This window comes from Ictidomys tridecemlineatus, unplaced genomic scaffold, assembly GCF_052094955.1.
Source record: "Ictidomys tridecemlineatus isolate mIctTri1 unplaced genomic scaffold, mIctTri1.hap1 Scaffold_609, whole genome shotgun sequence".
In the NCBI taxonomy this organism is placed as follows: domain Eukaryota; kingdom Metazoa; phylum Chordata; class Mammalia; order Rodentia; family Sciuridae; genus Ictidomys; species Ictidomys tridecemlineatus.
In genome coordinates, this window is record NW_027524166.1 from 87,937 (window position 1) to 160,025 (window position 72,089).

Consider the following 72,089-nt stretch of genomic DNA (forward strand, 5'->3'; position numbering starts at 1 on the left):
GCGCTCACTCCTTGGCTGGGACAACTCTGCTGTGTGTGCTTGATGTCCCATCCCCAGAGCTCCCCCAAGGCTCAAGCTGAGAAGTCTACTCTGCTAGCCACCTTAATGTTGTGCCTGCAACCGCTGGCCTATTGTCCCCTCATGCCCCTGAACCTCCCTGGTAAGCCGCACGCCCTCACGGGGTCTCTTCTGGGAGGAAGCCCAGCTGCCTTTTGTTCCTCATGGGTAGCCCCTCACAGAGGTGCCCAGAAGGCCACTGGCAGGAACACCTGTAAGTTGGTGCTGACAGGCTCCAGGGGCCTTGGCACTGTGCCTCCAGAGTTCCCAGGGCCCTGTCCTCCTCCTCCCATGCTCATCATGTCCTGCAATGCCTTGGACATTCAGAAAACACTAGTCTCCCACAGAGTTCTGGCTGTGGAGCCCCCAGAGTCTGGCTCGGGCCCCATAAATCAATGCCTTGTGACGCCGTGAAAGGAGCAGCTTGTGATCCGCTAAGTTCAAAGACCATTATTTCCTGTTGATCTGCCTTCATGCAGGAGTGATTCCCCCAAATAACACCCTGGAGTTTCGCACGGAGCTGCTGGGAATGGTCTCCTGTCTGCAGGTACAGATAAATACGGGTGACCTTCCTCCGTGATGGATTGACGCTGTTGGCATTCAGGTACATGGGGACATGGAAATGATGCCTGTTTGTGGGAGATGATTTCTCCTTCACACTAATTGTGTGTCCCTTAGCTTTACCTGTGCTGAAGGGTACACTGTCAGAATGAAAAGAAGAATCACAGGATTAACAACACACCAGTGTTTCCTGCACATTTATTACACTCTAAGCTCTGGGCAAGGCACTGTCTCACTTGATCCTCCCTCAGTCTCCAAGGCGGGCACTAGTGCGTCCACCCCCTCGTACAGACAGGGCAGCTGAGGCTTCCAGAGGTCCAGAAATTGGCCCGAGTTCTTGCCTTGCTTAGAAGCTGAGCAGAGTGGCCGACCCAGTGCTGGGCCCAGTGCAGAACAAAGACGTGGAGCCCCATGTGCCACAAACGTTAAAGGTTTCAAGATGGTGACAACAGGGCATCAGGAAAGCAGGGTCCTTCTGAGCATGAGGCTTTATGAAGCTGTGTAGCCATACCCCGTGCAGCCAGTCATGGGTCTGTGGGCTCAGGAGAGTGCTGTGGGCCATGACTAGGGCCTCGGGTCTATCCTATGTGCTTTGGAGATGGGAAGCAGCTGGCCTTGTACTGTGTGGATTTGGTGAGCCTGGTGATTGGGCAGAAGTGCTGGCCATTTTCTGTCAGGATATGAACCAGCTGATCCAGCAGAGCTGTATGATACCCTCCTCTACAAGCCAGGCCTGCAAAGAGCACGTGATGCCAGCCAGGGAGCTGAGAAGGACCCCAGTGGCCAAACAGGAACAGACGTGGTCAATTATACTCAGACCTGGAGCAGGCTCTGAGCAGGACAGCCTTGCACACGTGGCCAGAACTTCACCACAGAAGTTCAGATTGGCAGCTGCCTGTCAGCCAAATGAACACATCTACCCCATTCTCTCTCCCTCATCCTGCTCTTGGAGAGGCGATGGCCAGCGCCAACACAGAGCGTGGTTTAAAGAGCTCGTGCGTGCCCTGAGCCAGAGACATGGACACCGATTCCCTCTCCTCCATCAGCTGCCCAGTGTGGGCACGTTTCCAAACCTCTGTGAGGTTCAGTGTTCTTATCTGTAAGATGGATAGGGGTGTCCATCTCTCAGTAAAGCCCGGCTGGTGGGGGAAGTGGCACAGTGCATCAAAAGCCCCTGGCGGGGGCTGGGGATGTGACTCAAGCGGTAGCACTCGCCTGGCATGTGTGCGACTCGGGTTCAATCCTCAGCACCACATACAAACAAACAAAGATGTTGTGTCCATCGAGAACTAAAAAATAAATATTAAAAAATTCTCTCTCTCTCTCTCTCTCTCTCTCTCTCTCTCTCTCTCTCTCTCTCTCTCTCTCTCTCCCACCCACTCTTTCTTTAAAAGAAAAAAAAGCCCCTGGCACCCAGCAAGGTTGAAATCCGTGCATCGACAGTCCCAGGGCCAATTTCATCATGAAGTGTGTGGGACAGGTGCAAGAACATGTGACCAGAGAAGACCAGACAGAATATAGAGGTCCTCCCCCAGCTCCTACTTATGGTCTGGAGAAGTCTCTTGGCTCTCCACGTTCAGCATCCTTTCTGTAAACGTGTATGCTCAACACTCCCGACACACAGGATTCTAAAAGCCACAGATGAGCAGAGTGCTGTGGAACTGCGAGAGGCGGCCCTTCTGATGGCCTGCCACGGTTGGCATAGGTTGGTCTGGGCTGGGGAGGGGCAGGAAAGGGCCTGCTCCCGGCTCTCCCAGGTTTGCTCTGTGTCATGGAGTCCACGGCCGTCTCTCCTGAAGCTCTCCTACAGGGTGCAAAGTAATCCAAGTAGTTTTCCTCCAAAAGCTTTCTATAAAATTTCCACATTCATGACCTGAATGTGACACACTCCATTCCGATGCTTCCTCTAGAGATAAACCCAGGGACCCTGAAGAGAGAAAACCAGGCCAAGCTATGCATCGTCAGCGGCAGCTACTTTACACAGAGGCCCAAGCCCGGCGCGTGGCTTTATGGGATAATACCAGTCACAAATCAAAGCTCCTGCGTTTCCATGTTCCTGAAGATGTCTCTACCCCTAACGGATAGCTCTGTGCTTTAAGAAATCCAGTGTGCTTTAAAGATTCTATTTTTCTTCAAAAATATTACATGTATATGAAACAATCTGATGCTCTTTCCTAAACCTTAAGAAGGACAGGGGGGTGGGGGGGGAGTTGGCTGTCATCTAATCACCTACGCAGAACGCACAAAGCCGTGCGTGCTCACAGCGCCCAGGATGTAGCCTCTGCCACTCTTGGTGAGAACACCTTTCCTGCACATGCACATTCCAGAGCCCCAGCTACAAGGCCCAGGGGACTGCAGACAGAAACCTGGAATCCTCCGGCTCCACTCCCACCCTGGCCTCTTTAATAGCTGTCTGCATTGCTTCTCCCAGCTTGTTCTGCACAGCAGCTTGTTAAGTAGATTTATGTAAACATCCAACCCAAATTCCAGGGGCTCTATCATTGAAGCCCTCTCTCTGTCAAGAGCAGCACGCAGCCTGTCTGCCCTGACAGCATCTGATCTACCCTCCCCGCAGCTCTGCCTCTGGGGGGGCTGTTGTCCCTCCTCTGCTCTACACCCCCAAACACCCGCTGCACACAGAGCACAGTGGGAAGGGAGAGGGTATCTCCTGCCCTTGGGGGCTCTGATTAGGTGCCAGAGACCCAGCTCCCAGAAGCCCAAGGGAGGTTTCAGGCACCTTGCATACAATTATTCACCTGGCAGTCTGGGCAGGTTGCCATGGCAATGCTTCCTGAGCCTCCACATCTACATGTCACTGATACATCCCATCAGTTCAGCAGCGAGGGAAAAAACCGGCCAAGCAGTCCTTGGGCCCCCACTGCCCTGACTCTGTCACCTATGGTTTGGGCATAATCTTGGACCCAGAGACAGTGGTCCTTTTAATAAAAGTGCCTTTCACTCAAGTGTATCTTAAAGCTTAAAATCAAAATCCAGCCTAATAAGGATTTTCCTCCTTTGTCCTTCCTTCTTCTAGCACCGGACATGAAAGTGGCTTCTGCTGTTGGCCCTATGGTGCTTTAATTAGTATGTTCTGGGCCAGGAAAGGGAGCTCTAACTTCTAAAGCCTCCCCAGGAGGGTGGACCTGGGGACGCGATCGCAGGGAGCTTCCTGGTATCCGAGAGACTCAATAACACCAGGCACGCGCTTGCCTCTGGGCCTCTAACTGAGCAAAGCTTCCTCTGTGCATATCTCTAAGGAGAGAGAAAGGAGTCCTACCTGCTTCACCATATTGTTCTCATTAAAAGGTGACAATGAAAAGAAATAACAGTTCTCTAGACCTCACCATATCACAGCGCTCAGCCCTACCCGCCCTGACACAGGTGGCCAGATATCACACGTGCTCAACACCAGCTGAGAATCAGAGACTTGGAGGTGGTCATCCCAGAGGACCCCTGCAGGGACAAGGGAAGACACTTTATAGCTCAGAGCCTCATCATTTTGGGCCACCTTCCACCCAGGGAAGTGCTGTGTCAATGCTGGTGCATGCCCCCGAGTTAGGACAGCAGGACAACAGTGTCTGGAGTCCCCGAATTCCACAGAGTGCCACTGTCCAAGCTACCATGCTGACACAAGGCAGCCCTACGTACCTGTGGGCGACCCCTCCATGACGTGGCTGATGTAGAGGCCTTCCCGGAAGGTTGGCCTGTTGTCATTCTGATTGATCACGATGATTTCCAGAGGCACGGGCCCTTCCAGGGTTTTGCCATTGACATCAGTCGTCTCCACTAATAGCTGTTGGGCAAAGAGAAAGGGGGAGAAATAAGGCCTTAACTCATTATGAAGACTGAAATCTGGTTTCCCAGAGAAAGTAGGCTATGTCTGCAAGATTATGAGCCAGTGGCCATATTCAAACTTTGGTCTCAATGGACAGGCACTGGGAGTGGAATAGAAACCAAACATCTCAGCACAGAAGGCAGAGATCAGCTCATGTTAGAGTCCCCTGGGAAATTACAATTAATTCATCAAATATTCGAAGAGTGTTAAAAAAAAAAAAAACTCACAATCAGCCCTAGATGAGAAAATGTGCTTACATTGTTTTTGTTTTTCCAACATCATTCTTAAAAGGAATGTTATGCTAATAAAAGTATTTGACTAAGCATTTACGAACGGAGCACATTAAGGGATGAGCTTGAGTGTTTACGCTGACGTTCAGGAGAAATGCATGCCAGGCAGTGTTTTCGAAGACATGGCTCATGCCAGAAAGCCAGGATCTGCAGGGCCCTGAGTGGGACCTCGAGATTCCTGCCCAGCGGGCTTTCACCAGGTCCTGGGATTCCCCAGGCCCATGAGGCACTTCCACAGAGAGCCGCCTTCGGATCCCCAGGAAGGCAGCACCCAGACCCAGCTGCACTGGGTTAGAAGCAAGGAATTACGCCATGGCACCCCCTGAGAACCACGGGGACTTCTTGTTTCCATCTTCTGTGCTCAGTTCTGCCTTTGCTGCTTTTGGCAAGAACAGCCACCCTTCTTGGATGAGTGCTGTTCCCGGCAAAGGTGTCAGGAAGCAGTGTTTCAGTGACAAAAAAAAGGCATTTGCAGTCAGAACTCTGGGGAAAGGGTCTGCATTTTGGATCCCAGCACAAGAGGGTGCCCTCTGTGACCTTGAGCAACACCCTCAGCTGTCAGTTTCCTCATCCATCAAATGGGCCAACAGAAACACCATTAGAGTCATAACAAGCAGCTGTGGGCAGGTGGCCCTAGTCACTCACTCAGTCCTCACAGCGACCCCACAGCCACTTTTGGGTAGGTTTCAGAAGCCAGCAAATGTTAATCCGGGGATTCCAGTTTGACCTTGCGAGACCACCTCCAGGTCCAGGGTCAACCACCATAACAATATGTCTAAGCACCTCATGTAAGGCCTGGGACAGAAGACTTCACAACTGCACTAGCTGGGGCTATAGTTGCCACTGCTATGATCAATGCTAAAGTCAAATTATCCCAAACTCAGAAATGAAAGAGAAGAACGGTGGAGACAAATCAGTGCAGCCATCCCCCACCTGGTGGTATCGTAGCCCTTCAGAAAGTAGCGCCACAAAATTCAACAAAACCACGGAGGCCTGGGGCACTTTGTTCCATGTTGCTATGACTCCTGGTCCTATCTGAGTGGTGCTGTTTGGAGGAAAATATTTGCTGCAGTGTTATTTCTAATAAAAGCCCACTGGCCACCAGGTAAATGTTCAATGGAAGGGGACAAGCTGAATTCAAGTCGGTGTGGCAACGTGATAGACTGTAGCCATCAGGAAAAAATAATTAAGCTGTGTTGATTCCTTAGAGCACTGAGTAATGCACAGAACGGTGCGTACCTGGCACAAACAGGGTGCACAAGGAGGACAGGTTTGGTGTGAGCAGGGAAATCAGGTGAGTGGGGAGGGAATTGTCTTCTTCGTTGTTTCTTTAGCATGATTTCATCTTTACTCTCATCAGCAAATTCACACACACTCACATACATGCACACCCGTGCACACACACCATCTTGATTTCTGGAGCAGATAAAATAATGTAAAGTTACCTTATTAAAAAAATAAATAAATGGGCAGAGCCTTCTAACATTTGAACCGAAAGAAGATCTTACAGAGAAGGAATTTTACATTTTTATGTTTTTTTGAGAGCTATTATGAGAATAATGAAAACAAAAAATCAATCACAACAAAGCTTTGGGGGTAATTTCATGCTATAACAAAGTTATAGCTTTTTGTTCTCTCAAAATAGCCAAGGATTCGACTTTAATTTGACCAAAAATCCTTTGTCTAAAGATAACAAATATCTTGTATCTGAGCCCTGAGCTTCCACATTCTTTAAGATTTGGCCAGTGTCATAAACCACAGGAGGGACTGAGAATCAGGATCACATTGCCAAATTAACGGCTATATTAAAACTGGGAGGGGCCGATCCCAGACCCTTGCCAACATAAGGGGAAGACAAATAGACAACAAGGAGATAGGGCTTAGTAGGAAGACCACAGAATGTCAGGCTGAGTTTCAGAAAACCCATTATGTAAGTAGACAACCTGCCAGTATTTTATGTCACAAAATGTGCCAGAGTTTGACTGTCACGGTCGGTTGTTTTTTCCCTTTTTTTACAAAAATAAACAGAAGCCAAGAATTTGGGATCATCTCAAAAAAAATTTAAAAAAGCCAACTACTCCTAACTGGCATTTCCTCATTTAAAAAATTATATATAGAGATGTTGTAGTTGGACACAATATCTTTTTTTATTTATTTTTATGTGGTGCTGAGGATAGAACCTCACACCTTACATATGCTAGGTGAGCGCTCGACTGCTGAGCCACAACCCCAGCCCCACAATTCCTCATTTCAAAAATAACAAGAAATCTTTGAGGACTTGCAGTGCTGTGCTGAGGCTGAAGTACGACGTTAATAAAAAAGGTTCCTGGTGTGGAGAGGTGGATGAGAAACAGACAGAACATGTGAGCAAGGTGATTTCATTAGCAACAAGGGTGATGAAGCAGGTCTGTCTCCTGTGGCTCCACCAGCCTCCCTATAACTACTTGCCACGTGTGGCTATTTAACTTAAACCAACATTTTTAAAAACTCAGTTCTCCAAAAGAGGCATGCTTCAAGGCCTCAACAGCTGCATGCAGCTAGTGGCTACAACAGGAGACAACCCCGAGGGAGCACATCTGTGTGCTTGAGCAACTGTGTGTAGGAGGATGTGAGAGTGATAAAACGGTTGAGAAAAGCTTATTGCAGAGGAACATTTCAGTTGAGACTCTAGCGTCAAGAAAACAGTGGAGCCATCCACACAAAAATGAATAGAAAGAGGCCCAGATGGCAGAAGTAGCAAGTGCAAAGGCCCTGGGGCAGAAACAGACTTGGTGTTCTGAGGACAGGGTGTGATATAAAATTAAGTTCAAAAAGGAGGGCTCCACTCAACTCTAAATGGGGTGAGTCGAGCCTCAGCCCCAGTCCGGATTCTTTGCATTGGAAGCTGCGAGCCCAGTGAGGAAGGCTAGCTTTCTTCCTGTGATCTGCCAAGGAAGGTCAAGGTGAGGGCAAAGTCCATCATGCTTGTTCCTAACAGAGGATTGTGTAGGGGAGGAGGGAACCTCTAGCAGGAAGTGCTTTTGGCTTATTGAGAGCCCTTCTCCTTTTGCAAAGGCACATTAGTGACGCTGATGCCCTGGAGGATGCAGGAAGGTGCCTTGGTGAGCCCAGCCGGACACGCCATGCCCCTCCTGTGGGAGCTCTGGCTATGCCTGGGTTCTCCTGACTGTGCCCAGGTGAAGGCCACACCCTCCTTGGCCAAGGCCGCACTTTCTGCAGCGGGACTCCAAGTCCCAGAGGGCACTTCCAGTATCAGAAAATAAGTGTTGCTGACGCTCATTTCCTTTTCTCTTTCTAACTCACATACCCAAACTCACAAGTCCACAGTTTGAAACTTCTAGAACAGCATTTGTCTCCTGGGACTCCCAGGATGGGTTCTGGTGGCCACGTTTTAGGCTCAGAAACAAAGCAGGAAAAAAGGCTCTCAAAGCCAGAATGCAAAGTCGGCTTCCTGAGGCCACTTCTCGGAGTCTCCTGTGAGAGGAGCCCAGGAGACACGGAAACCAGCCCTCCACCTCTGGACCTGAGGCCTCCTGCTCTTCCTCTCAGTGGCTGCCCTGCCCTGGAGTGTGAGGTGTGACACAGAAAAACATCCCTATGGAGCCAGATGGGGGTCTTCAAGAAACCACAGCTGGGGACAACTGTCCACGTGGCCACGTCCAGCGCACAGGCCAGGTGGTGCGGCTGCCCCTGGTCTGCAAAGGATCCTGTTTTCCCCTCACAGACACACACAGAGACCTGCATGGAAACACACGCACGCAGATACAGACACACACGCCAGACACACACAGAGGTGGGCACACACACGTCAGGTTTCCCACCATGCAGTGTCCCCTCTGCATGATGAACACATAACACACGTTTGTTCCAAGAAGCTGCCGAGCAGAATGGTGAGCACCATGCTGCCGACCCAGGGCCAGATGGAGAGGCGCAAATGGGCAGCTCACGGGGATGGTGCCCAGGCCTGGGCCCCAGTGGCCTTAGCCTGGGTGGGACTTCTGTACCCAACTGCAGTGGCATTTTCTCCATGGGGACCCGAGGGTCGTGAGAGAGCTGGCTCCTCAGGATGTCTTCTGAATCAGCACTTGGTGGTCCTGTGACAGGCCTTTCCTGCTGCACTCTGGAAAAGGTGGTGCACATGGAAGGTGGCAGCACCTGGTCCTGGTGCCAAGGAATGCTGGCACATCCCATATCCTGAGCATGGAGCTCCAGGAGGCATGAGAGGCACGCTGGGCTGTGCTCAGGGGCCTGGTACCCCATCCTCCTGGTGTTGGGGATGGGCTTTGCAAGGCACAGTCTCCAGGAGCCCTCCTGTCAGTCATCCGTGCAGCCTTCCCAGGGCCTCAGGAGTCCAGTGCTATTCAGGGAATGAGCCAGGGAAGTGCCTGATGCAAGCCTGTGCTGGATTTCCAGCCAGCTCTTGCTCCCAGTGTTCAAGGCTTGAATTTTCTGGAACTAGTAGAACTCTTTTTCCTTGTTAAATAATTTAGTCAAAATATTCTTAAAAGCCACTATTGGTGGTGAGGCATTCTGAGAAACTAGAGAGCAAGACCCAGGCACTGTGCATTGACCATTTGGCTCTAAATGTAGCCCAGAGGGTGGCTTCTCCAGGGACCACAGTGGACATGCAGAACTCGTCCTGTCTTCAGCCCAGGCCTGCTCTCAACCTGGCCTCATCGTCAGCTGGCAGGCCCTTCCTGCCCTGGCCACCCAGAAGATGTGTTAGGACACCTGTGCTGCACCAGTCACCTCCCAAAGCACTCTGTTCCTTACAGGGCATACACGGTTGTTTTCTAAATTTGTATTTAGAAATGTGGTGCCAGGGGTGGTACCACATTGAAGGTGGCTTATTATCCCTCTTAGGATAAATAGCGAATGCCTTTCATTTGATAAATCCTTCTATAATCTGGTTCCAGCCATGTGCCCAAGCCATTCCATATCACAAGAGGCCCCTACCTTGCCTTACTGTTGGGCTACACTGGCCCCTGCAAATCCTCAGCTCACGACGTCCCCCCCCCCCAGCACAGCTACTGTCTCACACAGCCCTCCTGCTGCACATGGGCTTCCCACTGGAGCCCTGCTCGTCCTTCAGACCCAAAACGACAGAGATCGCCCTCCCCTGCAGCGGCTGGAGAGCCCCTGGTGTGTACTCCTGCAGCCCCAGAACCCTACAGCCCTTTCCATGAAAACATTTAAATTCAATTAATGTAAAATGCATGTAAATTTATTTCAATTCCTTCTCAGGAAAAAAATGTTATTTGTTGAAATTTACCACATTTGAAAATTAGATTTTAAGAATCTTATGCCGGGGGCTGGGGATGTGGCTCAAGCGGTAGCGCGCCATGCCTGGCATGCGTGTGGCCTGGGTTCGATCCTCAGCACCACATACCAACAAAGATGTGTCCGCCGAGAACTAAAAAAATAAATATTAAAAATTCTCTCTCTCTCTCTCTCTCTCTCTCTCTCTCTCTCTCTCTCTCTCTCTCTCTCCCCTCTCTCACTCTCTCTTTTTTTTTAAAAAAAAAGAATCTTATGCCTTCAGACACATGAGCTGAAAATAAATTAGACTTGGATAAATTGTTTTTACTATTCTTTCTAAATGTTTTGCTTTCTTAAACAGTCTAATTTGTTTGACTTGAATTATACTATCTCAGATTATAAAAAGTCGAGGTGTCAAAAATAAAACACAAAAATAATAAAAATGACCTAGTTTCCAGATAGTTATGGACAGAAAAACAGAAATAATTGAGGAATACTTTGCACAGTTATGGTAACGAGTAGGAAAATACTGTCTCTTTTCAGAATTTCATTTGGAGGTTCTAGGTTGTAAAGTAATTGCTTCTCAAATATAAATCCACTGAGGATAGGTCAGTCAGGACTTGTGAATAAATAATAGTCTTCACACTGATAAAATCAGGTCTCCATTGAAAGGTGGAAACAGGAGAACCAAGGAAACTAATATTTTCATCCTGAATTTGACCAATAAATTCTCTAATTCACCTTATATCTATTTGATTGTTACTAAAATCACAGACTTAGAGTACAGGTAAAAATCTTTCTTTATGAATCAAACTGTGAAAAATGATGTATTAAGAACTGTGTAATGTTTTGAACGACCAACAATAAAAAAAATCTTTCTTTAATCTATGCTTCTTTACACAAATAAACACCTCAAAAAATTTATCTGAGATTAATTCAAGTGTACTCATGTTAAAACTGCAAGTTAAAATAGCTTTCCTATTGGAAAATTTATATTTTCATTCTAAAAGAAGTCTGTTAACCTTTATAACATAGAATTTCACACCAAGATATTACATACTAAAACAAATGAGTTATTTTGAAATATGCAGTTTGAATTCAGCAAATAGTAAAATAAAAAACTTTACCACATGTGTTTAATTTAGGATTCTGTAATAAATGCAAGCTTTAATTATGAAATGCTCTTGCCACAGGTTGCTGACTTCCTTATTACGTACATGATAGCAAATTACTCTCATATTAAAAAAAATTACTTCTCCTTTATACTTTTGTATTTGGATTCCTCCCATAATCACCAGAGATTAAAGCATTCTATGTGATATGTGACAATACCATTCAATAAAGCTTTCTTGTAATGTTAAAGTTAGTATTTGTAGGAGACTTGTTCAATCTTCTGTGAAACTCTTGGTTGATAATAAAATGCACATAATCAACAGTGACAGAGCTACACTTTCCTTACACAAGATCGTTCTCAGTGATGGCAGAATAAGTCTTATGTGCTGAGAAATTCTGTTATTGATGCTATCATGAATTCAATCTTCAAAAATATTTACATAACTTTATATAGGTTAGTATTTATTAATATTGCCACAAAATGTAATTTAAGTGCAGCTCCACATACATAACAATTATTAGTATGTGTGTATACTATTATTATAATTTTCTGTGTCAGAACTAATTAGTAAAGGCAATTTCCAAAGACTTCTAAAAACCATGCCTTTTAATTGAAGCACTCAGTGCAGGTTGATATCCTGTGTCACCTACTTAACAAAAAGTTTCTACAAATAGAGTGCCTGTTTGAATAGGTATAGCCAAATATCAAGCTAAACTTAAATTCACAAGGACTTTTTATGACATAGTTATAATGATTCAGAAGCTAGCTACAAAGACATAACCAATATTTTCAATTTCAATTGTAAAAAAAGTGTCTCTGAAGAGTAATACAGCCAACTGAAACTAGTAATCATTGTAAAAATAGAAACCAAAATTATTATACAATTATATTTTATGTTTATTATTGGAACAAGTAAGACAATTGATAAGTTAGTCTTATTTAAATGTGATTCTGAGGCTACAGTCATCTAATCATACTTTTCTAATGAAACAGGTTAGATACACATTGATTTAAGATAATCTTTGGGCTGGTAGGGTCTAGTCATTTAGCTCTCCCTATTTCCTAAAAGCTCAAGAATCTCTGACCAAACAATACTAACTCCACTGAGGGATGCAAACTGACGTTTAGACTCCTTGATAACCAAGTAAAGGTTTTTCTACTCTCTGTTTATTCCTCCTGATAAGATTCAAGGATCTGGCCAATTTCAATTTTTAAGTTTTCATCAACTATATAAATACAATCAGAGGATGATGTCCTAAAGTAGAAGGAGGTCTTCAAGACTCAAGCTTGAAGCATCTCTAATATTACTGACCAAGAAAGGAAGGATGTCATGCATTCTTATACAAATTAGTGTTGAAATTAATCATTTATTTGTCCCATCCACATCTAAGATTTAAGATTAAGAGAATCTTTGGTCTGGTAGAGTCCAATTAAAAGAACTAATACAAACACGAACTAGCTTAATTAATGTGCATGTAACTGATAATATGAGAAAGAAGGGATTAGGAGACCATGGATATTTTATATTGAAAGACATGTTGTTAGTCTCCTACTGATTGTTCTCATTCTCGTGTGGACTGAAGAATTGATTCTTAACTATATGCAAAATAGGAATGTATAAAATGTTATCAAGTGATTTTATATTTCTGAAATCTTTTGATGTTTATGTATTATTGATGACCTTTTTTATTTTTGTTGGTGCTTTATAATTATAGATAATAGTAAATTTAATTATTCCCTCTTCACACATGCATCTCTCATTCCCCCATATCTTCCCTTTTCTTCTCCTCTTCCATCACCAAGATATGCTTGTTTCTACTCTGTTGATCTCCCTTATAGCATTATTATCATTGTTATTATTATTTTTAAATTAGTGCCTTATAACTATATATTTAAGTGAGATTTATTGTGGTATATTCATAATTCATATAAGACAATTTGTTAAATTTAATTCCTCAGTACTTCCCTATACTTTCCCCTCCCCCCTTCCTCTCAATCTCCTTCCTCAACTTTTTGGTCTTTCTTCTAATTTCATGAGATCCCTCTGTTTTATTTCTTCTCTCTCTCTCTCTCTCTCTCTCTCTCTCTCTCTCTCTCTCTCTCTCTCTCAACAGTACACTAGGTTTTCCATTTTGTAGAGGGCAAGGGAATGACATATTGAGATGCTCAAGAGGTAAGTTTCAGTTAGAAGTAAAGAAAGCTTCAAAATAAAATGAGATATTAAAGAGCAGGGCTGGAAACAGAATCTAACTCCTTAACTCAATGTGTACTTAGAAGGGTAAATGAAACAATCAATCTAACTCTGTTTGGTTAAAGTAATGCTCCTTCTGAATCATGAATCATTTTATTTGAACAAATCATCAAAATTATTGTATAGGCATGTCTTAAAAATATATGAAATTAACAAGTGTCTACACGTTAAGTGGTTGGAATAATTAAGCATTGGAAGGGGTAGGTAAATTTTTCTTTTCATGTATTTTATTATTCTAGTTTTATTTCAACCCTGTGAAAGTGTTGCCTAATTAAAATTATGTAACAAGAAGGGATTCTTTGGTAAAATATGCTATTTGATACTAAAATAAATGTTGTAGATAATATTAAAAGAACTAATACATCAGTTACCCTTCCATTGATTGACATATTGCCTTTCTAGGGTAACTGATGTGAAACAGCAATCTGTTTACGGGGTAAAGTTGGGAGTTCATAACCCACTTGAATCAAACTGTGAAAGATGATGTATTAAGAACTGTGTAATGTTTTAAACGACCAACAATAAAATAAATAAATAAATAAATAAAATAAAAAGCTTTTAGAAACAAAAAATAAATAAATAAAAGAACTAATACAAATAGTGACAAATGCATAATACTGAGGTCCACCCCCAGTTTGAAGTATAGAAGCAATTCCTATTAGGGTGTCCCAGTTTATACAATAGGATTGTGTTGGAAATTTCTTTATATCTTACTTTCTTTTTTTTTTTTTTTTTTTTTTGCTAAGGGGAATTGAACCCAGGGGTGTTTCTCCACTGACCACACCCTAGCCCTTTTTGTTTTATTTTTCATTTTGAGACAAGGTTTCACTCAGTTGCTTAGAGCCTCTCTAATGTTCTGAGGCTGGCCTTGAATTTGTGATCCTCATATCTCAGCCTCCCTAGTGCCTGGGATTACAGGCACATGCCATGGTCCAGGGTTAGTGATGGGGAAATTAATAATACTAGTTCTAAAGAAAATCACAGAGCTTATTGGATTTTGTACCATTGTATGATCATTCTTTTTGAGAGTGCATATTGTGTTTCAACAAACGTAGATTTTGATGAAATTGGTAATGCTCAATTTCATTTGTATAGATATGATTTCAAAGCTCAATATTTTATGCAAATATTTTTGCACTTGAGCATTTAGAGTAAATGCACAAATAATTATTTCACATGGTTGTATTGATTAATACTGAAGTTAGAAAGAAGGCTTACTTTATTAATATCAACTAGATTTTGTTTTGCTTTTTATTCCTCAAAGAAAATAGGTACAGAGGAAAGAACTGAAACAGGCCTAATCATTATTCTTAGCCTCCACTGGATATTCTTTCAAGCTCATTTCAATAATCTTTATCAATATTTGTCAACATTCTGCAATTGTTTGAGGTACCGGCCACATTAAGATTTTTGATAAAAAGCATTTTCAAGTATTTTAAAAAAAATTTCCAATAATAACACATCTTGGAAAGATTATGGATTATACATTATAGTAAACTGCTTAATATTTGACATGTTATGGATCTGCATCTGAAGTTCTATAATGCGTAGAAGAATTAGGGCTAGTTTATATAGGGTTATGTTCCTTGTCTGTAAAATAACATTACTTCAATAATTCAGAGAAAACAGGTAAACTAGGATCTTGTTTTATAGTATGATCTTCCTTGCTAATGAAAAGTGCTTTGCAGAATTGAACTCATATTTAATAATATTGAAGTCTTAATTTCCTGTCAATATGTGCTTTTCCTTCAGGAACATTCGTCATCCAGGTAACAGCAAGTGACGCTGATGATCCTACAAGTGGCAATAATGCAGGTCTCCTGTACAACTTATGACAAGGGCAAGCCTATTTTTCTGTTGAACCCACAACAGGTATTTCTGATTTAAAAAAAAAATGAATTTTGTTGATTTTGTTGGCTGGGGTTGTGGCTTAGGTGTAAAGTGCTTTTATTCACTTTTATTCACTTTTGCGGCTGTAGGTAGTAAACTTATGGAATCAGAGATATTAGAACATGGATGCTTTTGTGAGATTATTCTTCTGCATACCCCAAATAATAATTTAAATGACTATTTTTATTGTGCAATTTTGTTTCAAGAATAAGATACTTGCTTTGATCGCTCAAGTAATAAATGTAAGGTAGATTGTATGAAAATTCTTTTTTTAAGGAAATATCTTTTTGAGGAAACTCTGTTTTAGCTACACAAATACATTTACAAACATTTCCAGAAAGCATGAGCAACTCTCATAAGAAGAAATTATGATTAAACATAGAACAAAGAAGAAGCAAGTAAAATTGTGTATGTGTGTTTGTATCTATTCACACATATTCAACCAGAGCATGATGTCCTAATTATTGACTGTTGAAAAATGAAACAAAACTGTTGATTGCTTCATCTTCTTCTTCTCTCACTTTCTCTCTGACTTGCCCCATGCCCCAATGTCCAGTGAAATCATATTTATGTTGATGGCTCAACAGAAGTCACTTTCACTCATTTCCTTCCAGTAGAATAATCAGTAAACCACAGCAAGTTAGCAACATTTAAATCTATTTTTACATATCAGGTTTCCCAATCATTAGTTGTATATGGGAGAATGGTTTGTTAGTGTGCATGTACACACTAAATGCACAGGTCTAAATCATGTCGATGCTGCTCAACTTAGCAAATTCTTGTCCGGATTAGGGTTCTCAAATCTTCTGACTTGTCAAGCAAAACATTTATGTATCAAAAAATGTTTTGGTCAACAATGAAGAATGGCAGTGGTTCCATAATAGTATCATGGATCTGAAAAATTCCTTTTTGACACAATTTGAATGCTCATTGTAACATCCTCCATGCCTTTTCTTTTTATTTTTTATTGGTTAGGTTTTTGGTCTTTTCCCAGTCTTCAGACTTTCAGTCTCTACATAGTTTAAACTTTGATATATTTCCGGATCAAGTCATTGGACTTATTTTCCCAAAACCCTTAATCCTTGATGCTATTAACCCTGTGGCTTTAAAGACTGCTGCTGGGCCTGACAACATCCAAGTCTACATGTCCATTCTGAATTTTCTCTTGAACTCCACAGGTAGACATCAAGCTTCCTACTCAGCATCTTCATTTGTACATGTTATACACATTTAAAAGCTAACATTCTCTTTATTCAGCTTCTGATCTCATTTGCCTGCTATTCCTCTTATTCCTACAGATTTTCTTATCTCAATTATTAACAAATCCAGGCTCCATATTGCTCAAGCTTAAATCTCATTTATTCAGTTCAAACACCACTGGGTGTGAAGAATTAATGATCCAACTCAGATTGAACTGGGCCAAATCCAGTTCAATTTTAATTTCTACTCAGCTGAGTTGATGATCAGTTCTATACATTTGCTGATACCTTCTGATTTTTATTTTCTGTGAGCAAAGACACATACACACACACTCAACTTTTAAGAGGAGAAGATTCTGTTAAGGTTTAGAAGTCCTTTTCTCTTTCTCAAACCAAAAACTCAATCTTTTGCAGGTATTGTTCATTTCTCACTTTCAAAACAATCTGGATGCTTCTCACCTGCTCCTTCCAACCACATTGGATCATGCTGCTGTCTTAATCAGTCTCTGTTATTGCAATAAGCTCTCACCTAACCCTCGAGTTTCACCATCTTCCTCCTTCAGTTTATTTCAACACAGCTCTCATGATCTTGCATGTCATATCTTATCAGTTCTATGCCTTCCCATCTCACAGATGAAAAGTCAGCACCCTTAGTATCACCTAATGGGTCCTAGCATTCCTAAATGATCTGACACCATTCAATCCTGTTAAGGACCTCTGAGACCTCATCTATGTCACTCTATCCTTTGCTTTCTGGAAAACCAACTTCAGGCAATCAACATGGATTTTCATCTTCTCTGTCTTCATATATTTCTTCCCCTATTTAAATTCTTAACCAAGAGCCATATAAACAGTGAGTTCTTTCCACTTCATCAAAATTTAAAACTATCCACCACAACATAGCCGGAGTACTTGTTAGTATCCAGTTTATTGTATGCTTCATTCCTGCTAATATGAGCAGAGGGAAGCATCATTCTATATATTTTACCTTGTTGTATCCCAGTTACTAGAATATGGACTTGTTAAGAATTCATGCTGAAAAAAATATTTTTGAATGTGAAATAAACTGCAAAGACTGAGTACTGATGGTAGAAAATATTCTTTTGTTTTCTAATTTTAAAACCTGGTGGTTTAATATAAACTCAATAATATTTAATTCTGAAGCATCTGTTTTGAAGTGTATGTTAATGTCATTGTTTTCTCTTGATTAATTGTTGGGAACTTTAATTTGTACAATCAAATCAATTATTTTTAAAAATGTTTCCATAAGGAAAGAACTACAGTTAAATCATTACATTCACTCTAAAAAATAAAAGAACAAAGAAAACAAAAGTAAAGAGTAATATATTCACAACTTATAAGTAACTATTCTCCCACTTTAAATAAAAGTATAGTCTCAAAATGCAAGCTGTTAAGTAACTTGCTGTATACTTCTAAAGGAACCTAAAATTCCTTTAAATAATTCTATTATGTCTGCTTTATTTTAATATTTTATTTTCAAGAAGTCTCATTCATTGAAATATTAACACCTAGGATTATTTCTTACATTTCAGAATAAATCATATATAATAATTTAAGAATGGGCAGCTGGAGTTGTAGCTCAGTGATAAAGTGCTTACCTCACATTGCATTTAAATAAATGTAAGTCAGTCTAGAATGTCAGCTTTACATTAATAAGTCACTCATTTAGTAGTTCTCTGATATTATTTAAGTCATCTCTTAATTACTTATAATACCTTATACAATGTAAATGTTACTTAAATAGTTGTTATCTGTGTTGTTTAGAAAATAATGAAAAACTTGTACATACTCAGTACAAATACACATTTTCCAAATGCATTTGATACATAGTTGGTTGACTACACTGACATGAACCCACATATGTGAAGGAATAACTGTCTCTCTATATATGTATATATAATATATATGATAATAAAGGTAGGTTTGTTTTTTACCACAGATATGCATACATATATTTGCTCTTGGATATTTACTCAGGGGGCTTAAAATAAAAGAATCACAAGAAGTAATGGAGACTGTTGCACCTACATCTTGCTTAAAATACTCTTCTTCAATCAAAAGAAATGAAACTGACTGGAGAACTGGTTGAATCCACAGTTATTACAGGGAGAACATTGTGGTTCTAAAAATGTAAGGAAGAAGCCATAAAAGAATGGAAGAATAGGAGTGTGTTGAAACGGCCAAGGAACCATGCTGTAATTAATACCTAATGTCCAAAACTGAGTATTTGAACAAAAAATGAATTAAAATATTTGGTTTGTATGATGAGTTTTGGTTTGAATCATTGGAAACAATTCTTATGAATAGATACTAATGAAGATAAATAAAGAAGCACATTTTTAATCACTTGTAAAATAATTTTAATTAATAAATGTATAATCAAAGAAATAGATATCAACATTAGCAAAATAAAGTGGTAATATTGTGGTCATTATTTGTACATGGATACTGAAATCAGTAGGTTAATATATAAAAAGAAGCCAAATGTTTTCAGAATATCTTCCTGAGATCTTTAATAATTACAAAAACATAGTAGTTTTACAGTGAAGAAACCTGGCAGATACTTTGATCAAGAGTCACAGCTAATATTACAATTACTAAGACAAGATTGATACCTCTGTAACTTTCAGGCTCATTTTATCTGATCATGAGAAAGCCTCAGACAGACACCGACATTTGAGAGGCACTGTATAAAATCACTAACTAATATTTTCCCATACACTAAAGGGCATACCAAACAAGGACATTGATACACTATGGAGGGGACTAAAGTGACATGGAAAAAAAATGCACTACATAATCCCAGACAGGACTATGAATAAGGGAAAAGAACATTAGTGGAGTGACTGGTGAAATCCAATACTACAGTTTGTATTTTATTTAATAAAAGTAGAGCATTTAATTTATCTTGAAATAATAATAACATTATGGTCATACACAACAATTTAGAAGCAGAATCTGGTTGAGAGGCATAAGGGAAAATTTGTACTTTTGAGAACAGTCCTATGAGACTTAAGTTATTTAAAAATATGCATTTAATTGAATTAGTGAGAACATTGCCAGTGTAACTGAGAGGAGGATAGTACAAACCAAAATAAAATAATTTACTATTGATTAGTTTTCTGATGTTTTCTCCTAATTTAAAAAATGTTGTAAAAGGAAAATGAATGCACATATAAAATTTGATTAGCTGCAATTTATCTCAAGGCCAAGGAGATTTCATCTGGTGAAGATGATGTGAGAAAGAAAAAAATCTATATAATCAGAATTGGTGGCTCTAGAAAAAAATAAGGAAAATAATTCATATTATATATTATTGCTTAAATCACATACTATTATCCAATCTTCCTAGGGGATCAAATATGATTTTATTCCATTTTAATTTGTCAATGGGATCTACATCTATTCATTATCTACTAATTTAAAAGAATGTATAACTCCTTATCAAACTTTTAGTGGGTTTTAGTTGCAGTGGTGTTTCCAGAAACAAAATGGGATATTTAATACAAAATGTCAACTGTTAAAATCCTCTTTAATTTTGCTGACAAATATATTCAGTGGGAAATATGATCACTTGTAGCTATTCAAATAAAATGCTTATGAATGTTTAAATATATTTAAAACTGAACTCCTCTATGTCTTCATTCTAATTTCTATTTTAATTCTTTCTTTAACACCATGATAAAAATTAGTATAATATTTTTAGAAATCTGTCAATTCAAGATTAAATTATTCTCATCTTTGCCACAATTTTGGCAAATCTCACTGAAGTCTCATGGAAATATTCAGGAATATATGCACAGTGAGAAGCCGTCATTGAAACCACATGGTATTTTACTTTACTTTTCATTATTCATCATTTGCAAGCTGATGAGACATGCCGAGAACTTCAAGGCTTCTTTAATTGTAGATTTGAGATAATTTTGCAGACTTTCGCATGACGTATTTTGCAACTTGACTTCCTTTCATGTGTGCTCAATTGTACATTAATCAATATGTGCATCCCCAAAGTAAAGGACAGTGGATCTAGGATATTTCTGGAACTTGAAATATTATATAATTCTGGAACAAAATGAAAGGTCAATCTGCTACTTAAAAGAAGTCATTTTTATCAAGTCCTATTGAATTTTTTTATTTAAATGGACAAAAGTAACTTTTGTATGATAGTAATTAAGTAATTATAATATCATACACAGATTCTCACGCAGTAGATCTAGTGTAGGAAAGAAAGAAAAAAAGAAAAGGTTCACAGTCACTCATTTCTGCTACTTACTTTTACTTCTCTGTATCTCACAAAATTTTTTTGCAGGGGAGGGCAAGGTATTTCTTTTTAACCATGTCATTTACATATTAAAATCCTCTCTTGGGTTTGATAATGAGTTATGCTTGTTTAGATTTAGCATACACCAGTTTAAATGTAAAGCTGTATTAGTTTCTTTTTCCTATGACTGTGGAGTTCACTAAATATGTGGATGTGCCATTTTTAAAATCGGCATCTCATAAGCTATGCAGAATATGCTTTTAATAATTTACCTGGTGGCATAAAACCATGTTATATATCAATGTGATACAGCAAATATGATGATACAAGGGGGTCTTTTCTCTTGGTACAGATATTCTATTACTGGAAGTAAAGAGTTCACTATCAGTGACAATGGCACAATCATTGTCACTAGCACACTTGACCGGGAGATCAACACATGGTACAACCTAAGTGTCACAGCCACAGAAAGATGTAAGTACTAATTTGGAAACCGTATATTTCATCACGGTGGTCTTAATGACATTGCATTATCCCTACACCTGAGGACAGAGCTATTTTTAAATGTTGTTGAAATTTGTAGTTAAATGATGTTTGATATGTAAGGTTACATACATATATATTATTTGGTCATAAATTATTATGTATTCATTTCTATTAAAGCTTTCTTAAAATGTTATGACTAAGTATTTTCTAAACTGTTTTTACTTATTATATAACAATAAATAATGTTTAATGCAAAGATAATTTGGAGGAAAACACAACATATAAAACTTGAAATTTTATGCCCTGACAATCATATGCATTAAAATATTTTCATTTCAATAAATAAAAACTAAAAACATATTTCTACAAGTTTTTGAACATATATTCTGTGTGAGTTTATTTTTATATTATCATTTTAATTAAAAAAGGAAAATCTTATGTAATTTCTAAAAACATTCATCTGAAAAGACAGTTTCAGGTAGCAAACTCAATTCATGGTATTGGTTCCCCAGATTGTCAATTTAGAGAAGTATGTAATTAGTTTTATATACTGCTTTATGAAAATAATAGTAAAATTATAAGATCTGAACTAAAGTTTTAGGTTTATAATGATTTATATTTGTTTAGTTCAAACATAACTAGCTTAGTCTATCAGTTCACAAGTAACTCTTCCAGAAAGCAGATAAGAAATGCCTCCATTTTTACCTGTGTTTAGGATAAAATGTCAGTGTTAATTCTTTTAGAATTTAGACATTTAACATAAATCATAGTTCAATATTATTATAGTACAGAATATGGAGGATACAAATCATATTCATCACCTGTCTGCATATCCCAAAAAGAGTGGTCCCTTTTTTAACTAAACTTACATTTGCAGTTGAACTGATGGTCAGATCTTACTAATCATTAATGACCAGTTGTCTGCTTGTTTGTTTCAGCGAAAAGCAGATGATTTCATTGTTAAGGTATAAAAGTGGGTAAAATAATACCAATTTACCATTTGAATAGTGTCCATAACATTATGAGTGAATCAGTTATTCAATCATCTGACATAAAGCATAAAGGAATAAATACAACACAATAGGAAAGACTGTCAAAATCATCGCCATTATTTGGTACATGAATTTAGTGTAATACTGTAGTACAGCACAGGAGTGAAGCTGTGAATTTGAGATGTTCTAGAAGGCATCCTCCTTTCTTATAATCGATTTTACATAGAATTTTAACAATCTTATTCACTTTTTTTGTATTCCTTTGAGGCTTTAAACCTTAGTCTACCTTATTCCTCATGTTATTGAACAGCTGCAGGTGATATGGCAGAGTGGAAAGTGCTCTCACATGTTTTTTTTTTTTTTTTTTTTTGCAATATGTTGAATAACTCTGCAGAAATGTTGCAGCAGGACTTGGGTCAGGATTTGAATTTTCTGTCTAACTAAACAATAAAGGACGAGGAGCAAATGTTACAATGGAACAAATGCCTGCTGCTGCAGAAGAAATGCCAAGGCTTTTCCTGTCAGGAAGCACAAAGGTGTTTATTCCGAGAGCAAGAAGCTTTTATTCAATGCGTATTTATTTCTGAGAACAAATCATTCATAATGTCACTCTCTACAAAGCTATTGTAAAAAAAAAAAAAAAAAGAATCCAAATCAGGTCGAAGGAAGACTAGATTCCTCAAAAAATATGTTTATCTATAAAATTGCTCTCAGCTATTAGATGATCAAAATTTATTGAATGTATAGAAATGTTTTGTATTCAAGCTTATTTTGTATGTTAATATAATGCTTATAAGAATATATAATTTCTTTTCTTAACTTAGATGTACCATAATGTGAATTACTAGAAGGTAAACTCTTTAAAATTTATAGTTTGTACTTTTTGATATAAAATGCTCTAATCTTGTATGAATAAAAAGAATCAAAAAATAAATGAATGCAACAAAAATTTCCAGATAATTTAATTATATACTATCAAATTAGCTATATAATTACTTTTTTATCAGACAAATGCCTTTCTATGATAGAAGATCCCTATAGGAAAATTATCTAAGCATTTTTTGGTTCAGCATTGTAAAACAAAACAAAAACAATAATACGTATCTTTGAGTTATAAGATACCTGCTATCCACAAAAGTCGTTACTTCAACACTTGTATGTTTACATATGTACTATGAATAAAGTGCATAATCTGATCAACACTATAATTATGTCATCATATATTCTGTTCAAGGGTGATATTAAAATATTTAAAGACCAGCCCAGTACAATGCAGGTACTCAGACAAGACTTCAGCTCCTAAGCTGCATTTGTTCCACAACTGATCCACAGCCCCTACAGCATTAAGAAATAGCTCCATATGCTCTGCATAATTCACATGTTTACATATGTGTGTGGTAATGTACATTATTCAGTTAATAGAACATAAAATTTATAGTTTAAAAGATGGCATATTCCAATGGCTCACACTAGAAACTATAGATATTACAATGCTGTGTATGTTGAAGAAAATAACCAAACAGCAATGATAGCAGAAACTGGGAATCATTTGAGGCACATCAGGGAAAATGTCTTCATCTTGTCACTTCTGAATCACATTTTCACATATTAATTTATAAAAATTATAGTTTGTGGCTAAAAAGATTGAGTTCTGTGAAACTGCATATTATAAACATTTTATTAAGTATTTTACAGATTAACATCTCAGCGATTTGTTAAACTATTTTATGTAACATAATTTTAAAATTCACAGTAAAATTTGAGGTCAATATTATTTGAATTTCACACACACACACACAAACACACACACACACATACACACACACACAAAACTGCAGCCTCTGTAATTTGCTTTCCCACCCTCAGTGATAAATGGATAGAACAATCACAATTATATCAGATTCCAAAGCCTGTTGTCTTAATCCTATGCTACATTTTCCCATATTAATAGAGCAAATGAAAGAAAGTATGTGTTTCACTCAGTGTTTTTAAATTAACTATAAACACTATACTCCTCACCAGTCACATTTTTCCATTTTTAAACTTGCAAGACAATTATATTTAAATGCTTTTATTTGTATGAATGACTCAAATGTAGGGTCTCAATTAGCCCCCATTGTGTGGCTTCCTTAGAACCAAACTTGAACAATCTATGAGAACATTTAGCCAAATTCCTGTCACTACTCTCTGAGGTGTCTCATTTCTCTCCAATGTGTTGTTTCTCCTATGTTCTCAAGTGAGTGAAACATGTATCTAGTAATACTAAAATGATTCAAGGGATTTAAAAAAAACAATTAAATACCAAATATGTTTTAAAGACTTTGGGCTTGTCTTTCCAAAATATGCTAGAAAATCTCTTACAAAACAATTGTCTTGGCTGGGGATGTGGCTCAGTGATTAAGCTCCCTTGGATTCAATTGTGATACCAGGAGGAAAAAAAGAAAAGAAAAAAAAATTTTCTTGAAACAATAAAACCAAAATACATTTATTTTTCAGTTATACTTATATATTTGAAAATAAGGAATATAAATGCAGATAACATAAGAACAAAGGAAAAGAATTGGAAATGTTTGAATTCTCCTGAGAAAAACAGTAAGGCTTCAAGTTGAATTTAAGGGAAAAAATTAAAACATGAGATTTAATAAAAGTAGACATATAATTTATATACAAAATCATCAATGTTGAAATTGATCATCTGAAATAAAGTATCAATATTTTTAAAATATTATATTTATTTTTAAAATAAAATATAATTTTAAAATTATTGTACATTGTGGAACATTCTATTTAAACAAAACAATTTTTGTTTTTAAAAGGTGCACCTAAATTTTAATGATTAAGAGAATTGATTGGTATATATTTTGGGGATTGAACCTAGAGGCGCTTAACCACTGAACTTCATCCCCAGCACTTTTTATATTTTATTTAGAGATAAGGTCTTGCTCAGTTGCTTAGAGCATCGATAAGTTGCTCAGGCTGGCTTTGAACTTGCAATCCTCCTGCCTCAGCCTCCCAGGATTACATCATACACTACTGTGCCCAGATTGCCTTGTATATTCTTATACAAATATTTCTACATTAACTGAAATCTCAGGCAATGCTGAATGGTAAATGGTTTCTCAATCTTCTTTCAGTGAAATCAGGGAAATTAACAATAACTACATTCATCAGAATTAGGTGTGTTTATATAAATACTAACAGCAATTACAGGAATGAAGCAAGCTGACCTTATACCTACTATTTTCCCACTATGACCAACATCCAGTGAAAGACACTTAGTAAATATTGCTTGAGGAGAAGGTGTGAAACAGAAATTTTCCTTAGCTATATTGTTGAAAAATACATGAATCATTTGCAGATCCTGTCCTCATACAGAGATCTGGCTCTTTGGTTTTTCAAGTGAAAAAAAAAAAAGAAATATACTGTGTAGTCTTGAAGGCAATTTTTCATGATTATAAGACATTATTATACTTATTTTTTCATTGTATATTATTCAACTCATAGACAATGTTCAACAGATTTCTTCAGTTCCTGTGTATGTACAACTTCTAAATGTCAATGATCATGCTCCTGAGTTCTCTAAATACTATAAGACTTATGTGTGTGAAAATGCAGACTCTGGTCAGGTAAGAAAGCTTCCTAAATTACCGAAGTCTGAGTAACACATCACTGTTTTATATACTATACATAATGACTATATCACATATAATACTAATATTCATATGATATTATATATATATATATTATACTATAGTGATTCTATATTTCACATATTAGACATGATTACTATTTTATATGCTGTACATAGATTTTTTTATATACTTATCCCACTTTGAAATGCTCTCATAGACACTTTAATTATCTTAATTACATGTTTCTGTTTTGTGCTAAACATAATAGTATATGTTTCTTTTTATTTAAACAATTTCTAAAAACAAAGATTATTTTATTTTAAAAATTTCTAAAGACACTCTGTAGGGCACTCTGTATGATACATACCATAGCTTGTTTTTCAAATGGCCCCTAATTCCCAAAAATTTTATAGTCTTATTTTCAGAAATACAGAAATCAATATATTCTAAATGACATTAAATTTCTCAATGAAGGGAATTGGAGACCCTTTGTATTTTACAAAAGCAGGAATTACATTTTTTTACCAATCAGGAGTAGTAACCAACCTTATGTTTTACTTTTAATTTTCTAATACAGTAGCAGATAGGAATATCTTAAGACATAGGTACATCATAATTGTTATTCATTTTTCAACCATAAGATACTGGAAATTGTCAATGATTTTTAAACTGTTAAGTGAACTATGTTCAATTATGTTTATGCTTGAACCATTTTATCCTGAAAATCTGAAATCTTGTAATTTTAAGCATATATTTTTTAAAAATACATGATTATAAATATGCAAATAACCTTTTAAATTTATTCATTTTTATGGGTTAAAAACCATAGTTTTTGAGAAAGTGTAAGATATAAAAGTTCTGAGTTTCTCCCTTGTGCTATACTGCCCAGAAATATAAAATTTAACAAATTTAGACATCAGGGACATATGTGTAGACTGGTAGAGATCATTAAAATAAAATAAGAAAAGAATGCAAATGTACTGGAACTCACAATTCCCAAGGAAACTAGGCTTACATAATTTTTAAAAAATTTATATTATAAGTGGATTATTTCACTTGTAATTTATATGCTGTACATAAATTTTGATGTTTTCAAACATTTTAAACACATCTGATTTCTTGAACAGAAAAACAAATATATTAATGAGCTTCGAAAAATCACTTTAACTAGTTTTGTTTTTAATATGTGTTTTTAATATATTTTCCCAATAACATTAAGAATAAAAGAGTATCTATTAACTATTTTGAAATACTAGAGCATGTTTTAAAGGCAACTTTTTGTAGTTTACATGCTGGTAGTTTGGTGGTCTGTGTCTTTTATTATTATTATTATTAATTTATTTATTTATTTTAGTTAGGTATATATGACAGTAGAATGCATTTTGATTCATTGTACAAAAATGTGCTTATTAATTAATATCATATTATGCTTCAATTAGGTTAAACACATATGTCTTCAAACATTTATTATTTCTTCATGGTGAAAATGACAAGATTTTTTTCTAGTTTTTTGAAATATGCAGTATGTTAGGATTTTAAAATATATAACTTATATGGCAATAATTTCATAATAGCTGTGAATGTATTTAAATTGTCACCTTTATAAGAAAAACTCTAAAAATTTTAAAAAGTGGTTTAATATACTTCATTTTTCTATATAACTATGATGCCCCAGGTGGTAAGTCATTTACCAAGTAAGACTGCATTTTCAGTGCTTTCAGCTGAGCCAAGATCACTGAGCAGAAGACTTGGGAAGACAGCACAACTTACACATTGGAGGCTTGGGGTCTAGGCCAGAGTATTAGATTTGGCTGATAAATATTTGTTGACTAAAGATAGGTGATTCTAAGGACCACACTGTATTTTTTATTATAACTCCTCTATTGTTGTTTACAATAAAATTATTAATAGCTATGTTAATAGTAACCCTTTTCTACTTTTGCACCATGTGTAAATGAGAAATATACATTTGATAGATTGGGTTTTCCTTTTTCATTGCATTGGAGTTCATGTGTAGCTCTACCACCTGAGTGGTTGACACATTCTTTTCCAAGATTCTGGTTCATAAGCTACAACTCAGAAGTCAGTGTATTTATATAAATAGGAGTAATCACATTTTTTTGAGAATGAGGGTACCACTTAGTGACAGGGACACCATGCTCATCGGTGGCTTTGGGCCATAGACTGAAGTGAATATCCCACTTATGTTTAGCAAAACAGAATGGCTCAAAACAAGATATTTTGTAATGAAATCCTTCTTGTTTAAAGACTTATAGGATGATCACTAAATTGTATCTTATCCATATAATTATACTGTTTAACTCAGTATAATTATATGGATAAGATACAATTTTTAATTTGAGAAAAGTTAAATGGTATAACTTCGCCTGAAGTCTCATAATCTGCATCTTTGCTTTCATGGTAAACTTTACCCGTATCCTGAGCCTACAGTGTTAGTTTCTACTTTGGTATTCATATTCTGATTGACTTAAAATTTGTGAAATATCTTCCCCTCTCAGTTTTCTTTTCCCTGTGCTTATGATAAAATAAAAAAATTCTGAAGTTTTAACTTCTTACAATGAAAACTCAAATCAAACTAAAATGATAGTGTGTCAGTCTTTTTTTAAATCTCTTTGAGAGTTAAATTAATACTAGGAGCAACACAATTAAAAGAAGAATATTATGGTGAAAATTTATTTCATTTTTACCATTCTGGTAGGCCTTTCATAGTACAAGTTTTGAAATGTTATAACTCTTTAGAAGCACATTTGAAAAAAATTGTGAGCAATGATGAAATAATTGTTTTAATGATGAAATATCTTGACAAAGTTCAAAACATATATCACTGTTTCCATAGTGTCTTAACTTTTAAAAAATTTGCAATGTACCCATATAGTAATTGAAAAAAGAATTAACATTTTTTTAATTAAAATAAGTTAATTATTCTTTCTTTATTCATTGGAACACTTGTAAGAATGAAAACAAAGAAAAAGGAAAAAAAACTTAGAATATCAACCTCTACATCTTGGTAGAACTTTTCAAAAGAAAATTCAAATACTAATGTTTGGTACAACATACTATAAAGGTATAGCCAAGATTAAACCCTACTAAGAAAGGAGGGTTTTGAATTTAAGGACATAAGAGTTCTCCTGTACTCTGATGAAAGTTTAAATGTAAAGTTACACAGGAATATCCATAAAAGAGCATGCTTTTTTCTAGTTTACAGATGATTATACCATGCCTCAAAAAGGTTTGACTTTCCAACTCCACATAATTTACAATGGATTAAGTCAAGCCTGTCCTATGTACTTGTCTCCAAGAGGGGAGTTAATTGTAACTATTTTTGCCATAGTAATCTTAATAGCTATCCTTAAATTATTTTCATAGTGGAAAACAAACATGAAAATAAGGGTTTTCTCTATTGATTTGTAGAAAGAATTATATTCATGATGTTGAGGTCAAGAGTCAGTTTAATTCTCACCTCTTGTCTGGAATAATCATAATTCAAACTCAAAATGTCACATGGATCAGCCTTATTTTACAATCAATTTACTTTAAGGAGGAAGGACAGACATCATCAAATAATCATGAGGGGGACTTTCAGATGTCACTCTCAAATTATCTCAGTTTTATAAGTATCTGAAAGAATGTTACTCCACTCAAAACCAAAGGGAAACCTAAATATGTCTCCCTCCCGCTGCACTACAGGTGATGGACTGAAATCCATGTGCAGGTGATTTAAGTGCTACCGCTGTACATGACAACAAGGACTGTATTTCGTGTTCATTGAAAAGCCTTATTTTCATAATCTAGGCATTAGTGCTATGATGTCGACAAGATTGTCCTTGTTCCTTTCATGTGTTTCTTTAGAGGTTAATAGTAGATTCAGACTAACTTGAGTTCAGATTTTTGTTTTGAAATGTTCTGACTAGGTTTTCCGCAAGTAAAATCAAAACCAAACACTAAATAACAAAATAGCCTTTGAAAGAGCCACTAAAATCTTACAAACATGCTATTAATCTCTTTCTCCCTCCTACATTTAGATAGTAATATATGAACAATTTATTGTTCATGAAATGTATTGACAGAAATCAACATATTATTTACTTTTGTAAGGTCTAGAAATTATATTCTATTACACAGTGATGAGCTATCTAACATTGTTTCAGTTAGAGTGGGACAACATAGGTGATGCTAGACCCATGGCACCTAGGTGTGTGGTCTGCTGTTCCACCTCGTAGGTATGAGAGTACTCCATCATAATGCCCCAGGGGTTAATGCCCTGACAACCCATTTCTCACAAGTCCCTGTTATTAAGAGTTATATGGCTGTATATCCTATTACATCAGAATTTTTATTGTTAATAGCATGGGGATTGAGTATTTTAATAAATTGATTTTGTATCCTGCTACCATCAAAGTACATAAAACTTGTGTAAAATGTAATTTGTATAAAAAGTTGATCTTTCTTAATTTAGGAATATTATCCAGAGTAAGAAGTGTTTTTGAATGCCATTCACATAATAAAGCACCTTAAATCCAATAAAAAGTAGAATATATTTCAAATTGGCTTCTAAATTAATAGAGCAACCAGATTAATGAGTCTTGAAGTAACACAATTTGAGGCAATTAGATTCTACAACAATCAATAAATCATCCTAGAAAATCAATTTTCCCTGATTACCTTAATGTTAATATCAAGATTATCAAATTTTTAAAACTTGTATTCACAAATAATTAAGGGAAAATTCTTTGGATAGTGAAACTTGTTCTTTCAAGATTGTGATGAGACTGTGTCTCCAAGTTCTTAGCAGGAAGCCTGTTCCCTTCTGTGAAGACCAGAATGTGCTGCCAGGTGCGCTGGCATTGCATAGAAGCAGCACTGACTGCGTGGACTGCAGAGGGCAGCAGACCCAGGTTCATGTCTTTAGCCAGATGTGTGAGGGTATCCGCTATTTACAATGCAAATGAAAAGTTGTGAGTTCCTCTTTAGCATCATTGAGATTGGCTTCCACTGTTTGAGTGGAAGGATGTAAGGTTAATTGTGTGCTGAGGTTATATCTGATGCCACCCTTTAGTAAGAGTTGAATGAAGTGTTTAAGAGAGCCTATGGATTATTTTTGCAATTTCCTATGAATCTATACCTATTTCAAAATACACAGTTCAGAGAATCATTAGGTTGAAATGAAACAAAATAAAATATTCAAGTAATGCTGTAAAAAACCAAAGGAGAGTGAATTAAAGCAATGACCATTAAGATTATTAGAGCATGTGATATAAAATCCTAAGAGATATCTTAGTCAAGAGAATTGCAAACATGAATATGTTCAAAATTATAAGTTACAAATATCATCATAGGATTTAAACTTTCCCAAAATAAAGAAAGGATCTCCAGCCTATTTTTTTTAATATATGTTTTTTAGTTGTAGTTGAACACAATACCTTTATTTTGTTATTTATTTTTATGTGGTGCTGAGTATCAAACCCAGTGCATCATACGTGCTAGGAGAGAACTCTACTGTTGAGCCACAACTCCAGCTCTCCAAACCATTTTAAGTAGCTTTACTTATGGAAAAAGAAAAAAAAATTAGACATTTGCACATATTAATTTCAACACAAATAGTATTACAAGTATGGTTGTAACAATATGTAAATTATTATTAAGAACAAGGTCTGAAGAATTAAAAGGTAATGTCTAAAAACATAATGTTTTTAGAAGGGTAGCAAAACTTAATATTTTGAATCTATTAAAATTTTTCATTATGTAATTATATTATTAATTTCACTGATGATCATTTTATTAATTGCCTCAGTCCGGCTACAGCAAAATAGCCGGGGGGTGATGAGCAACTTGTGTACATTGATACAGCAGGAGTAGGAGCCATTTATTGTAGGATAAAATCGGTATTTATACATGCAACACAGCTTATCTAATTAACATAAACTAGATACAGCAGTCAACCAATAAGGAATCTCCATACTTAATGGCTCGCTGGTGTTACTTCACAAACCACTCCCTCTGGCATTTTGCCAGGCGCCATCCAGACTTGTTTACAGACTCTAACAATTAATAACACAAAAAGTTGCATTCTAGAAAGCTCTTTAATAAAATTGAACCAAAGTTCTGCAATGCCATGAAATAAGTCAACTTTATTATTTGACTTGAAATAAGTCATATTTATTATTCACACATAATAAATATGAGAATGAACTGTTGTAACTAGTGCTAAAATCAATGATCAAAATCATATACTAAAAAACATTACTATGCTTATATTGTTTGCTTTCAACTTTTCTCAATACTCCTAGCAAAAATATTAACACTCATCAAGATGCACATGAAAGATATATGGACATCATCCTTACTTCCTCTTATGTTCATTCTCCAGATGCAGTAAATCACCAAGTTCCACTGATTCCATTTCCTCCCTGTTTTTCATATGTCAATTTCTATTTTCTTCTCACATATCCTACACTACCCAGGACCTAAGATCTCTTCTGAAGTGGATTCTTCTTAGATAGTTATGAAAAGGGATGCTTCTGTAATATCAAACTTTGCTTTTTTTATCTCACACCATGTACATGGCAATGCGTGCTAATTTTTTAATCAATTATATTTTAGTTATATTTTAATTATATATTTTTAATTATAGTTTTTTAATCAAGGCTGTACACATGAAGACAATTTCCTGGACAATCATATTTCAGTGGTTGGTCAATGGTCAAAATAATACATAGTCCCTTTGGAAATGGAGAAAAAATATTGTTTTGGTGACATCATGTGAAGCACAGCATACCCAAGGGGAAATTGTGGGATTCACAAGCTCTGTCTCCATCTGAAGTTATGTTGAGTATTCTCAATTCATGTAAACACTTCATTAATTTCTGTATGTTTCTTATTATAAATAATTCTTGTGATTTTGATTGTTAGCATCCTTTTGGATCTCTTATCAGGAAGTCTTCAATAACAATCAGTGGGTCCCTGGTATCATGACAACAGTTTTTTCATACCTGCTTTAAAAATGTGCTCAGAAAGAGTTTTTCAAAAACTAATTAATTTCCATGGGTCACAGGACCCCAAATAAAAATGAGTGATCATGATTTTCCCCAATTTAGAACTTGTGATTTTCAGTATGAAGTTTAAACTCTGTAATATGCCATCTTAGAACATTTCATGATGCACACAAGACTCACTCTGTAGCAGGTTTTCTAATTTCAGTCTATATCCCAGGTCCTCTGACCCTATTTATTCTGAGCATTATGGACTTTAGGTGTTTTATGTATTTCAAGTTCTTCCTCAACACTTTGCAGGTTTGTAGTTCTGTTTCTCTCTCTCCTCCACTAGAATGTGAACTATAGGGACAGACAGTGCGTGTCCAGGGTCTGGAAGCACTTGGCATGTTCTTGCCAGTGGAATAGGCATCAAATGATTATATCAAGACATTAATCAGATACTTTTGTACTTTAGTAGTTTTCATTCATATGCTTATTTTGTACAACATTTATAAATTTTGAAATTATCCTAAAGGGAATTGAAATTATACATTGAGATAAAACTTTAAGAATGTATAATATATAATTTTTAATGGAACATAGATTTATTTCTACAAGAAAATTGCCATTAAAAGTATGTAATCCAATTTTGTGAGATTCATTTTTGGAAATTGGGTATTTCTCTGTCTCTGTCTAGGACCAGAATGTAATACTACCATTAACTTCTCAAAAATGTTTTCCCAGTAAACTGCTGAATAGGCAAAACTAGAGCAAAAACATTACTGTCCATATTTTCTTGTTGGCTCAACTATTACTGTATTAATTTTTACTTTTAGTTTTTGAACAGATATTTTTAAACTCTTTTGAGTTCTATAGATTATTTTTGTCAGAGTGGGTCTATTTTATAATCATTTTCCCAATAAATTAGTACAGAAGGTGATGGTCTAATTCAAATTTATGAATAGTTTTTTTTTCTGACAATGGGAAAGAATTTGCATCTTTAGCCTACTGCAAGGTAAAAATCAATAGAATATATACATAATCAAAAAGGCAGATGAAATTTAAAAAAACTATGTCATTCATTTATTGCAATTCCTACTTTTTCTTTGACATCTTTGTACTGAGGAACATTGCTTACTAAGTACATTTTATAAAATTAATTTATGAAAATTATTGCTCATTTTCTGTGTATTTATTCAATTTATATTTTATAATCTTTAGCAATTTACTCCTAGACTTATTTTAGAAGTAGGTTTTATTGGTAGCTGATCTGCAAGAAAAGGAAACAGAGTCAAATATATTGTTGGAGACAATAGCAGCTTCTTAGTGTAGTTGTCAAAAAATGTGTGTTTTTTGAACGAGGATAATGAAGCTAGGAGTGACATTTTAGTAAGTGGTCCTACGTATGCCTCTTCTCTGGAAAAATACACAGTGCAGTGATTATCTTTCTTCCCATGATCATCTTCAGAGTCAAACACTATTTTTACTCCATCAAATAATTAAGCGGAAACTTATGAAACTGCCAATATTAGACCATCTTTGACCCACAAACGTTAATCTCATTTACTTCTACCTATTATATCTCTGCCCTCTTGGTTTTCACGGGCTAGCATTTGGTCTGGGTGAAACTTTCCCCAGTAATTCATGTTTTACTCAAGAATTAGTTCACTTGCTCTACTTCTGGCCTAAAAATACTTCCCTGTCTTTCACAGGAAACCTAAGATTATTTTCTTGCTTTTTAACCATTATTTTTGGTCTATATCTACTCTGTATATTATAAATGTTATATTATACATTTCTCTGTATGTCTCTGTCTTTTACATAAGAAATGTCCTGGTTGGCCTTCTCTGTTCCATTTCTTTTTTCAGTAACTTTATATCCTACCTGTAAGGACAGTAGCAAACCCAGGGAAAGAGCAATGTGCCTGATAATCCTCCTGTAAATCTATTATCTCAAAACATCCGAGAATGAGATTGCATTGTCATTCTGAGCCAGCCCTTTCCTTACATAAAACTCAAGTTTAAATGGGGTCAATAACAGGATTTATTCAAAAGGGTTATGGCAAGATTAGGTGAAATAATATATAGGATAACATTGAATCCATTGATGAATCCCTATTAAAAGACTCTCTAGGCTGGCACAATATATTTCTATCATAGAGTTCACAGTACTATAGATAGGAAATTGAATGTAGTATATGAGAAAGACATGGGGCAAAATTCTACCCAGAGAGAAAGAAGAAAATTAAAAGTATGAGCTCTTGACATTTGTTGTAATTTGGAATTATTCGATTGCCTCTATTTCTAGTATTTTTAATCTTGGTGACTTGTTGTATGTTCTTAACTTTTCAACTTGTCTTTGCTTCTCTCATAAATATAGAAGGGCAGAAATGAGTCCCAAGTTAGTCAACGTAAGTAAATCGTTTAGACCTCTGGGCAATGTAACAAACAGGATTTTCTTAGACTTTTATTGAAAAATTAACACAAAGTCCTTTTCAATGTTATTTTGAAAGGAAAAATGAATATTCTCAGTGAAGAAATTTTAGTGTTGTCCTTTGTTAGAGATTTTTTGTTTTCATGAAAAGTGTACATGTCATGTGTTCAAGGTTAATTCAATTGAATCAATGATTCCTCAGATGGACTGATTGGATTCTTATGTTTTAAAGTACTGGAATCCAATAAAGCATATTTTATTTGAGGCTCAATTTATAAAGCAAATAGAAGTGTAATCATGTTTGTTGAAAGGAGACAGAGTTTTGAATCCTTGCCCTCTCGGTCTACTAATACTATAATTGGGATAGTATTTTAAATGTAATTCAAAATATATTCAAAGCCTCTGCAGTCTTCTTAAGCCTTTATATTCAAAGTGGAGATTTTCACCATATACTCAAAAGTTTGTGTTCAATATGGAGCATCAGGTGATAAGATAAAGTATCTGGTGTCTAAAAATCTAGAGTGTATGTGATATCAAATGATGTCATAAAAATCAATTTTAGAGTACGCCATCAATCTTACCTTGCTATTCATATAAGATTACTAATATCACTTAGGACACCACCCTGTACAAATATCAACAAAAGAATGTTTTCACAAAGAAAACTTAATAGAAATATGCCAATTGGGCAATAAATTATTTGATAAGTTAAAGCACAGGATCCTTAAGATGAATTTGAAAGTGTTCATGTATACAGTTTTTAAACTTAGAAAACCTGCAAGTAGTAAAGCTGAGATTCACAGTATGAGACTGTTAGGATTTGTCCTCTCCTTACACAAAAACCTACACAAAACAACTTATACAAAAGCATATGATATTTTGAAATTAAAGTACCATCCTGATTCAACATTTGCATTTATTACTTTAAACATGGATTGAATGAAAATGTTTTCTTTTATTGTATTACTTAGTTATCACAAATTTATTATTTACTTAGGGAGGTTATGAAAAAAATATAAATGAATGCAGAGAAATAGACAAATTGCATTAGCCTCACAATGTTCTTCATGCATGTAGAGAGAAATCTGTTATTTGAAATATAGCTTCATAAATTTGTATTTGCCATCATGCAACTGAGGATGGTTTTGTCTGACACATTGTTAAAAGCACTTTAATTATAGAAAATTTAAAACACTAGCTTCTATACTCAATTTACTTCAATTTTCAGAATTAATCACAATCTCACTATGCTATTTTGACAAGCATATCTTTTTTTGACAATAATGAACTACTTTACTGATACATTCATGTTTTGAAATAAAAGAATTAATTCAGAACTGATGTGTTCATATCTGCATTACTTCATCATTTTATTATCTGAGATAAATAGTGGAACATATTTTGATTGAAAACGCTTTTCTCTAATCTTTATGGGTCAAAGGAAATCATATACTTTCCCCCTAAGCTTTAAATGCCTTATTCCCTCAAATCAATTAAAAAACTCATTACTTTAGCAAATACTTTAGTAAGACAATAACTCTACCCGTTTTGAACTCAGTATAAAAAGGAAATGTATAAATTCAGCAAGTCATAATGACTAGATTTCAGAAGAAGTAAGAATAAAGAAGGAAGTAAAGAAAGAAGGAAAGGGAACATGTAGGAAAGGAGGGTAAAAGATGATGTCAAAATATAGCAACAATGTTTGAAGAACTTCCAACAAATTTAGCTTCTGGAATCCACATGATGCATTTATGAGAATGTATTATATAAAGTCATAACCCTCTTTATAAATCACAACATACACATTATTGTTGCCTAAGAAAATTTTTAATCTTCTCCATGATTTGACAATTACCCATCTGTAGTGTCCCTAATTATTTGGCTAAACTACATAATAAAAGCTGAAAATAATAATAGCAGTGATAATTGCCCTGAATCAATACAGCAATGATAAAAGTCTATCCCTGTCTTCTCGTAGGTGATTCAAACCATCAGCGCAGTAGACAGAGATGAATCTATAGAAGACCACCATTTTTATTTCACTCTCTCTGCAGAAGACACAAACAACTCAAGTTTCACAATCAGAGATAATCAAGGTAACACCATTCAGTCATAATGATTTTTTGACTCATTTTTCATAAATCACTTTTTTATTTTAATGGAACTTGAGGCATTGTTTTTCACACTGCTTTTAATATCATAATGTCAAGAAATAAAGCAAAAGAGTAATAATAAAAAAGTAAAAAAAGAAAAAAAAACCCTCAGAGTCAAGTTCTGAAAATACTGGCCACACTTCCTTCTCACTGCATTTTTTCAAATTAGAGGTGGGTTTTAAAAGTCACAGTGGCTATAAGCTCTTTTCTGTCTGACCCGGCAAACTTCATTGCAGTCCTGGATTCTCGATTCCTTCGTTATCTTTTTCTTTTTACATTTATATTTTTAGTTGTAGTTGGACACAATACTTTTATTTCACTTATTTATTTTTAATGTGGTGCTGAGGATCAAAACCAGGGCCTCACATGTGCTAGGCAAGTGCTCTACCACTGAGCCACAACCCTAGCTGTTCATTCATATCTTAATCTTCAGTATTTTTCTGAAGAGAAAATACCCTTAGTGTACTGTGAGGTGAGCTGTTTTTGATTCACAAATGTTTAAAGTCATCAATAAGGAGTTACAAATATATGAAAGTCGTTTATTTTTTTTTCTTTTCCCTCTAAACAAAATTATTTTATAAATCAAAGGATAAAATATTCTGGAATGATTTTGGGTAGAAAAAGAATTTCTCTTCCTTTTGTGTAGAAGTGGATTAATTATAGAAGGCCATTCTGCTCCTTTTAAATTTGCTTTAGGAAGAGATATTTGGCCATAATATAGATTTCTATTTAAACCTTTCTTTTTACCTCAAATATATAAGCCACACAATATCTATGACCAGATACCTGAGCCGTTCCTCCCCACCACTGGGTCTAGTCTCCAATTCAGAGATGCCTTTGGTGGGAGAGGGAACAGACACATGTCTCTATTTTATTTGTATCAAATTCTTAGTGAAAGTAGTTCAAATATATTTAGAGAAAAAATCCCACAAATATCAAATATAATATGTCTTATACATCTTTATAATAATTCAAAATATATTACTGAGGCAAAATAAATATAGCAAAACCTAAAGAATACAAGTTTGGTTTAATGTTTGTAGTCCCAAGTAAGGTAATAAAACACATTGAATTGAAAAGATGAGAACTGTTTCTCACCACTTAAATCTGCCTCATACATAAATTTCATGGGTTTTATGGACTTCAAGAGCATTATCTTTTTAGCATTGAAAAGATGATTTGGAAAAAGTTTTAACTACATATGCATTTCAAGAAGATTTCATTTATTTGCACTTTACTATCATCTTATAAAGTAGACTGATGGATTCAGAACATACTTAGGTATTGCAAAACTATTCTGAATAAAAAAATACAGAGGAAATATAGATCTAAGACGCAAAGAATCACATTGATAAACATCATTCAGAATATTTTGGGACTTGGGGAAAAACAATTTTACATTTTGAGTATGTGTTGGCCATTTTCATTAATATTTTGAGTGGCTTCTCTAGATAAAAATTGTTTGAAGATTCTCTGAATTTTAAAAATAAAATGAGTGAAGTCAAAATCAGATATCCTACTATTATCTTTCCCTAAAAGTAAAATCAGTTCTTTTTTCTATTTAGAAAACCTACTATTTGAGATCACATGCTTTAATAGTTATATAATAGAAAATCTATGTATTTCTAAGATGTATGAAAATAAAGGGCTCTAGATGTTAGAAAAAGCAGTGTTAGTGCAGTTGATCCAAATAAAACTGGTAGCATCTGCATAAAATTAATGCTAGTAACGCCTATAAATGCTCATATGTGGCTATAGAAATGTTTGCTCTGCTCTGCTTTTATTTTCCATATTTCTCAAAAACGTTTTGAAACTGATTTAAATAATTCATCTCATTTCACAATTAGGTAATGTCAAAGCATTAATTAATTTTCAGGGAACCTTCAAGTTGTCTTTTAATCAAAAATTTTCTCTTTTATTTGAACTTATTTAATCATATCTCTATAGTAGTGGCTCTAATACACAAGATGGATTGATTTATTTTATGTTGTTGATAAATTTTGGTATCTTGTTTTAGATAACACAGGTACAATTTTGACTAATAGAAGTGGGTTTAGCCTTCAAGAAGAGCCCAACTTCTTCATAACCATTTTAATTGCGGACAACAGGATCCCATCACTTACAAGTACAAACACACTTACCATACATGTCTGTGACTGTGATGACAGTGGGAATACACAGACCTGCAGTGATAAGAAACTCGTGCTTTTCTTGGGACTCAGGGTCGAAGTAATAATTGCTATTCTGATCTTCATTATGTTAATATGTGGTAAGTAGTGCTGAACTGAACATATCTCCACTTATTAAAGTAACATGATAAATATATAATTATGTTACAGCAGTATGGTTTAACTGCTATTCTAAATGTATTATAATTTTTAAACCAAATAGAATAAATGAAAAATAGAGTGGGCAAATCCACATTTCAAACCAAAGATCACTGATCCTTCAATTTTAAGAGTATGTGTATGTATGCCAGTTTATAAATGTTTTGACATATGCATTGCACAAATATAAGATATAAAAATACCTAAGAACAAGTGGGCACTTCTGTTGTCCAGAAAATTGTCCTCATGCCCTGCATGTGTTACAAAATTTTATCTTCATAGAACCTTATGAAGTAACAGTGGTTATGGCCACCTTCCCTGTCCTACCTGCTTCCCCAACCCTTTTAGAGGATTTTTGCATCTATGTTCATCAGTGATGTTGGTCTGTAGTTTTCTTTTCTTGCAGTATATTTGTCTGGTTTCAGTATCAAAAAGTGTTATTAGCCTCATAAAATGAATCTGGTAGTATTCCCTCTCCTAATTTTTCAGAAGATTTTGAGATTTACTGGAATTACTTCTTCAGTTGTTCAGTAGAATTCAGCATTGAAACCATGAGGTCCTAGACTTTAATATGGATTTTGATTATTGATTCAATATGCTTACTACTTATTGTTCTGTCCTGATTTCCAGTTTCTCCTTGGCACAGTGTTGGTAGCTATATATTTTTAGGAATTTATCTATTAATTCCAATTACTTGGTCTGTGATAGTTTACAGTATGTTTTATTATCCTTTATTTTCTGATATCAGTTATGATGCCTCATCTTTAATTTCTAATTTTACTAACCTGAGACTCCTCACTGTTTTCTTTTTGTATAAAATAGTACCAATATATTTATCTTTGTGAAAATTCTAACATCCCTTCATATGTGTTTCAAATCCTATCCCTGATGTGCTGAAAAGATATGTAAATCCAAGGATGTAGAAAGGTTAGTTAGTTAGATGTGCACACACACACACACACACACACACACACACACACACTCACACACAAGCATGCACCTGCATATGCACACACAGTTTTTCTTCTAATTAAAGTGTTCTGAAATTCTTCTGTTTCTACATTTTGCTAAAACTATTTTGTGTAATAAATATTGATCTGCACAAACCAGTATTATGATTCAAATGCAAGATAGTTTGGAGTTTCTGAAATTAATGTGGTATCATGGGGCCCAGGCTCTGAAACAACTTTCTTAATTTGAAGATGACCTTTCTGTCTCCTAGCTGGGTCTTTCTGGGGATGTGATTTAAATGCTTTTAGGCTTTACTTTTCTCCCTCTTAAAGGAATATAACATATATGTGAATTTAATAAGAACTAAATCAATAAATAAATATAAATTTTTAGAAGAAACTGACATATATTTTGTGGTCAATAAATACCAACTTAGAAAATAATCATGTCACAGAATGTCCCCTTAATGTGGAATATCAAACTGTCCTGTTCTGAACTTACTTTAACCGGACTCATTGTCACTAAGTTTTCCAAGTGTATTCAGATTGGAAAAATGCTCTATTAATCTACTTGGTTCCATTTTAATATTTGAGAAAAGTAAAATTTGAATTCTAAATTGTTCACAGAAAACAGTTCAATGTATTTTCACAGTGTTTTCCCTCTAAGTCATCAGCAAGAATGTTTGTTATCTTCTTCCTTATGTCATTTTGCAAGTCCAGTTTTAAATTACTTTCCGTCACGTTATCTTCAAAATCAAGGTTGTGTCTGGAGCTTTTAACAAGCTCAGGATTGTGGAGTTCATTATGCTCTGTGTGTGTTCATTCATATTCTGATACATTTTCTTCATCAGGTTTTATATTTTTGATGTTGGCGCTTAGACAACAAAGAAAGCAGATCCTCTTTCTTGGAAGAGAATATCTTCTGCTACGATGATGAAGGAGGTGGAGAAGACACAGAGGCTTTCGACATTGCCGAGTCAGAAGCACCGCTGTGATGGGGGAACACAGGGCTCGGAAGACCACCTCGCAGAGATCCGGAGCCTCTACAGGCAGTCTCTGCAGGTGGGCCCCTACAGCGCCCTCTTCAGGAAATTCATCCTGGAGAAGCTGGACCAGGCGGACTTGGACCCCTGCGCCCCACCCTTTGACTCCCTTCAGACCTACGCCTTCAAGGGCCTGGGGTCCTTGGCCAGCTCCCTGAGCTCCTTAGGGTCAACGGACACCGACCAGGATGAAAATTTTGATTACCTTAATGAGCTGGGACCTCGATTTATAAGATTAGCATGTATGTTTGGTTCTGCAGTGCACTCCAACAATTAGGACTTTTTACCATAAAAAAATCCCCAAAGTGCTAATGCCCATTTGATCTAAATGCGTTGTGTGGTCTGGCTTTCTGCAGCGTGGTGAGCGTGCGTTTGTAGTTTTCCGATGTCCTTGAGTACATTGTCCTTAAAGAAAAATGTTGGAAGAGATGCACATAAATAGACCTCAATTGCTAGTGCAAGCCAGTGCCACCTCATGACTGCAATGTTCCTGATAAGATCCATTATATCCAGGGCAAATTCTCAAAGTGTTTATTTGCCTAACCTGAGAAAGAGAATCAGGCCCTCCAATGTTGTTTCATTCGTTCAATTGTTTTATTCCCGCAAATTAAGAATAAAGCATTGATGAGTGAGGTTCCTGATGATATATATAGAGAAAATTTATCATCTGGAGAATCTGATGGTTACATAGACATGTAAAAACATTTATGTTACATTAATAAGCGGGACTGTGAAAGATTCTATGAATCATTTGGGTTTGATATTTTAAAATTCTTGCCAAGAAGGCTCTTTAAACCTCATTTAAAATTTGTACATATATTTGATATAAATGAATTACTCAGATTTATATAAGTTTGTGCTGTTTTCTATATTATAGTTTGACATTAAAGAGGTGCAGGAAAATATACTTTGGAATTTTTCATAGATTATTTTCATATTGCAACCGAATATATACTTTTATCATACCAAAATACAATAGTGAAAAGCATGTCAACATTTACTTATCAATAAATTTAAACTTTATAAAACTGGTATAAAATATGAAAAAATTTAAATAAATTTTTATTTCTACTAAAAATGAGAAATAAGTGAAAGGATTCATTTTGATGCAAATTTGAACTCTTTTTAAATATTATAATAAACCACACAGACTCATACCACTCATATTATAAAGTGTGATATGATTCTCAGCATTTCCTTTTCTATTAACAGCTTGCAATATAACTGATGTTCACTGCCATTTTTTAAAAATAGAAAATGAGGTGCAATAGTTACTTTTATTGTGATATTGTAAAGGAAATAAATTCTAAGCCATAATATTATACTATAAGACAACACAACACTTTAATTTCCATCAATTTGTAAATAATGGCCCTTATGATATCCAAATCAAGATGGACTTCCAAAATTATAGTTTGAAATTAAAGCACCGAATATGGTGCTCTTCAAAATGCTTCATATGAACTTTTTTTATTAATAGCATGTAAGACTGATCTGAACCAAATTGGCAATATATTCTTAAATCAAAATCAAATATTTCAAGTCATTTTGAGTTTTGGTAGGGTAGTGGAATGTTTATGCATTTTCCCTCTAGACTTTGAAACTTGAACATCCATAGTTTATAATTAAAAAATTTATTTTTATCATAAGAATCTAGGAATCATTAAGTTGGTGACACAGATATCATTACTTTACAAAAAGATGAGAAAATCAGATAAGAAAAATAACAGTTTAAGAAGCTAGTATAATTGAATTTGAAGATATAAGATGCAGTAAATTCAAATGCATTAGCATCATTATGAACTAAGGAAAACATAAAAAACACTGAACACAAATATTTTTAAAAGCTAAAACTTGTAAGTAGAATAGCAATGTATCAATTGATAGAAAGCTTGTACTTCTATCATACTGACATAGAAATCGGAAGTGTACTTAGGGCAATGATGGTGATTGGCTCCAAGAGGGCTTGCTCATCATGTTCACAAAGCAGGGTGATGTCATCTTTGCTGCAGAACTGGAAAGTGTGATAAACAATGGATGAATCAACCCATGGAAAACAGGTTGGAAAGACAGAAATGGGGTCTGTGGGGATCACAGTTGGTTCTGCCCTGGATGAAAGGCTGGTGTGTTTGGAATAACAACTTATAAAAAGGATGCAATATCTACAATAATATATATGATATTTGTGTTCAGTAACACTAAGCAGTTGTCTTAAAGCAGGTTCTGGATTAGTTGATGTTAGGATTGTCAACTACAGGATTCACTGAAAAGAGCATCCGCACCTGGTCCAAAATTATCACTTTTAATCATATCGAATAAGGCTATCCAATTCTAGTAGAGAAGTTACAAATTCCTAGAAATTATACTGATAGTATTTCAGTAACTTTTGTCTTTCATCTGGTCATTTGATATTGCACACATATAGCTGTTTCTTAAGCTTAAATCATGACCTATTTTTCGTAAATTTTAATAAAGTCTGAATTAATGTAGATGTGTGTAGATATTTTCCACAGTACTGAAATAGCCCCCAGGAGGAAATTGCAGTTTTATAGGTAAGCTTTAAAATATTGATAATTAAAATAAGAAAACACTTAAAGTTTATTGTAGGAATCAGAAAATATAGTTTATGCATTGCATGTACTTGAGCCTCCCAGAAGTAAGTTTGAATTTGGTCCCTTTTATTTCAATAATCATTTGAACTTTGTCAAACTGCCTGATCTTTCTGGACCTCAGTTTGCAAGCTAAAAAATAAAAAATAAAGTCTTGTCTGGCTATTTAACATGAGGGGGAATAAACAGAATAAACAATAACATATGTAAAACAAACTCCAAAATCTGTGCTTGACAAAACATGCACACTCCATAAATAATAGGGAGTCATTATCATGGCTGATATGCTCTGCTAGAATGGGAACCCCTTTATTTCCTCGTATGCGGTGATCTAGTATGTGCCTTCACTGCACACTCAAAATATAAATCAACTTTTGACCTGACCTATGTATCACATATTATCTTCTTTTATCTGCTTATGAGGTCTGTTCTCTTTCCTCTTCTCAACTCGTAATTTACTCTTTCAATCTCTTGTTCTGTGCTTGAAACAATCTTCTCCCAAACACTTGTATTTTTCATTCTCACACTATTCAGTGATCAGATGTGACTTCCTCAGAAAGATTTATTGAACACTGTTCAACCTTGTGACACCTGCTTTAGCTTTTTAAAAATCAAATCCCATATAATATAACATAGTATAGTAAAATAAGTATAATATAATATGTGATTTATTATCTCTCTCCTTATTAAAAAGCAAACTGTATGTGGAAAGGAATCAGTCTTGTTCCTTTCTTTTGTCTAAAAAGGTCTCTGGCACATAGTAAATAAGCAATAAATATTTCTTGACTGAATATAATAATGAATCCCAATCTATTTTATTTAGTCATGTATAGAAATTCTATTGATTTTCACTGCATATTAATGTGGAATAGTGATATATAATTACTTAATACATGAGTATTTTTCAAGATAGTTATTCAGTACAGAAATTGTTTTTCAAAATCTGCCTAAGAATTTAGGAATTTGACATTTCAGCTCCTTTGAATTCATTAATAAAATACCTGGTGGGGGTAAAGTTGATGGAGTTTTCCTATTCTGTCAAAACAAGTTCTTTGTTAATCACTGTAGCAAGCTTCATGTGAATAAGTTTCAATGAAGTGTGAGTACCATGAAAAAGTGTGCCTCTGGTTAAAACTCTGTTTCATACTGTGGAGTACAGTTTGGTAATAAGTGCACGAGGCTAATGAAAACCCACAAAGTAGCTTCAGGTTCTCCTGTCTGCTGTGAAATGGTATTCGATATCAAAGAGTTGAAAGACAAGGACGCTAATGATATAAATGGAGAAAAGAACTCTGTGACCTTTTATATATTCAGATATGTCTGTATCTATCTTTCAATCCACCAATGAGAACTGTGATATTCTGGAAAAGGAGCTACTGATATCTCAATCACAAGGAAGTACTTTGAAACTTAGAATGTTTTGCTGCCTTTTGAACTCAGAGAGCTCTAAGGAAGGCTGACTGATTCTGAGTTGGCAGGGAAGGGGACAATGATATCTGGGGACAATGCAAGTCCCAGTCTTCAACCAGGCAAAGCTGCGTAAGTTTCCCGCAGATTAAATGATTGCTTCTGTAGAAAGGTTGCACAGATGGTAGATGCTTGGAGGAAGCTTAAACCAGTCATCCAAAGAACATGCCGCACAGCTGAAGGAACAACAGAAACCTCAAGTTTTTGAGATGTGTCTCTGACTACCCCATGCATGCATGTACCCTAGGATAGAGGGTCAGGACCCGGCTGCCTGTCATCACGGAGGACACTGGCTGTGAAGTTATGATTGCTCCAGCATACTAATCATGCCCCTTATCTCTCTTTTCCCACCCCAATCCAGACCCAGAGAACCAGAAAGAGTAGAAAGGCATATAACTCACCCTGGGTGTGAAGTTAAGGTCTTCTAATAAATGGAAAATAGATTGTTTATCTTAATATTTGAAAATTCCCAGAAGCTGTGGAAACTATCTGATATTTTGTCATGGTGGGCATAAAAAAGAAAGAAAGAAAGAAAGAAAGAAAGAAAGAAAGAAAGAAAGAAAGAAAGAAAGAAAGAAAGAAAGAAAGAAAATGTTTAAGCGTCTAAAATTGAATTAAAAAAACAAATATTTTCATGATTATAGGGAGGAAGAATTCAACACAACATTTTATCTACTAAATGAAATAGAATGATGTATATTACCATTTATAATTATATTAAAATTTAATGATCTTTTTAACATTTATTTGTAGCTGACACATTATAACAATACATAAAAGTAGAATGTGTTGTGATATATTCATGCCAGCCATAACACAGTTTGGTCAATTTAATTCCCCTATTCCTTTTCTTCCCCATGTATCTTCTCAATCCCTTCCTTATATTCCACTGTTATTCTTTCTATTTTCATGAGATTCCCCATTTCCTTACCCTTTTATCTGTTGATGGGCACCTCAAGTATTGATTGCACAGCTTGGCTATTGTAGAGTGTGCTGCTATCAACAGTCATATGCATGTATCACTATAGTATGCTGGTTTTAGTACTTTGGGATAAATATCAAGGAGTGGGATACTGTAATTACATTCCTAGTCTTTTGAGGAATCTTTACACTGCTTTCCAATGTGGTCGTATTAATTTGTAGTCCCATGAACCATGTATGAGTGTACCTCCTCCTTCATCCTTACCAGCAATTATTGTTATTTGTATTCTCAATGGACGTCATTCTAATTGGAATGTGATAAAATCTCACTGTAGTTTTGATTTTCATTTCCCTGATTGCTAAGGATGTTGAAAACTTTTTCAGATATTTGTTGATCAATAGCATTTCTCCTTTTGAGAAATGTCTGTCTAATACTTTTGCCCATATACTGGTGGGGTATGTTATTTGGGTGTTATTTTTTTTAGTTCTATATATATTCTGGATATTAATCTCCTGTCAAAAGAGTAGCTGGCAAAGACTTTCCCGCATTCTGTACACTCTGTTTTCCTTCTGCTTCTTAATTGTTTCCTTTGCTGTGCTGAAGAATTTAATTTGATGCCATCCCATTTATTGATTTTTTGCTTTATTTCTTGAGTTTTAGGAGTCTTATAAAGGAAGTTGGTGCCTGCACCAATATGTTGGAGGGTTTAACACTGTATTTTGTTCTAGAACTTGCAATGTTTTTGGTCTAATTCTAAAAGTCTAGTTTCACTTTTCTACATGTGGATGTCCAGTTTTCCAGCACCATTTGGTAAATCTGCTATCTCTTCTCCATATATACTTAATTTGAGATCAGATATTGTGATGTCACCAGGATCACTCATGGTGATATAATTGTGATTCCCACCAAAATATCAATGACATTCTACATGGAATTAAAAAAATCCTAAAATTTTTCACAGAAGAATACAAAACAGGAAATATCAAAGCAATATGAGCATTTATTTCCATTATTGTACCTTGTTGTTTTTATGCTAGTAGAGTGAACAGTCTAGGAAATCTATTTTTAATTATTTTCTACTTGCTAACTTTTCTTTTCTATGTAAAGAAAATTATTTAAAACCTTTCTTTTTTAAATATGACTCCTGATTATTTTAATACCTTTATTTTATTTATTTATTTTTATGTGATGCTGAAGATTGAACCCAGGGACTTGCATGTGCTAGGTGAGCACTCTACCGCTGAGTCACAACACCAGTCCCAAAATCTTTCTTCTTGATACCTTTATCTGTACAGTCTGGATATAAAGAGTACATGAGTCATAAGACTACTGAAATTCATTAAAATCATAATATGTGAGGAATATAGCACCATGTCAAATATATAACAAATAGTTGACAGTTCACCTGTTATTATTACTAAAACAATGATAATCATGACCTCCTTGACTTTGCCTTTATAAAGGCTTATAGACCTAACTCCTTATTCAAGTACTAGAAAAACAAAATGGATAAAAACAAAAAGGAAAATGAATTAATTTGGAACATTAATTAAGCTCACCATTCCTGCCTCTTCACCTTGACCTTCCTAGAGTAATTCTGTATCATTATCAAAGGAAGAAATTGATGGCTTAATTCAGACATTATATATGAAGTGTTCTCGTGGAAAAATTCTTCTTTATGGCATTTATTTGGGGAGGGGGAAAACTGTGAAGTTAACTGGCAATTGGCTTTTTGTGGTCACTTTTTCTAAGAATAGATATTCTAAATGAAAAATCTGCCAAAGAATGGAGTTGGTCTTGCCCACTTGGCAACTAATAACTTCTACATGGAAGAAAAGGAAAAAAAAAAGAAACATATGAATGGATCCAACAGAAAGTATTGCAAACATATTAATATCTAACATGTGATCTTCATAATTCTAACTTTGTAATAAGAAATAAAAAAATAGATTATTAAGGAAAATTATCATCATCTTTAGCAGGATATAATTCAAAGTTAGAAACTGAACTTCCATTTACTTTCCTCGCTCTTAAAAAAAAAAAGAAAAAAAAAAAAACAACTTAAGGACACATTGCCATATGTTCTCTAACTAACATACCCTTATCACCTTTTCCTCTCAAATATGAGTCAGTCTTGAGGCTTAAGCAAGTTCCAGGCAATTTTTCAGCTTGTAGGACTCCACAGTTTTCAAAACTCCATTCTCTTCCCAGATGACCCCTTAGTTATTCTGGAAGATTTCTCTGCAGAGCTAATTATCTATTTTTAACTCTCTTTAAAACCCATTTCTACCCTTGAAATACTCATATGATATGTAGAGCATTTCACCAAATTATTTGAATATGTTTAAGCTTTATTAATTATGGAATTAAAATTAGGGTTTGACACAAAATACAATATATCTATGCACAATAACTTACAGGTATAACTTGCTGTTAAAATAATGTGTCCAAATAATTTTTTGTAATAGCAAAACTCTCTTCCTCTTTGTAATATAGAATGCACACAAATTTTACTTTATTGTTTTACATTCTGACCAGAAAAAAAATTGTATCAAGGGACATAGTAGGAAAATATATTCACTGTAAAAATTCTCAAAAATTCTCAAGCTTGTGTTCATTCATTGAACACTAAGTAAATAATCAACATCAAACACGTTATCCAGGTAGCATCTACTATACAAGTAGCTCCACTGTGCCTCTCCACGTTGACTGCTAGATGATAAATGCTCCAGAGAACCTTAACAAGATGGATAACCAGCATCCTAGCTGATAAATGATGAGGCACACTTGGAGGTGCAGGGAGAGGATGCAGCCAGGGTGAGATGTCATTGCAGACAGGCTTCCCTCCAGGCTTCACAAAGGTGTCTCTGATTCTTACTGGTCCTTACCAACTTATGCTACTGCATCAAAAGGGAAATTATGTAAAAATAAAATCATTTGTATTCTCCACCGTCCCCGCCCTGCTCCTTTTATTCCCCCCTGAATACATCAGGCAAAACTGGCCTATTGATCTGTCACTCTTTTTAAGCAGTTACAATTCTGAGTTCTATTCTAAGTGTTTTAATATGTCATCTCATATAACAAGGAAAATATGGTTATTACCCACAGGGTACTAACAAGGAAACTTGTATGCAAACAGACAGATGAGGCGGTCAGGTCAGGTTACACACCTAACAGGTGGCACAGTTGAAATGCAAACTCAGACAAGTAAGATCTGACTCCAGGCCTTTAGCCATCCCAATGCACTGGCTCTTCATTTCATATGAGCTCCCCAGGAACCAAGGGACTTTATACTTGGTGGCCAATGATGTTTTCTTTATTACTTTATATGTTATCACTGCTTAGATATCATATATACACAGCAATGAGTCCAGTAGCTTTTTTAAATCACATCTTCTAATTTTTACATTATCTCTGCAGTAGTTCAATTTCTATCACTAATATTGAGTGCCAAACATTTTCTTTTTCATTAGTATTATGTATCATTCATATTGCTGCTAATTACCCACAAATATGACATACTCAGAACCTCTGTAGGTACAGAAAAAAATTCTCATTACTTAATGATATTTTTTGTTAGATAACCTATATAGAATGCATTAGCATACATGCCCAATATATTAATTCACTGAAAATGTCTTTCTCTTTTCTATGATAATTATCTCTCCACAAAGCATACAAGGAAATATTTTCATCTAATTTTTGTGTTTTCTTGAGCCACAAACTATTAGATAAGAACGAGTAGAGAAAAGCTCCATTAAATTTATGTTGGAGAATTCAAACAAAATGGCACCCCTTTGTGCTCCTTCACCATGGACTCCTGCTTCTTCTGTTACCTTAGTCCTGTTTGGGCTTCTGTTGCATTATTTGCACTTACACCAGCTGTATTTAATTGTTTTCTTTTTTTCCACAATTTAAACCTCAACTAGGAACAAGCATTAGCATTGACCTTTGAGATTCGGACAATCAGAACCGACCACAGAGACTCAGAATTTGCAAATTCTTTTATTGTTGTTAAATAACAAAAGTAAGATTCCACAAACAGACCTCATTCCCTGAGTTACTTCTGAACAGCAATCTCTTTCCAAACAACTAAGGCAAAATAAGAAGTTCAACATGTTTCTTTCATTTCCCTCTTCTGATATCAAGACTACATGATCTCTACCACAGGAAGTAAAGCCCTTCTTGAGTGAAAGACAGAGTAGCTCACAACATAGATGACTCCAGACCTCCAGACAGGTCTGTTGATTCCTCTAGCACAATACCACTCAGGATAAAAGTAAATCAAAAAATGGAGAACATTCCACACTGTATGAAAATGGATAACAGTGTGTTAGGAAAATGGATAGTGGTAATATGAAATTAATATTCTGAGAAACTTAACCATCCCCCAAATTAGAGGGGGTGGGTAGAATTATAACCTATTGGACTTAAACTGTTGATTTCTTTTGAATTCATAATTTTGTGTAATTTTGATTAAAAATGTGCAAAAGGCAAATAAGAAATTTTACTGGTTTGCAAAACCAATCAAAGAAAGTAATTTCTCAGTATGTCTTGCTAATAAAGCATCCTATGTGAAGTCTAAAGTAACCAGAGTCCTCACAGGATTAAGCTGGTTTTCTACTCTTGAAACTTTATACACCATGCATGAGATTATGTAAAGAATGTGTTCATATACACACGCATGTACATTTCCTTTTCATACTTATGAGAACCATGTTTTTTTCTGTTATTAACTTTTAAATATTTACTTTTCAGTTTTATGTGACACACAATATCTTTATTTTTAATTTTAATTTGTTATATATATAAACAGAATGCATTACAATTTATAGTACACATACAGAGCACATTTTTTCATCTCTGGTTGTACACAAAGTAGAGTCACATCCTTCGTGTCTTCATACATGTCTCCATACATGTCTTCATTCATAAGGTAATGATGACCATCACATTCCACTGTCTTTTCTACGCCTATGCTCCCTCCTTTCCCCCCCTCCCCTTATCCCCTTTGCCCAATCTAGAGTTCATTTAATCCTCCTATTCCCCCACCCCCACAGCATATTATGAATAAGCATCCTTAAATCAGAGAAAGCATTTGACATTTGTTTGGGGGGATTGGCTTACTTCACTTATCATTATCTTCTCCAATTTCATTCATCACCTGCAAATGCCATGATTTTGTTCTCTTTTAATACTGAGTAATATTTCATTGTGTTTATATACAACATTTGCTTTATCTATTCATCTACTGAAGGGCATCTAGGTTGGTTGCATAGTTTAGCTATTGTGAATTATGCTGCTATAAACATTGAAGTGGCTGTGTCCCTTGTAGTATGCTGTTTTTAAGTCCTTTGGGTATAGACCAAGGAGTGGGATAGCTGGATCAAATTGTGGTTCTATTCCCAGTTTTCCAAGGATTTTCCATATAGCTTTCCATATTTGCAGTCCCACCAGCAATGTATGAGTGTGCCTTTTTCCCCACATCCTCACCAACACTTACTGTTGTTTGCATTCATAATAGCTGCCATTCTGACTGGAGTCAGATAAAATTTTAGAGTAGTTTGATTTCAATCCCTATCTCTCATCATGCACAAAACTCAACTCAAAGTGGATCAAGGACCTAGGAATTAAACCAGATACCAAGTTTATTAGAAGAAAATGTAGGCCTAAATCTCCATCATGTCAGATTAGGCCCCAACTTCCTTAACAAGATTCCTATAGAATAAGATTTAATATCCAGAATCAATAAATGGGATGGATTCAAACTAAAAAGCTTCTTCTCAGAAAAAGAAACAATCAATGAGGTGAATAGAGAGTTTACTAATTGTAAACAAATACTTATTACACACACACCAGATATAGCACTAATCGATAGAATATATAAAGAACTCAAAAATCTTACCACCACTTAAAACAAATAACCCAATCATTAAATGGGCCAAGAAAGTGAATAGAAACTTCTCAGAAGAAGATATACAATCAATCAACAAATGTATGAAAAAATGTTCAACATCTCCAGCAATTAGAGAACCATGTTTTTCTAAATTGGGTAGGAGAATGTATTAGTTCAAACTTCGTAACAAAAACAAACAAACAAACAAAAACATAAATCAGGTAGCTTTTCAACAGAATTTTATTTCTCATATTTTAGGGGCCAGGAACTCCAACATCAGGCACTGGTGATTCCTGTCTGGTGAAGATCTGAATGCATCTGGCTCACATGAGGCAACTCCTGGCTGAGCTCTCACTTGATGTAAAAGGCAAATCAGTTTTTTAGGTTTTCTTATATAAGGAGACTACTTGCATGCATAAGGGTTCCAACCTCTTAACCTAATCACCTCCATGACCCTATCTAAGCATGCTAATATATTAGTGAGGTGCACACAGGCCATACCTAGCAGGTTATATATGATGTATCTTAGTGTGTGTGTGTGTATCTCAGTAGTGAGAAGGCAGATCCATTTCCTAGAATTCCCCTAATGTGGTTCAGTTTTGCAAACTATGCTCCCAATATAAGGGCATATTAAACAATGTTCTCATCCTAATAGTACCTTGTTGGAATCCTGAGAGCCCTATCAACATGGTTCTCATTTTAAGTAATTGGGACCTGTATGCAATCCTACAAGAAGTTTTCTAGTGTAGCTTAAAATTCAATTAAATTTTATTTCTAATGAATTGTGCATTTTAATTTATGTTTTTTTGAAAAAACTCACTGGAAGACCTATATAGGGCTGGTTTTCTTAAAGGTTTGATAGATGAGTATATGATTATCATTATATTATTATGAGTAATATGATATTTTCTATTTTACCAATGCATAAATTTTTAATAGAGTTTCAACATTTACACATTACAACAAATTAACTTAAGTCTGATTTATTTTCTAAGAGAAATAAAAAATTCATGAGATCCTTTTGGGGAGATGGAGCAAATTTGTTTCTGGTTGTTTCCCTTTACTTTGCAATGTTAAAAGTTCTATTTGTTTTATAACTCACTTTTATTCTTTTATATAGCAAGTATTTTTTATTTACATTACTCTGCTGATAAAGACTGAATATTATAAGAAAATTTCTATTTTTTTTTACTTCTATTATAAATGTGTGACTTATATGTATACATGTTTATATGAATGTGTGCGTGTGTGTGTTTGTATGCCTTTGAAATATAAAGATGTGTTTTTCCTTTGGTATTTGTATATATGAAACCATCATCTTTATTAACTAGAGATAGTAAATGACCTAAAGGAGCCATGGCTGTAAAGGACCAGGTACAAATAAAGAATTGACCTGCCAATATAGAATTCCTCAGTCTTTTGGAAGATGGACAAGGAATTTAAACTTTATACCTAAAAGTGGAAGACCATTTTAAATATCTTTATATCATAGTTAGAAAATACTCTCAGAAGCTAATAGTTTAAAGAATTTTCAATCAAGACACTGTGGCATCCACTTGTAATCTCAGTGACTCAGGAGGCTGAGGCAGGAGGAAAACAAGTTCAAAGTCAGCCTCAGTAACTTAGGAAAGACCCTGTCTCACAATAATAAGAAATAAATTTTAAAAAAGGGTCAGGGATGTATCTTAGTGGTAGAGCACTGTATTCATTCCCCTCTGTCTCCTCTCGCACCACCCCCCCCAAAAAAAATTCAGACACACAGATTAAAAGCTTGGCATGTTACAAAGTAAGGCAGGCAAAAAACGACGTCAGAGTAAATTTTCCTTACTCCCACTGAGATAAAATTCAGTGAAGCCAGTATAAAATACTTCCACCAAACACTGGGAAGAGAATTAGCCTTGTCCTGTTTTCCACTTGAAATTTTATAGGAGTCTGCCACCCAAGGGCCAAGACTTAAATAGGCTTCCATAGTCAGGAAAGAGAATGTGGCACGCATGCCTTACTCCTCCCTTGGCTTTGAAATGCTTTGGGAGTGTCCTTGAACTCTCCTATGTTTCACAGAGGGTCCAGAATCAGCTGTGGTGCCCGATGGCTGGAAAGTTTGTTGGTTAATTTTCTGTTTCAACTTGACTGAGCTAAGGGATTCCCAGAGAGCTAGTAAAATTATTTGTTTTGTAGCGGGGAGCAGTGGGAGAGGGGTGATGCTTCTGGAAGAGAATGACACTTTAATGAGTAGAATGTGTACAGACCATCCATCCTCATCAATCCAGTACACTGAGGGCGAAGTGGGTGAAGAGCAAATCCCCCTTGCTCGCTTTCTCTCTCTCTCTCTCTCTCTCTCTCTCTCTCTCTCTCTCTCTCTCTCTCTCTCTCTCTATCTCTCCCCCCCACCTCCCTTTCTCTTTCTCTCCTTCACCTCACATATCACTGCTGCTCCTACCCTCCAGTATCTGGAGCCTGACATTCAGGACTTCAGATTCCAGGACTTACTCCTGTGCATCTTTCTGCTGCACCCACACTTTTCCCTGGCTTTTAGATTGTGGCAGAACCACGTTTCCCAGTGTGCACATGATATATATATATATATATATATATATATATATATATATATATATATATATATATATATATATATATTACTGGTTCTGCTTCTTTGTAGAATCCTAATACAAATGACCTTACCAAGTAGAAGTGTCCTGGCAGGTGCCCAGAACAAATAATGAATGGAACTCATGCTCCAAACTGAAAACTCTCAGTATCAGTGGGAGTTGAAGAAAGGATGATTTGCCTGTGGGTACTGGCAGTTACAATCCCTATAGCCAGGGCATCTGTGGACAGTGTAGCAAAGGGGAAGGGTAAATAGTGTGACTCTATATTTATACAATAGACACTGAGTTACTGGAAAATGGCTTAAGGGGGATATAAGAAATTTGGAAATTAATGATGCTCTATGTTTTTGCATATCTGTAGTGTGAGTGATTTTGCTTTTTATCCTCTAACACATATTCAAATATAGCCTGGATTTTTAATGTGGACATCTTCAAACAATATAAGTAAATTTAATTGGGGTCTTTTCTTGAAATTTCTTATTTCAAAATGTTTTCTGATCTAATTGAGGGGCAAAACATATATAGATTATTCAAATAAGAAACATGCAATGGACAAAAATTAGAATGAATTAGGCACTAGACACGTTTCCAAAGGGCAAATATGTTTAAGTGAGGGCTCCCCATATTTTTTCTTCTCTGCATGGTAGAAAGCAATTAATCTAAAATTCTTCCTTGGTAATATTTTTGAAAAAATATCAGAGCACCATAGAAGTTATCAGCATCAAATCATGACTGTGATCTAAAGCAGGTAATTAAAATATCTTGTCCCTTTGGAGCTGAACTGCAACTTGGCCTCAGTCTGGCAAGACAGAGTAGACAATTCATCTGCCTCATCTGTCCCAGAAGGGGGGCCTGCTGCCCATTTCTGCTGAGGCTAAAGAATATAGACCTTTCTCTATTTTGTGCCAAAGCAAACATTACTGTCAACTTTTCAGAGGAAGAGAACTCAATTGAATACGCACAGGGAACTAGCACTAACACACAGAGCATGTCTTATTACATTAAGGTCCTAAATTTATTAATGCTTCCAGTATTGTCTGTTATTTGTTTCCAATACTAATATGCATTGAATAATAAATTTATTAAATATGTAGATATAACTACACTAAGAGCTTGCTTAGGCTTTACAAGTGAATCAATATTGCATTAATATTTCCAGATTATGGAAGGATCTCTACCCTTGTAAATTATTTGCTTCTACATAATGTGTTCTCTATTCTAACCAAATTGGTTGCGAAAAGCCTGTGGAACCTTGAGATTTGAACTCAAAGAACATTACCAGGGCAGAGCTATTCATTCCACTCTGAGTCTTGTTCTGCCACATGCTGCACAATTCTAAAAGCTAAATGCTCCTTTCTGTCGCACATTCACTACTCCCTGAGGCAGATTTCAGACTCAATTTTCCCATTCCCTAATAATTTCCACTTATTTTTATACTGTATACAGCATTAAGTTAATCAGAGTATTTCATTATGATCTCTAATTGCTTTCCTGAAAGTTAGAATGTTGCAAAGTATTAAATATGTTAAACATGGCCATGGTCCCACTGAGACATAAGAATCTCAACAACAGCATCACCTCTACAAAGCAATTCAATATGCTTTTCTTTTTCCAAGTGGTTTCTTAATTCAAGTACAAACGATCTGAGATGTTGCTTTTACAATTAGCCTTTGCCTTAAGACATTGCTGTAGACTGGGGAAGATCAGAATATTAATTAACTTCTAAATAACAAACCTATACTGCTTTGCATTACTCATAAAAGAGTCAAGAGATACTAGTTAGGAATAGAAAGCAATGGTGGATAGCCTTTGGAGCAAAGTAGTATATAGTTAACCTTAACATTTTCAAAACTACTTTGTAAGACAATGTGTCTCAAAGTGTCCAACTATCAATAGAAGCATAATAAGGTGAAAATATATATTTAGAAATATTTATTTTGTTACTAATCTTTTGCTTCTAAAGTTTCATTTTAATGGTAGTTAAAAGTGATATTGATGTGTTCCATATATTTTTCCATATTTTAGTGAAATGTCTGGTGTCTAACCTCTGCCATCCCTTTTCTTGGGTATTTGATTCCCATTAGCATTTATGTTTATGTCAGTATTGATAACCATGTGGGACAAAATGTAGTCAACTGGATGTCAGGGATTTTGTACAGTTTCTCTCATTTGGCCTTAGTTTTATAGAATCTGCTCATTTCCAAAGTGTACTTAACTCAGCACCTTGGACCCCTGCTTTCTGTGTGGTGTTTTCATGCATTTGTAACACAAATAACATTGTTTTACAATGTTATGCATTCCATTTTAGAATTCCCTTGTCCTCTGAAATATATTTTTCCTCTGAAATATTTTTAATTTTACTATATTAAAGTTTGTACTATGGGAATGGTGTCAATTGAATTTGAGATAATCCTTGGGTCAGGTGTCCTCAGATACAGTTTTACAGAGAAAATTTTCATTGTCTTCAATTTTTCTGTATTTAACTTACTCAGTCCTCCTTTCCTTTCACCAAATACCTGGAATCTATTGGTCACATTGCCTTTTCTGTAGTTTGGCCTTTTCTAGAATGTCATATCATTAGAATCATACAACATAGCCTATTTAGACTTGCTCGTTCACTTAGCAGTGTGCATTTAGGGCCTCCAAAAATGCCTTTGTGATGATTTTGAATAAAGCTGATATAAACATTTCACTGTAGATTTCTCTGTGGACATCCACTTTCAAATCAGTTGGTAAATACTGAGGAGTATGATGACGTGATCATGTGATAGGACAGTTAAGTTTACTAAGATGCCAATGGTTTTCCAAATGGCTGTGCCAGTTAGAGTTCCTCACTGTACAGTGAAGGAACGTTCCCCTTGCTCTGCAACTCCATCAACATTTGCTGTTGGGAGACTTTTAAGATTTAGCCACCCTAATAAATGTGGTTATATCTCATAATTATATCTCATAATTGTCTTAATTTGCATTTCCCAATGAGTGGTATTGAACATTCTTTCAAATGTTACTTATACCAACTGTATATCTCTTTCAGTATGTCTGTTCAGATCTTTTTCTCACATTTTGATTTGCTTATTTGCCTTCTTTGATTTTCAGTGTTTTAGCGTATTTTAGACAATTATTTTTATCATGTGTGTTTTTCAAATATTTTAACTCATTTTGTAATTATTCTTTTAATTGTCTTAAATGGTACTGTTTCGAAGTAGAATATTTTATTGTAATAATATACAACTTATTATATTTTTATTCTTTCACAGACTATACTTTTAGCATCACATTTAAAGATGCACCAGAAAACCCAAATTCAAAAATACTTCCATCCAACATTTTCTTCTAGAAAATTTGCAGGTTTGGGGTTTTCATTTAAGGTGTAATTTTGCATATAGTTTAATGTATTTCTAGATTCATCATTATTATTTTTATTTTGCTTTTAGAAATGGTATTTTTCCAATGTCATTTGTTGAAAAGCCTATTTTCCATTGATTTCCTCTTGACCCTTCCTCAAAGATCACTTGACTGTGCTTATCTGAGTCATGTCTGAGTTCTTCATTCTGTTCCATCAATCTATTGTAATGCCCTGCAATCTCAAATACTATAGTTTTAAAGCAAGCCTTGAAATTGGGGAAAGTGAGTCCTTCAACTTATTTAACCTCTTCAGTATGTATTGACTTTTATAGATCTTTTGCTTTCCACACAAATTTTAGAATAATTTTTCTTTATCTACAAAATAGCTTACTGAAGTTTGTCTTGAAATTGCATTGAATGTTCATACCTAATTAAGAAGAATTGACATCTTAATTATACTGTCCTCTGTTCTGTGAGCAAACCACTTCTCTCCACTCATTTGTATCTTTGATTTCTTAGATTTCCAAGTTTTCTAAAGTTTATACTTAAGGATTTTGATTGTATTGGTTGCTAATATACACATTAATGTGTGTATATTTCAACTTCCAATTGTTTGGCATTCTTCCATAAAAAGGTAAGTGACTTTTGTACACTATGCTGAGCCTTTACTATCTTTCTCATTCATTTGAGGATTTATTGTTTGCTGTTTTTAATTACCTGAAAAATTTTTATATCATCAATGAATGAAGTTTTTAAAAATTATTTTAATAAAGCTGTATGATAGTTTATTTTATTGTAAACTATAGTAAATAGAGATTGCAATGAAATATTAAGTAGTAGTGGGGAGAAACCCTTGCCTTTTGCCAACAAAGTGCAAGAATCCAGTGTCTGCATTATGAATGATGTCAGTCATATGTGTGTGTGTGTGTGTGTGTGTGTGTGTGTGTATGTGTATTAAACTTGTTGATGTGGTAAGTTGTATGAATTGATTTTCAAATGCTGAATCAGACTTACATAACTGGAATAAATCTTCCTTGACTAGAGTGTCTAGTTCTTTTATAAACTGTTTGGCTAATATTTACTTTACTACATTAATTTGTTAACATAATATTTAGGACTTTCACTTCCTTGTTCAGCAGATATGCTCAAGGGTAGTTAATCTTTCTTACACTGTTTTCGTCTGGCTTTGACATTACAGTACTACTGGCCTCACAGAAAGAAAGTTTTCCTTCAGCTTTGATATTTTTGGAAAAGATCACAAAGAGTTGAGATCTCTTCTGTAAAGTTTGATAAAATTCACACATGGAACCATCTGGATTTGGTGTAGTCATTTTTGTAAGGTTAATTGTTCATTCACCTTTTCAGTGGATATAAACCTATACAGAGTGTCTGTTTTTCTTTGTATGAATTTCAATTACCTGCTCTATTTTATCTTATTTATCACATACAGTTGTTCTTTCTATTACCCCCACCCCCTTTTTTTTTGCTTACGAGATCATCTATTAGTGCTTACCACCACTCTTTTGTTTCTGAAATTAATATTTAATGTCTGTTTCTGTCTCTGTATCTCCTGCCCATCTCTCTCTCTCTCTCCCCCCTCCCCTCTTTTCCTACCTAGTTGGCCAAACTAGAGATGGAATCATCATCTTGATCTCTTCATGAAAGCAGCTGCTGATTTCACTGGCTGTGGAGCTGTTTCTGTGTCTCAATTTCATTGCTGTCTCTTCTGACTTTTATGACTTCTTTCTTTTTTTTTTCTTTTTACTTGCTTTAGGCTTAAACTGCTCCTTCTTTAGTTTCTTAAAGCAGAAGCTTACAATATTGATTTTTAGATCATTCATCTGTTCTAACACTTGAATTTTTTGCTACATATTTCACTGTGAGCATCCGTTGCTGTCTCCCCTGAGTCTCTATAAGTTCTAATTTTATTTTACAGTTAATCCAAATATCTATTTAATTTTCAAGTCTTCTCCTTGGAGCCATGTGAGATTTAGAAAAAAATTTTTGGTTATACAAATATTTAACAATATTGCAACTATTTTTTCTATCCTGGCTTATCTATTAATATAATTTGGTATGTGAACAAGTTCTTATAGAATTCCATTGTCTTAAAATTTGTTGCAGTGTTTTTAATAATCAAGAATGCATGCAAGTTATCTTAGTGAATGTGTCATGGAAGCTCAGGATGAATATATATTTTGCTACTGTTGGAAGTAACATTCTATAGTTGTCAATCAGAGCAAATTAAATGATTCTACTGTCCATACCAACTATATCATAACTTATATTTTGCCTGTTTGAACTTTATCTGATGAAAGAGGGCACTGATATCTTGCATTAAACATGTGGTTCCTGATTTACAATGGTTCTCAACAATATTTCTACTTTATGGGTGTGTGAAATGCATATGGATAAATATCATTCTTTATTTCACTTTTAATATATTGTTCAATAAATTACATATAATATTGATTAATCCCTTCATTATAAAATAAGCATTTTGTGAGACAGTCATGCCCAGATGAAGGCTAATGCAAACATACCTGCCACATTTCAGGTAGCCTAGACTAAAACAGTACTGTTCAGCAGGTGAAGTCTTTACACACATATTTGGTTAACAATATTTTCAACTTAGAATGAGTTTTTCAGAACTTGCTCACTATCAGGGAAGCAGCTCTGAGGTGGATATGTCTGTTTCCTTTCCAGATTATCAGGTTTTGCCCCACATTTTTTTATATTGTCTTATTAGCTGAATATATATTAAGAGTTTTAACATCTTGAATAATTGACTCCTTCATTACATAAGTATTCAACAATATTTAATTATAAAACCATATATAATATATCCATATCACTTTTACATAAGACCTTGTTCCAAAGTCCAATTTGATTGCAGTTAATATACCAACTTCAACTTTTGGTGATTAAATATTACCATGGTTTATCTTTTCTCAACTCCTAATTTCTAAGTTATTACACTTAAGATGAATAATATAAGATATTGTATATATATATTTTATACCACTGTTCTAAGATCTGTTGTTGCATTTGTGACATGTACATTTTAAGTGTTGACCAAGGGGCTAAGGGTGTAACAGTGGTAGAGTGCTTGCCTTTCATGTGTAAAGCTCTGGGCACTGCAAATGAATCTATAAATACTCTATCAATGAATGAGATGCACTTTGATGCATTCTACACTCATGTGCAGCTAATTAGGACAAATTTAAAAATCAATAAATACAGTAATGACATATATATTTGGATTATCATCAGTCATGTTTGTTGTGGTGTCTATTCATTACTTGAGATTCCCAAGGTGATATTTGTCTCATTACATAGAGATCAAGCTTACAATAATTTCATCTATGATCCACTGTTTTTATACTGGACCTGTGGTAATGTGATGATCGGTTGAAAGAGAGGTGAAACATTATCTAACTTTATAATTAAGTCTCAATTTATGACTGACCTCTTTTATAAGTCCTGTGTCCCATGATGTAGCATTCACAACTATTTCTTAGCTCTACTAAGCCCTTCTGTGAGCATCAAGCTAGTGGGGTAGTGGGAGGCAAATGCCTTGACCAATAAGTGGGGCACATGGTTAAGTCTTCTGTCTGGAAAGTAAGCCTTGACAGAGTGCTATGGGCCTAGGAAGACAAGCTGCTCTGGATATGCTCAGGAGAAGATTCTGGATGTATTTTCCCAATGCTTATTTCTCATGTTCCACTGCTGGGAACTCAAAGTTTTGTTTGTTTTTTGTTGATGTTGTTATCTCTTTCAGGGTGAAAACTTTCTCCAGTTCCTTAAGTGAAAACTTCAATGATTGCAAGACCCAGGAATTTCCTTCTCACTGCTGTCCACCCTAGCCTAAGGCCATTTGTCCTAATCTAGGCAAATAGGACCTTCCCTCCAGAGAAGCAGGTCCCAGCTCTATCATTTCTCCTTGAATCCTCAGTTCTCTGGTGGGTTTAAGAAGGCTCATCATTTTGCAGCTTGCTCATTACTTATTATTTTTGTAAGTGTGGACATTACATCTCCCAAGTATTTTCCTTTTGGTGCTGGTGTCAGAATTATCTCCCCAAATTTTAATTTCAAAAATGAAAGTCATTGAAAAACTTTGGAACTAGAAATTTACTGATGAGAAAAAGCAACAACAATTAATTTTGAAAGCATCACACCTAGTTATATAAGTGGATAATCAATACATAGTGTACATATAAAAACAAAAATATAAAAATAGCATTATATCTTCAACAAGGCATACACAGCAGTTCTGCTTGGCATGCTCATGTCCATATATAATTTATGCACAGGGAAACTGTTCTTTATTTGGGCCATTTTTCAATGATGTGATGTGAAAATGTTGGGAGAGGGGAAACAGGACAGTGTTAAAATCAAGAGCTTAAGTCCAGTTTTCTTATACGCATCTCCCATAGAAACAAAGAACAGTCATGTTTACCACCTAATATAAAAGATTCATATTTCTTAAACTCATGGTTCCTCTTCTAAAATACAAATCAATGCATGAGCAGATACCACCTACAGCTCCTTGTATCACTCTGTGAAATTGTGGATGAAAATTGGCACCAAGACAAACACTGTGGTTGCTTCTCTTGGTCTATGTAATAAACTCTGTTGCTTCTGACCTTCAACTTTGATGTTTTTTGCCAATGTCCATAAAATTGTGACAGAGTTAACTTATTGGTTTGCAAGAGAAAACGATCATAGCATAACAATACTGTAGGAAAAACTTCATGAAATCAACTTTCTAGATTTTTTATATTACATAAAATATTCAATATTATCAGTTTTTATACATCAATATACCTGGATAAATACAACCTAGATTTTATCAAATTAATTATGATGCAATCAATTTCTTACTATTTTTCTGATTTTTTTTCTTTAGCTAAATTATTTTATTTTTTTATTATCTCAAAATTAGCTAGGACTTAAGTAATATGCACCAATATTTAAATCATATTCTACATTCTAAAATCACTATGTTAATCATTCTAATTGATTTGTTTTCCAAATACATTTAAGTGTGACCTTAAATGATCATTATGGGCATGGGGATGTGGGTATAGTGCATTTGCAGAGAGGTTACTTTGCATGTATAACGTCCCAGAGTTAGTTCTACATTACTGAAAAAAATAAAATAAAATAAAATGAAAATTCTATGTAAAATTATATAAGTTTCTCTGGAATAGGCATAATCAATGATGGACACCAGTAGAAAATATGGACAATTTTTAGATAATGAACACACTCTATGCCTTGAGTCCTATAGACTTTTCATCATTGTTGTGCTGTGATTTGAAGTGTTTTGTGACTTGGGGAATTCTAGGACAGTGGCCAGAAAACTTTATCTTAAAGGACAAGATAATATATATTAAGGTTACTGTACATTTTGTCCCAATTGAAACTATTCAGCTCTGATTAAATATACACAACAGAGCCATAGACAACACATAAATTAACATAGTTTTTTTCCAATAAAACTTTAATTATAAAATCAGGCAGCTATCTCACTGTCCACCTTTACAATCTGTATTAGAATCACCCTTTGAAAACCCGATATACTTACAGGATATTTTGGTACTCCAGTGCTTTAAATAATGACTTATTTTCAATGTCCCGAGTGTTAAACAATATGGCTTAGAGTCTGTCTGGATAATGCTATGGAGGTCAGGTTCTAGTACTGACTCTATCAGTTATGTGGTAATGATTTTAAACCCCTATCAGTTTACTCATGTGCAAAATTGATTATCATAACATCTGAGAGAGGAGGATAGACTTGAAGGTGGAAAATCAGATTATCTAACCTCCCTATGTCTATATTAGTTTCTTTATAGGAATTCATTGAAATAATTGTTTTTGAGATAAAATTAGAAAATATGCCTTAAGATAAATGTCAGATATTTTATTAGAGAAATATAGGAATAATTTTATTATTTTCACAGCTTTTCTCACCCAGAAAAGTATTGTTGAAACCTCTGAGGATGTATACTCCTACAGCAATGACATTTTTATTCTTTGTTCCACAGTACTTTCATGTCTTAAAGAGGAGGTTTCTACACAGAAGAGCTCTTCTGCTGTGCTCTAACTTGGCTTGGTTAAAGAGGAGTATATGACTTTGAAGTAACCTAGATTTTTAGCATATAACTCCACATTTCATCCATAATCTCTCCCAATGCAGCCATTTCTTTGAATGGACACATTCTGTGGAGTGATTATCATACACAGTACTTCTCATAAGATACAGATCTTTTAGTAGTGGCCACCCCTGACATTTATTTAAAGCAAAAGCCTGTAGATCATATTTTTTTCTTATATAATTTAACAGTAAAGTGGGTTTAATTTTTTACTAAAGAATTACAGAAAAAATTTTCTAAAGCATGAATTTTTCAGAATGTAACTACAAGATCCTTATGGGCAATTTTATTTTGAAACATAGCTGGATTAGTCTACTAGATATCAGAATTGATGCCAAGAAGTTATATCTTGGAATAATGTTAAAGCACTATCTTCATCCACATGTACTTTTTCAGAAACTTCTAAAAGTATCAAAAAGTACATTTAGAAAAGGGATTAAATGCAAGTCATTTCATTTACTGAGTCCCATAGTGACACTTTGTAGTACATATGAAGACAGAGTGGTTACTTAACTTTTATTTTTATCACTGGTTGCTTTGATTATTGTATTCTTATATGTTACTCCTTTCTGAATTGGTCCTAATTCATCATGCCAAAAAGTTCTCTCTTTAATAATCACAGAGCATAGTACTGCGCTTTGTGTTCAATAGGTGATCAATGAAAGCATAAATTAGATGCTTAGGATAGTATAAATTATCCATATGAAATTCACTTATCCAAAAAAGAAGAAGGCTTAAATCTGGACGGAGACACAGGATTGCTCTTTTTTGGGTCATAGACACCTCCTATTTCAAGTTAATAAGAATTAAATGAACTGTGGCAGCTGGAATGTTATCATGCCTTTATACTGCACAGATTTATATCAACATTATTTTTATACATTCTATGTCAAACTTGGAAAAATGTACCATACCAGTGAAAAATCCTTTACAACTTCTTAAAAATAAGCTGAAAATTTTGATTTGACAAGTGTCAAAACACAAGTAGTAAACTGGCTAAAATTGCAAGATGAAGGAACTCTTCAACAGCATACCATCTAGTCATTCAATTTCTCAGCTTTATTACATCTGATGATACTATAACATCTCTTTTACTGTTTAATCAAAGTCATGGAAAGTTTCAAAGTATAAAATTCAACAATAGCTTTCTATGAAATGTATTTATAATATTAACTTAGGGAATCAACTGGTGAATTCCAATTATGAACATCCAAAACATATATACTTTATTAAAACACTACAATGAAGTCCATATTTCTCAGGGATATTTTCAAAAATATTTTAAAACACACATCAAAAAATTTATTGTTGGTAATTAAAACTCAGATGTATAATTTCCTTACTCTGTATCTGAATCTTCTGGTAGCTAAACATAAGTTTCAGAGTGAGGGCTTTGTTTATTGCAGTTTCATTGCTGTGACTGCAGGTAAATCAAACGAAATAACACTTAATTTAAGGAAATAAAGGCATAAGAATATTGGAAAATTTCATTTGAAAAATCAGAAAAATTTTGTAAATTTTTCAGGGAATCAAAAAGTTATTGTAGGAAAATGTCAACAATCAGAGATATTTATGACACTCAATAAGAAATTGGTGGGAAAAAAATAAAGCCTGGGATCTACAGATTATTGCTTCCTCTAATCCTCATGAATCTGCCCTCTGTTATGGGAATCATCACTTCTGTTTATCTCTTTTGACTTGAAGATCTCATTCAACTGCTTCTTATTGGTAGAGTTAAAATTGAAACAATGAGGAGAGAAGAGAAATTAAGTCTATTAAGAGAAAAATAGAAACCACTCTTTTCTACTCGTGTCCTAGATAGAAATTTAATACAGGGAAATGATAGTCTGAAACCTAAAACAGAGGAGAAGGGAGGGTCAGAGAAAAATTAATGATTTGGGGAAATTCTTAATTTGCAGAACTACAAGGAAACTTCTGACAGTTTTCTCCATTCCTTGTAGCTCCAGACAGAAAGCTGTAGGGAAACAGCAGAAGAGGTACACACATTCCTATCTGTCAAAACCATGCTTATGCCCAAGGCTGCTGAGTGGGAAATAATGGTTTTTCCTCTTTCTCTCAAATTGGCTTTTCTTCTGTGCCTTTCAGAGTTTTTCACTGGCAAAAACTCATCCAGAAACTTGCTGGCAATGTTTTCTGTCCTTAAGACAGTAGGGCATGCCAGGTTGCCAAAGGTGATTCTACTCAGTTTACATATGATTTTATTCTTATGTGTACTACCCACATCCCATCCCTCAAGTCTACTCCTTAAATAGGTCTCAAATTTATTCACTCATCTCCACACATCTACAAATATTATCCAAATATAAGCCAACACTCACACATGGACTATTGAATATATATAAATTACTTGCACCTGAAACAATGGGCATCTAACTCTAATCTTTATTTTTTATTTTGAAACAGTATCTTGCTAAATTGTTCCCTAAGTTGAAGAGTTTTGCCTTGAATTTATTATCCTCCTGCCTCAGCCTCCTGAATCTCTGGAATTATAAAAGTATGCTACTACACCCTGCTTGCAAAGATTTTTAACTGGTTCTTAAAAACTTCTGATAGTGGATTCATCTTCCTCAAATTTATTCAACTGCCAATGTAATTATTCTAAAGTGCTTATTGCAGTGTGTCATTGCCCAACCTAAACTACCTTATGCTTTCATACTCATTCAAGTAAAATTAAACTTAAAAATAGTATCAGACATTAAGAAAAAATAACATGTACTAAATATTTGCTATGTGTAAGGAATATACTAAGAACTTCCTATTTGGTCTCTGATTGAAGCATTAGAAGTACCAATGGGAGGTGAATTTATTTATCATCTCCCTTTTATCCAGGAGAAAATGAAATGAAGGTGAACTGCTTATTGACAGTTGCTTGGCACGCTGTATGAAAACTAGCAATGTCCTGTGCTGCATTTCTAAACCAGCTATTGTTCACTTTTCCAGCATCATTCTCCTCCTCACAATGTCCAGACACAATAGTCTCTTCTAATTTGCTTGCATGCACTGACATACATCTATATGTTCCCTTTCATATATTATTTCACCACTGCAAAATCATTGTCAGATGATTTATTTTTCAAGTCATGAAAAAAAATTCTCCTGAAAGAAGACTTTTAAACCATTCTATTTAAAGAGTGAATTTTACTGTTATTTTAATATATCCTTTCTTGGAAAAAAATGTTTGATAGGAAAAAGAATATTCTATAGCATATGTCATATCTTTAATCATACTTTTCTTTTGTTAAATACTTATTTCTGATTCCTTGGATAAATGCTTTAATTCACAGAGGGCCTGATTTTTAGGCTTTAGCATTTAGCAACTTTGTACCCCAACCTGTGGAACAAAGTCATTCAATACTTATTGGTTAACAATCAAATTAAATTATTAGCTGTTCAAGTACAGAGGTTATCCAAAATTTACCAAAGCAACTATGAAGTCTTTCTTAGCTTTATATTGATATCCTGAATTTTACACCTCAATTCCTCCAAAAAAAATGTCCTTCTACATGATTTTATTATATTGTCTGTATATGCAAATATGTAACAATGAAGCCCACATTTAAGTATAATTTAATGTTACAATAAAAATTAAAAATAGATAAAATACATAAATACTTGTAAAAATAATCAAACAAGCAAGCAAACAAACAAAAACAGAAAAAGTCCTTCTCTAGAGTGAGTAGGTTTGCCTATTTTCTAAGTTACCTCAGATTTAACCCACATATGATACTCTTCATCCATGTTCAATTCCCAGATTGTGGAAATAGGCTTAATTTATTTAATTCAGTGGCTCAAACATGGTGGGAAGGACCAGGCTTGGGTTGTCAAATATAACAGTTGTAAGAATCGTATGAGTACTGAGCACTTGAGTTAAGGGTAGTATGGACTGAGATGTTATATAAGTATAAAATTCAGGATTTCAAAGTCGTAATATGAAAATAGAACAATATATTAACGTTGTGATAATTTTATGATTGCATGTTTAAATGTTAATACACAAGATATATTGGGTAAATTAACTGTTCTGAAATTAATTTTACCTATTAAAATATGGCTAAGATTTAAATTTGCCTGAGAACCTTATATTTCAGTATTATCATGTAATACTATTAATCAGTGGTGGACTAGATATCCCAAAGCTTATCAGTTCTGTTTGTTTCTGCTTTGATTTATGTCTCCTGAGTTCAGACATTTGCTGAAGTCAGGAACCTGAAGCAAGTGATCCCCAGCTAAGCACAGCTCAATCTGATCTGTGACTTGGAACAAACCATATGTGCCCTTAAGAATTACTTCAGGCATGCCACAACTTAACCCCATACAGTTTTGCCATTGTTATTGTTTATTTCTTTTAGACACCAAGAGTCAGCATTTACTCTCTTGTTAAATGAATTCTCCTGGTTGGAAATAATAATGGTGTCCTGTGTATCATATTATATTTTGTAGCTAAGACAGATGCAACCATAAATTCACCAGTGTTTTAGTCAGACTTGACTGTGACTTAAAGAACCAACAAGAATAGTTTTAGAGGAGGAGAAGCTTATTTACAGGGCTTAAGGTTTCAGAGGTTTCAATCCATAGACACCCAGCTCCCTTGCTCAGGACTTGAAGTGAGGCAGAACATCATGGCAGAAGACTGTGGCAAAGGGAAGCAGCTCACATGATGATTAGAAGAGAGAGAGAGAGAAAGAGAGAGAGAGGAAGACTCTACTCACCAGATACAAAATATATACCCTGTAGCTATGGCCCCAATGAACCACTTCTTCTAGCCATGCCATATCTCCCTATCTGCCTTCAGTTCCCACTCAATTATTCCTATTGTGATTAATTCACTCATTGAGTTGAGGTTCTCATATTTCAATCATTTCTGCATTGAACCTTCTTGTACTGTCTCACATATAATCTTTTGGGGAACACCTCACATCCAAACCATAGCAACATGGATAATAGGACAATATCTTGACTGATGTATCCCATATTCCATCTTAATAGTACTTTATCTCAATGTAGAGGTATGTAACTGGTTTTCTTATAGTCACTGCTCTGCCCATAGGTTTCATTGTTGTTTTGTTTTAAACCAGGGTACTATGATTAGTATACAGCCAATTTTTTGGTAATTTTTAGATAAAGCACATTTCAAATTCAAACTGAAGAAATTGATATCTTCACATTTTGACCCTAGAAGAATCTGAGTTTTTATCAAAAGTAAATAAATAAATAAATAAACAGACCTATATGGAAAATATATGAGCATATATATAGGATGTATAGTTAAATTATTTCCAAGTTTCATGCCGGGCAATATTCTTAGTTTTATCTATGTAGATGGTACTCTGCCTTGATTTTATTTTTACACTTGTTAAAGCACTGCACATATTCGTCACAATCAACAGATACTGCCTAAAATCTGATCAGTATAACTGTACAATTGTTTACATAGATGCATACTTCAGTTTTCCATTTTTTTCTTTCTGTTTGTGATGATTAATTTTATGTGGCAACTTGGCTAGGCTATGACACCCAGCTCTGGTAAACACTAGTTTCGATGATGATGTGAGGGTACTTTTATGTTATTAATATTTAAATTAGAAGACTTAGAATAAAGCAGGTTACCTTTTATTAAATCAGAGAAGTTGTTTAATCAGTCAATGGATGTAAAAAGAAAGACTATAGTTTCTTTAAAAAGGACTCAAACTAGGGGCTGGAGTTATAGCTCAGTGCTGGAGAGCTTGACTCATACGTGTGAGGCACTGGGTTTGATTCCTAGCACAACATATAAATAAGCAAATAAAATAAAGGCCCATCAACAACTAAAAAAATATATAAAAAAAAGACTCAAGACCATATCTCTTACCTCCAAGCAGATGACTTGTACTACAGATTTTGGGCTTGTCAGTGTCCAATCAATTATTTGAGTCAATTTCTTAAAATAAATCTTTCTCTCTCCACTTTCTTTCTCAAATATGAATGCTACAATATTAGTCCTGTTTTTTTTCTGTTCTAACCCACTATTTTTCTACTCTATCCTACTATTCTTTGTAGTCTTTATAATTTCAGGTATATTTCTTAGTTCCTTGATGAGGAAAACAAATTTTAGACAATTTCTTCAAGAATTACAATAAGGTATAATGACAGAATTTTCAAAATCATATTTAAATTGTAGAACTATCATTCCAACTGTAACATATAAAAATGTGCTGCATTTATATGAAGTAATCTAACAGTTTTTAGGGAAAAAATTTGATAGTTTTAAACCAGGAAAGCTCTGTGGCAATGAGATTTCTCTATCTCCTGCTTAATATGGAAAACAGTTATTTGTGGTGGCACATTTCAAACTGTGATCACAAGATGGGTGGTGAGAGCTGATGGGCTATCTATAGCACTATTGAGATCCACAATGAAAATAAGATTTGTTTGGAGAAGAAGATGTGATGAGAGATGGAGGGGGATTAACAGGAAATTGAGGGGCAACAGAGATAGGAGGACTAGGAAGTAGATAGATCAAATTCCTGCTACAAACCTAGTACCAGGGCTTGAGTGATAGCTAGCATATGCTCTTTGGGAGACTCCAGGGAAGAGCACTGTTAGGCAGGAGCTGGGCACACTGATATTCTGGCAGGAGTTAGGTACCAACGATGTGAAGGAAGAAGCATTTGTGAACAGCTTGGTAATAGAGTTGATTCTTCCATGTCAAAAGGAGACTGTGGACTCGATATGAACATAACCACTCCAAAGGATAGGTCCTCATCATGAATCACATGGGGGTGAGTCCAAAGTAGGTGTTGAACAAATATTGGGTGAATGAATAAATCAATGAAGGTACTATGAGTTTTGTTCTGTTAATTAAAAATCCTGTGCAGTTCACTGATGCTTTAAGGTTCTCTATACATTTCAGTAAGTAGAGCCATTGTACACAGCGCTGAAGGGATTTGAATGTGGCCTGACTTTGGAAACCCTCTGAAAGGGGTATCCAGTGTGCACCGTAGCGGATGTTGGATATTCATATTTAAACTGAGACTTCTATTTAAAATTCTAAGTGCATTACAGGCATAACAGGAAATCAAAGAAAATTTCCTGAATTATTTAGTATGGTTAGACTATTCCTCATACTTTGATGAAGTATGAATATTGAAATGCTTTACTTTAATAGTTTTTCATATCTGCAGTGAAATGCAAAAATGTCTCAGTTAAAGAATGGAATCAATACTTATAAATTTATTAAATTAAAATCCTTTATGTAATGTGTTCTACTTTGGCTCTGGAATGTTCCCCCAAAGGCTCAAGGGCTTTACTCTCAATGCAACAGTGTTGAAAGTGGGGTT

At 34.9% G+C, this 72,089-nt stretch overlaps 1 pseudogene; it reads left to right on the forward strand.

The window, feature by feature from the left end:
- The first annotated feature begins 9,800 nt into the window (after positions 1–9,800).
- LOC144374186 (cadherin-19-like) lies at positions 9,801–42,023 on the forward strand (annotated as a pseudogene).
- The last annotated feature ends 30,066 nt before the right edge of the window (positions 42,024–72,089 follow it).